Source organism: Aotus nancymaae, unplaced genomic scaffold (assembly GCF_030222135.1).
Source record: "Aotus nancymaae isolate 86718 unplaced genomic scaffold, 86718_ANA_hifiasm-v0.15.2.pri h1tg000022l_1, whole genome shotgun sequence".
Taxonomy (NCBI): domain Eukaryota; kingdom Metazoa; phylum Chordata; class Mammalia; order Primates; family Aotidae; genus Aotus; species Aotus nancymaae.
The window spans coordinates 8,864,659-8,936,747 of NW_026988435.1; the positions used below are offsets into that span (position 1 = coordinate 8,864,659).

The window sequence follows — 72,089 nt, forward strand, 5'->3', positions numbered from 1 at the left end:
CCTCCCAAAGTGCTGGCATTACAGGCTTGAGCCACCGCACCCGGCCCAGAGTATTTATAATGTATAAACTACCTTTAAATTTTTGTGGCTGGGTGCTGTGGCTTATGCCTATAATCCTGGCGCTTGGGAAGCTGTGAGTCTGAGACCAGGCTGGACAACACAGTAAGATCCTGTCTGTGCAAAAATTTTAAAAAATTAGGTGAGCGTGGTGAAGCATGTCTGTCGATGCTACTCAGGATGCTGAGGTGGGAGGACGGCTTGAGCCCAGAAATCTGAGACTCAGTGAGCTGTAATTTTACCACTGCACTCCAGTCTAGGAGACAGAGTGAGATCCCATTTCTAAAAATAAAAAATAAGTAAATGAACAAATAAACAATTTTATGGAAATAGGGATGACATATTTTATATATTTTTGTCATAATATTTTTGTCTAAAAGCATTTGTTTAACATAGCCAAAGGTGTTTAAATGCAGAGAAAACCTTTTAAAGAGAAGTTATTTAATTTACCTCAGTATAGACTGCCTGGACAAATGAACCAGGCAATTATTTTGATGTGGCTTACTGCAATGCTTATTAGACTTCAGTTCTGGTTTAAACTGCAAAGTTAACTCATTGGGCACTGGAGGAAAGTTACTTAATTTCTTTCTACTTAAATTTTCTACATTGTAAATTATGAGAAAAAATATATATCTTTCCTAGCTCATTTTTTGTGTGAAAATAAAGAAGATGACAAATGTGAAATTAACAAAACACAGTCTTGCATAAAAGATCTGTAGCAGTACATGATTATGATCAGCAAGAGAAATTGAAAATAATAATCAAATGTGATAACAAACTTTATGATATGCTTATGTAAAAAATGCACAATTTATATAAAATAAACATAATTTAACATAGGTTAAATGAGTTACTGAAAGTGGCTTAAAATATGTTAAATGTACAAAAATCTAACAGTAGCCTGGATTTTCTTTATATTCTTTCTTAGGGTATTTTATTATTAAATTTATTAACTGATGCCTGATATACATAAATAATGAAAGAAGTGAAGGTTTTACAAATATATGTGAGAATCAATTCTGGAAGCATAAGCACAGGTCTTTAGATAAATATTAAATAAATGCTAAAATAAATGTCATCAGTTTTCTTTTTACATCTATTAGTTCTTCTTTTAATTTAGAAAAAAATTAAAATTAACAAAAAGCAAACACTGAACCGACAGACAATAAACATTTTGAAGAAAAGCTATATAATAAAAGTTGGCAAAATTACTTTTAAAAATGTTCCCTGGTCTGACCAAGATGTCACACAATAAAGCAAAAAAATGGATAGTTAACTGACTTTTACAAAAGTGAACCTGGATAAGTTTGGTTTATAAAAGTAGCAGGAATTTTTTTAAATACAAAAATAGCTTCTTTCACATCTTTTTCCCAGCTTTAAAGCAGACAAATTTATTTTATTCTAATTTGTTTACTCTCTCATTTGTATGTTTACTTTGCTTTAGAAAAATAATATATGCTATTAGATGGGATGCACTTTATAATTACATACTTTTATATAAATAATATAAACCAATAATTTGCTGAGTTATACTCTACTTTGCTCATTACATATTGATATATTAATGTAACATTTATGTATTCTGGAAAAATACATTATTACTCATGTCTGAGTTGAGAATGTATGTGTGAAGAAATTATAGGTAGCATGAACTCTTGATGCATTTTTTCAGTAAGTTTCTAAGAATAATTATTGCATGTATTTCATAGTAATTTATTTTAAAATATTTATTTATACTTCTAAGAAAGTGATTAATCATTCAATATTTTTATGTAAAAATGTCTTTCTTATACAATCATCCTTAGATATATGTGGGATATTGGTTCCAGGACTCTGAAGGATACCAGAACTTTTACATGCTCAAGTCTCTGGTATAAAATGATGTAGTATTTCTTTATAAACTAGGCACATCCTCTACTTTAAATCATCTCCAGATTACTTATAATATCTAAATCAATGTAAATGCTATGTAAATCATTATTATACTGTATTGAGTTATTTGTATCATTTTTATTTTTCCGTTGTTATTTTTCGAGAAAACTTCTCAGCAGAGCACTTAGCCAAAGCATGTAGTGCCATGATTACAACAAACCTCACAGATTATTTGTTCAGTGAATTGAGAAAACAGAGTTCAAAACATAGATTCTGGTTAGAGTTCAACCTCAGATTCCCAGGAATAGGTGCCATTTAAGAGAAAAAAATGATAGAAAATGTACACTCTGAAAGAAGTCGCTTCTTTTTATTTTAGTTATTCGCAGTCCCCTGCTTCTTTCCTTTAACCCTGTCTTTGTTTTTTGCTGCTCTGGAGAAGGTAGAAGATAAATAATTTCAATTCTGCTAAGCTAATTTGACTCCCACTTCAGAAGACTGAATGTAAGGTAACCTTTTAAGTATTGAGACTGGCTAGAGCAGAATAAAGGGCCACATCAGACAAGAACCTTCCTTATATAGAAATAAAGAAGAATTACAAATGGTCTTTTTCATTTTTTTTTCTTTGTTTACTCACAGGTAGTTTAACCCCTTGTCTCTATAAATTTCCCGACCACACCTTGAGTCATGGATTTCCTCCTATACACCAGCCTCTCCTGGCAGAGGACCCCACAGCTGCTGATTTCAAGCAGGAACTCAGGCGGAAAAGTAAATTGGTGGAAGAGCCAATAGACATGGATTCTCCGGAGATCAGAGAACTTGAAAAGTTTGCCAATGAATTTAAAGTGAGAAGAATTAAGTTAGGTATGTGCTTGTTAAAGGCAACAGGAAAAATAACTCGGTTTGCAAATCTGTATTACTTAAATCCCTTATATGTTGCTCAGAAGTCTAAGATAATTCTCATTCTTCATCTCTACTGTGGGCATAGGTAGTTGTTATGGATATCTCCAAAAGTCTTTCTTATAATTTCTGAAGAGCCTAAATACATAATTTTTAAATTAATAATATCTTTCAAAACTTTCCCACCTCAAGATTAGTTTTAAAGTGTCCATTTTTATCTGTATTTTATCTGAACTTTTGAATAGACCATACACTCATATGATTCAAAAGTACAAAAGAATATAAGCGACATGTATCCCTTCTGCTTGTTTTTTCTGTTTATCACTGTTGTGAGTTCCTTCTGTATCTTTCCAACGATATCTCATGCCTACACAAGCAAATATATATATTGCGTCAAACATAAGTATTATTTGAAGTTTTCAATAGTACTTTTTCTAGAGCTCCTTTTCCTTTGCGGAGCTGCCGATTTCCACTTTATGAATATACTGCAATTTATTTGACCAGTCCTCTACTGACGAAATTCAGGTGGTTTCCAATCTTTGGCTATTAAAAACAATGCCACGATGATTAACCCTATAAATGTTATTTTGCACCCATATAAATATGTGTGTAGGAAAAAAGTTAGAAGCATAATTGCTTGATCAAAAGTATGTGTACCGGTAATTTTGATAGCGGTTGTCAAACTGGTCTGCAGAGACGTTGTACCAAATTTTACTACCACCATGAGAATATTTTTCACCATCCCCTGACTATATAAACTCCAAAAAGGCGTGAGTTTTAAAAATCTATCTTTGTGTTTTATCCTTAATGATATCTCCAGCACCTAGAAAAGTATAACTAGAACATAAAATAAATAAATGGTGGTTGAAGGAAAAGATATGCCGTTATTCTTTTAGATCTTTGCAAATCAGACAGGTCAAAGTGACATCTCATGCTTATTTCATTTAAAGTTTCTTTTATTATGAGTGTAAAGTGTATTATTTAATGTGTTTGACAATCATTTATATTTCCTTTTCTGTGAATTATCTGTTCAGAGCCTTTGCTCATTTTTCTATTGAAGTGTTTTTAACATAAAACAACTATAACAATTAACTTTGGTAAAATTGCATAAAGTTGTGTATATTTTTAATGGATTGAAATGATAGTTCAAACCTCTGCACTTGCAAAATGAACCATTGGTAATTTAATAATAATATTTATTGATGGGCATCATATGTAACCATTTTATACGTATTGGTATATAGCCTTAGGTCTTGAAATCATATTTAGCTATTACATGTAATAAACACAGTAGCAGGAATCTTTGTGAAATTCGTTTTCAGTTTTCTATTTATATTGCTGTGAATGTTTCAAACTATATGTTGATTATTTCAGCTGTACTCTAAAAATGTTTGGGACAAACAATAGGATCTTTTGTCTGAAGATAGAGGCATTACCAAAAACTATAAAACAGGCTCAGAGGTATATATGAAATTTATAATCATGACCTCTTAGTAAATATGTTTTTAGGGAAAGTAGCGTAATTCTTAGTTGTATTTAGTACCCTTCAACAATATCATTGAATCTTTTAGAGTTAAAATAAAAAAATTTGTGATATATAACCATATATCTGATGCATTATAGTTAATATGTTAAAGATGTTTGAGCATATATTATTTGATATTTAACAATAATGATAAAAAGAGCCATAATTTTCAAGTATTTTTTTATAAAGTGTTTAAGAGATACCTAAACACTGGCTAAATACTATGAATGGCAGAGGTTTCTATGTGAATTCTTTTGATTACTAGATAAAAGTAATTTATTAACTAGAAGAAATATATTTTGAAGCATTGGACAAGTACTTCAAAGTACAATGAACCTTCCTAAATAATTCTTCTTTGCCGAGAATATATAGTTAAAAAACAGTATGTAATAGTTGACAAAGATACACAGATCTGTGTGACAGCGAGCCAAAATTAACATTTCTTGGAAAGTTGGAGCTGACGGTCTTTATTGTCCCTTCACAGGATACACCCAAACAAATGTTGGAGAGGCCCTGGCAGCTGTGCATGGCTCTGAATTCAGTCAAACAACTATCTGCCGATTTGAAAATCTGCAGCTCAGCTTTAAAAATGCATGCAAACTGAAAGCAATATTATCCAAATGGCTGGAGGAAGCTGAGCAAGTGGGAGGTACTAAACTGTCTCTCTGAAGGCTGTGCTATGTTTTAACCTAACAATAATGGCTTCAATCAGTGGGATTAATGCTGAAGCAGGAGGTTTGAGGGATTTTTTTCTCCTTTTCACTTTGAGATTAAAAATAAACATCTTGCTACATCACACTAAAAACAGCAACCAAAAAGGAAGGGCAATGTAAGTATGGAAATAAATTTATTGAGGAAAGAATAAGCTGTATAAGGAAAGCTTGCAAGGTAAGGTGGCATCGGCATGAAGTGGTAAAATACTTTTTACACATCCATATTTTTTGTCTCTCTTTTATACTAAAGAAGCTGTATATGAATACAAATATTAGTGTACACAGAGCATTTGCACACACCAGTCTTCCAAGTAAATAATAGAAGCAATTGCTAGATATGCAACTTAATGAGATAAAATTATCTACTCATACAGATGTCAGGGCTGGATAAAGAATGAGGTTTGAGAGTATTTACAGCAAGCATTCCAACAAAAGTAAAGTGAGGATATTGTTTGTAGAAGGTGTCTTTGCAAGATTAATATTTATTTCTGTGTTAACATTTTTCTCTAAGCTCTGTAATAGAAAATGACTTAAACTGCAATAATTTAAGACACAAATGTCTGGCATTTTTATTTTATATTGTTTTATCAAGAAAATTTGAAATCCAAATCTGAGAGTTTTTTGTAGAAAGTCTACTTGGAGTTTGTAATTATCTCTTTTCCACATTATAGCTTTGTACAACGAAAAAGTGGGAGCAAATGAAAGGAAAAGAAAACGAAGAACAACTATAAGGTATTCTTTATATAAAGACTTTCTAGAGGACAAAACTGGTATTTTATAAGTGAAATGAGCATTTGATTGTAATGTAGGTGTAACATAACATATTAATGTAAGGTGATTTGGGAGACTGAGGCGGCTGAATCACCTGAGGTCAGGAGTTCAAGACCAGTCTGGCCAACATGGTGAAACTCTGTCTCTACTAAAAATACAAAAATTAGCCGGCCATGGTGGCAGATGACTCTAATCCCAGGTACTCAGACTGAGGCAGAAGAATTGCTTGAACCTGGCAGGCAAAGTTTGCAGTGAGCTGAGATCACGCCATTGCACTCCAGCCTGGGCAACAAGAGCGAGACTCCATCTAAAAATAAATAAAATGAAGTAAAATAAAATAAAAAGATAAAAAATACAAATAAATATAAGGTGAGTACAGTCCAATGAAGAACCAGGATAGGTTTTAAAAATCATAATTTAATACCTTAATTGTGAAAAATGGAGAGCTAATAATTTTTAACATTTGATGGAAAATTATGTATTGATTGATTCAAGAACACTTTTGCTCCAGAAATTTTGAATAAAAACAGAAAGCAAACAATCATTTCTAAGAGAGTGGCCATATCTGTCATCCTTTTAGATATAACTTATGGTTGTGGCAATGTAGTATCTATGGTATCTGTATTATTTTAAAATACAACACTAGTAAGTGTTTCAGTTTCTTAAAGTTCAACATGACTCTTGCATTTCAACCCAAAAAGATTGCTTGTTGATCTTTTTGTAGTTTCTGTGAGCCACGATTAGGAAATGCTAAAAGTCAGGTTTTGTTTTGTTTGGTTGGTTGTTCACTGGAGATTTTCTTTATTGCACACAGCCCTAAATGATTTGGAGAGATTTAGAAATGACTGGGAAAATGTTCACTTTCTTTTCAAGAACTCAGTGCCCTCTGGTGGCACAAAGTGGAATAAACATAGAAAGCCTAGGTCCCCCTACTTCTTTCTTTCTGTGACTCTCAACTGTACCTTGCATAAGACAACACATCTACATAGTTAGCAAATTGTACATTTGTCCTTGTTAAAGTGTTTTGCAAATGTGTTCAGAGTTTTAAAACTTCCTTTTCATCTTAATATTTAGGAAATTCAACCTAACAATTTTAATCTGCCAAAATCTTCACTTAAAAACAACATAATTTCACCTCCTATCTCTACCCCACCCAGTATTGCTGCTAAAGATGCTCTGGAGAGACACTTTGGAGAACAGAATAAACCTTCCTCTCAGGAGATCATGCGGATGGCTGAAGAACTGAATCTGGAGAAAGAAGTAGTAAGAGTTTGGTTTTGCAACCGGAGGCAGAGAGAAAAACGGGTGAAGACAAGTCTGAATCAGAGCTCATTTTCTATTTCTAAGGAGCATCTTGAGTGCAGATAAGCTTTTCTATTGTGTAATAGTCTTTTCTTTTCCTGTTTTATTCCTTTCTCATTCTCAACAAAAACAGAAATTAATTACTTGGTTGACTTAAAATCATTTTATACCAATAGCTTTTACAGAAGCTTTACTTTTCCACTTTTTTTTTTAAAAAAAGAAATCAGCTATTTAAATTATTTCAATGGTATTTACTTAAATAATTATTCTCGGAAGCTACATTATACATTTTAAGCAAAATATATTAATAGCAATAAAACGATCTCTCTCTCACACACACACACGGATATATGAGTGTATGTATCGGTTTATAGCTCCCTTTTCCAAACGTGTTTATTAGCTTTTTAATATTTAAGTCAGTAATGACACATATTTAAAGCACATTGCAAGAAATATCCAATGTTCTGCTTACTGCCGACTCTACTAGTTTGTCTGAACTAAAAGTTTTGAACTTAGAGCTGGCGGTGTCTTATACTATTATTACTACACTTAAGAATAAACGTCAGTCAGAATGGACACCTTTGAAGCTAAAATTTAGGGCATATAGCTGATAGAACTGTTTCAAAAGATATTTGTAGAAACGTTAATTTACGATCTTTTTATTCTTCCTAAATGTCAGCTTTTTGATCTGTAGCTGTAGAAAATAATGTTTTATGGATTCTTAAGCCCCAAACCATTAGTCTGTAAGCTACTACAGGATGGGAAGATATCTGGCTTGTTTGCTATCATTTCTCCAGGGCTTGGGAAATTCTTGCCCTTATTAGGCACACAATCTTTGTTAAATGAAGGGGTGTAATGTTAACAATGCTACAAATGTGAATGGTGTCACCTAATTTTAAATTATAATGTTTTTGCAATCTCACATTCTAGAAAATCATCCAGGTTTCTATGATAAGCCATGATCACTTTTGGTATAATGGATTAGAATCTGATTTACTATTTGTAAAAAGTTTGACATGTTGAGATTTTAATTCTGAGAACTGTATTGGAAAGGACATATTTATTTACAATATAAGCATGTATTTCATTGACACATGCTAGCACAAGCAAACTGTAATGGGATATCAACTTAATAGTGACTTTTCGCATTTTGAATGTAAATCTGCTGGCAATGTTTCTCTAACTTATTTTATATAACAAAAGTGGTAACAATTAGAACAATTTTTATTGTTGATTTAGAATGCTTAGTAAATAAATTATACTATCCAGTATCTTTTTATGATATTATTAAAGACCTAGCATATTTACAGGTCATAATCCACATAGATCATATATATATGTGTGTACATAATCACCATCAATTGGATGGGTAAAAATTTGATATACTACTAACAAAGATAGACATTTAACTAACAAAACCGGTTTCGGTGGTCTAATCATCCATGTTTAAGCACACATTTAGCATCAAAAAGTATAAATACAACATTCTAATTTAAGAGTAAATTCCAATTATTCAGCCACACAGGCATTCAAGTTCTTTCTCTGGATAACTCAATATTTCTTCGCCTACTTAAAACACATTAATTGGGGAAGGGATTCTTTAGTTTGCTAAAAGCCGGATCATGTATACATAAATGTATGTGTATATATGCACTTTGAAACTTGCAAATAGAAATAAAATGTAATGTAATATGAGTCTACATTAGTGATTGTTTCACATTTTAAATATAAATCATCTGGTAATGTTTATTCTTACTTTATGTAGCAAAAATAAGCATGTCTATATGCTTAGATCATATGTCTAGATCATAATTAGTATTTTCAAACATCTATCCATAAGGTCATTCTTTTCAAGTTTAGACACAACCAGTATTGGGTACCAATAGTTTTTTCCTAAAAGAAATTATTTTGAGTTAATACTTACTATTGAAATAGCGAATTATTATTACTATTGAGACAGAATCTCACTCTGTCACCCAGGCTGGAGTACAGTGGCGTGACTATGGCTCACTGCAGCCTCAGTCTCCTGGGCTCTCCACCTCAGCCTCCTGAGTAGCTGGGACTACAGGTGCCACACCATCATGCCTGGTTATATTCAAAATTTTCTGTAGAGACAGGGTCTCTTTATGTTGCCCAGCCTAATCTCGAACTCCTTGACTTGTGATCCTCCCTCCTCAGCCTCCCAAAGTGTTGGAATTATAGGCATGAACCACTGTGCCCAGTGAAATAGCAATTCTTTGCTCACTCATATGATTTGGCTGTGTCCCCATCCAATCCTCATCTTGAATTGTAGTTCCCATAATCCCCACATGTGGTGGGAGAGACCAGGTGGAGATAATTGAATCTTAGGGGCAGTTTCCCTTATAGTAACTTGGTTCTATTGTGAGAACTGATAGTGAGATCTTATAGTCTAACAAGGTCTTTCCCGTTTGCTAGACTCTCATTCTCTCTCCTGCCACCCTGAGAAAAGGCATCTTCCACCATGATTGTAAGGTTCCAGAGGCCTCCTCCCCAGCTATGTGGAGCAGTGAGTCAGTAAAACCTCTTCTTTATAAATTACCTAGTCTGAGATATTTCCTTATAACACTGTGAGAATGGACTAATACACTCACTTAGCTATTCATAAGTTAGTTGTAAATAGCAAATACTGGTATTTACTATTAACTCATTTTTATTAATTATAAACTACTTTATGACTACATTAAAATAATACTTTAATAGATTTTGATTAATCTTTAATAGAAAATGGTTAATGCCATTTAGAATCCTAAACCTCAATTAAGCAAATGACATATAATTCACTATGTAGACTGATACGTTCATACTTTGGGGAATAAATGGCAAAGTCTGACTTTAGCCATACAGTTTTTCCTTCTTATGCATTTGTGAGCTCTTTAAGTCTTCAGAAATTCAGTAGAGTTGTCCATTAAAGTGGAAGAAAGATGTTTGTCACTTCTACTAGTTCAGTACATTCAACTTTACCTAGTAAAGTTGGCTGATAAACTCATTCACACAGTTTACCTTGCCATCTCTAATGGTGGTAAGGATCTGTCTAGTCAAATAAATATTTTCAGTGTTTCGGGATGGTTGGGGTGTGTGTGTATTTTCAAGTTGTTGGGGGAATGTGGTTTTCCAACAGTAGGGCACCTGAAATCCAGCTTCATAATCTTCAGGCTTCCTTTAAGGCAACATCAATCCAGTTGACTCCTAAAAGAAGTAAGTTTAGAAGGGTTTTGAATCCTCAGCTTCTACAGAGAGGAAATTGGAAAGGTGGTCTGTGTTTCTGAACCTGCCAAAACCTTTTTATGCACAGTAATGGCACCAAAAGGACAAGTCATCATAGGTCTCAAACCAGGAAACCCTGGTCTGTTTAACATGTTGTTTTAACATACGAGTGTTTAAAATAAGAGTACATATTTAAATGAGGCCCACAGAGATCAGGTGAGAAGTATGGCAACCAGGATGGTAGGAAATGCACATTTTGGCCAGAGAGAGTACCAGGTTTTCTCTAAAGGTATTCAAATGCAAATAGTAAAATATACATCACCATATATTTTATATATATATAGCCCATAGGCTGACAAATTCCTCCCTGGTCCACAGGGTCACCGTCTTGAGCCCTTTTCCATTAGCTCTTGCAATAATCAGATACTCCCCTCAGAGTATATAGTACACTGTGTGTAACACAATCATCTGACAGGTGGTCATTTTATGTTTTCTAAGAACAGGCGTTATCATTAGTATTGACATTTTTGAATCACATTCTACTTCTCCGGTACTCTGAAATTTCCCCCATAAATAACTTCATTTGGTAGCACAATGTGGCTTTGGGCTATACCCTTTTCAGTAATAGAGATATTCTTCTATTCTTTCTATGGCTACCTCTTGTTTGATTACAAATGTTAAATTTTTTTTTGTGCCTAAGGATGTTAGAAAAAGCAGGTTAAAAAAACACAGTATTTTCATTAAGGCCAATCTATAAGAATCCTTATTTCCCATTCTTTAAAGGCTGAAAAGGAACTGTTTTCTTTTTAGCAAAGGATAGGGTAACATTACAAATTTACAGTGGCAGTGATTGTGAAAACTACCACCAGAACACTTCATAAATGTAGCCAATCAGAATGACCACTCTCTTTTATATTCCAGTTCTTCTGTGGTATCCATGTTTGACTGAAATGAAATAAATCACTAGGACTTACAAGTTTAAAAATAAAACTCAAAAATGTTTAATCCCTGAAAATATTGGGAAAAAATTATTAATGTGAAACCATCAATCCTTAGGCTTATCACATTCACAAACATTAGTCTTGTACCAATTATTTCCTAAAAAGATAGGTTTTTTTGTTTTTTTTTAAATGTAAGCAGCAGAGTTTACCTAATTGTTCTTCCAGGAAAATAATAAAATAATAAAGATCATTCTTTTCAAAAATTACCAAATATGCATCAAATTTTTAATTTTAGCAGCAGCCAAAAGGGGTAAAAAAGATAAGGAAGAAAAGGACAACAATAATAAATCTTTATTGAGATTTTTTAACAAAATAATTTTTAAAAACAAAAGCCCCCACATGTAAACAAGAAAGTAAATAAGTTAGATGGCATTATTATGTACATTCAAGAATCAAAACATATTCTGGTAAACATTCCACAATCCAGTAAAATGTTTTGACCCATCACTGTTAAGAGAAACTGTGTATTTAATATTATCAATAATGAAAGCTCGTCTTTGAACATTATAAAATGGTTTATGGAATATAAACTATACAGTTTAGCTTTTCGTCCCTCCTAGCAATCCACGTCACATGTATACTAGTCCTAAGACGTATTCTGTCAATATTAGTCCAAAGTGTCCATCATCCCAAATTAACCAGGTTACACCTATCTCCTCCAGTTTTCATGGTAGGATGTGTTAAAACCCATCTATCACAACATCATTTTTCAAACTAACCTAATCCTAAATTCTAACTAGTCTGGCACTCCTTCATTTTCTCTGTCTACACATTCATTAGATATCATGGCAATTTATCTTAAAAAATACTGCTAAATACACATTTAGACAGTAATTTCTGGTAAAATTATAGTTTATCAAAAAAAAAGTTTATTTTTATTTTAAAAATGTAGGTCAAGCATTGTCATAGTTGTAGTCCTTAATTGAGAATAATGGCTTCAATTTAGAAGATTCAATATACACATTAATACAGTTCAAAATTAAAGTTTAAATTATAGTTCATAAAATCAATTATAATACTCTCTTTTTAGATGGGCAGAATATATTGTTTTCTCACTATAAAGTGTTATTTATTCATTGTCTATTTTTACTAATTATATTCAATTCACTTTTACAAGCTTAGAAAAGAGCCAGGATAATCTTCGCATGAGGCCTTGATTTCAGTTTAAAATGTAATTCTTTTCTGCCAGCTGAAATAATTTAAAGATGTGTACAATAGGTCTGTGTTATGTAAGGTAGGTGCCAAGCACATTTTGAAAGGTAATAAACTTACCAACTAGAATGTTCTCCCAAAGGAAAAAGGAAAAAGTTATGACAGTTTTGGTTTAAGACAGATGTTTAAATGGCACTCTTGTTTCTGACCATTTAAAAATAATTTGGCAACTGTAACTGCCTATGGTCATAATACATAATCGCTTTACAAAAGACAAGCAACAGATACAGAATTAACGATATACTTTTAATATTTTTACAACCCTCTTTAAGTTGGTGCCTAATGGCATTTAACAAGAGTTTATATTCAGTGAAAAAGATTTAGAACATAAACTGACATGAAGGAATATAATTTCTCTGTGCCATGCAAAAGAGAAATCAACTTTTTACACACCATCACTCCTGAATAGTTCTAATTAAAATCCAAACTGTTCCCATTTTTGCATCATTGTCATTCTTTGGCAAAAGATTCAAAATAGCCATGGGTTAGGGGTTAGGAAACAACTGTTCACTCATGGTCTTCATATTTTTTCGTTTTTTTTGCAAAATACACGTGTTTTGTAAAAGAAATCTGCACTGTGCTTGGTTTATACTACGTAATTATAAGTAAGCAAAATATTGTGACTTTCTTTGACTAATCTACTCCTAAAGCCTTGAGTTGCCGTTCAATCTCTTCATCAGAAATTGTAGCCTTTGAAGTAGAGGCAGATGGTAAACTTCGAGCAGCTGATGGAGCTTTGGCCATCTATAGTAAACAAAGAAAAAGAAAAACGTGTGTTAGGAAACATCTGGACTAGGACATGGGATGTGCTGTAAAGAGGTCTGTTTAATTTACTTTTGAAACAGAAATAAAAACATGCAGCTCATAGTAAAAACAAACAATTAAGTGACAAAGGTGGGAGGCAGAAACTATTTCCAACTAAGGAAAGATAATGTTCATACCTTTCCAGAAATTTCAATTCCAATTTCATCAAGAACTTGATTCACAATATCCTGGCTTTCTTCTTCATCATCAGAACCGTCAAAGATGTCATCAAGTGTATCATTGACTGGGGGATAAGGGAGAAGAAGCAACAGTTACTTTCAAACAAACTTCAGGTTAGATTTACGTATTTACAGGTTAGCCCAACTATGTTGTATATTACAGAAGGCAAATTCAGTAAACAAACAAAAAACATCCTTCAAAATGTCAGTGAAGTACATTGATAAATACGTACTTGAGCCATTAAATCTGGAATAATGTTCATTTCAACACAAATTATCCTATAGTAAATAAGTCTCTGATTTTTTCAAAATTACATCAAATAGACAAAAACCATGTGATATTCACAGCTACATGTTTAAGATTTTAAAATACTATTTCACAAATTGTCATTAAGCTGGTAGAGGAAGAACATATGAGAATAAAAATCCTGTTAATATCTGGGAAACTATTTACTCTTTTTATATCTATAATCATATTTTTATACTTCTTAAATTTACATTCAAGATATAGGGAGAATAGTCTAAAGAAATCTAAAGTTCAATATTTTATTAAATTTGCCCAAAGCATGACGTCTGATTTAACAGGATTATTACTGCTACAACCTTTTCTTCTTCTCTTCCCTTCCCAAAATATTTACTGAAAGCACTTTGTATTGAAGGCATCATGTTCAGTTGTGGGAAAGCAATTTCTGATGGACTGAGATTATGTCTTTTTTTATTTTTAAAACTGAGCACCTAAGTACCTGAAATGCAATACAAATAAAATGGGTATATAGATGGATAAAAATAAAGACCTCGGGTAGTTCACACTTGAGTATAAAAGAAAAAAATTAAGAAACAGATTGGGGTAAGTGAAAAGACAAATGATTACAAAGTTTCAGAGGAAGAGATGACACCCAACTGGAGGAAGTAACATGCGAAGTAATCTGGCAAACATACATACGGTTTAAACACACCGAGATACACAAAGGGAACAGCATGGGCAAAGTCACCGTGATGCAACAGGGACACAGGCAACAAAGAGTAAGTTCTTCTGTTTGGTTGTTATTTAAGATACATGAATGAAAAATGTCTGGGAGAAAACGCCAATTAAAGCATCTAGCCTAAAACTGTTCCTCTCCTGGTATCTGGGGCATGTCCCCAGTAAAGCCAAGACAAGTAACCTAGTCCGATTTCCTTGTAATCATGTCGGTAACTGGGACTCCTGGCAAACAGACTTAATATTTACTAGTGAGAGAGTCCTTGTCTATGGAATGCTCTGACCAGGGTGTCCTGGTTTAGGACTGCTATAGTAACAAACCTGCAATCAGACTCCCTGGAAAATGTCACATCAGGTAGGCAACCATCTAGAATATAAACTGAAGATGTTTCATAACCTAAATACTCCTTTCTTGTTTTTGATTTAAAATTTGGGGATTTTACTTTATAGTTTTCTGCTTGCTACAAAATAAAATTTAATCAGTATGCTCAAAGGTAAGTCCTTGGAAAAAAATAATTTAGCAGTATGTTACTCAGATGTAACTCAGCAAAGAAATACAGGAGCTGCAAAGTCCAGGTCACACAAAGTTTATAAGGGCCTAAGTAAAGAAGTAGTTGCAGGAAAAAAGGAATGAAGTGGATAGAAGAAAAAGATTAAAGAGGTGTAATCAGACTAACAAGAATGCTTTCAGAAAAAGTGTAATAAAACTCATCAGAGGTATACTATAAAATTTCCCAATGATCTTGTGTCTTAAACTTGAATGTGAACAAGCTTTGGAGCAACATGGCAGAATAAAAATTTCATCCAGAAAAAGATACGTTGATTTACATCCTGAATTTCATTTTGGATGAAAATATTGCTACTGTACTTTACTAGGTTATTAAAAACACAAGTAACCATCAATAACCAGTATTATTTCAGACTAACTTGCAATGTATTAAAATACAAATGAAACTTCAGTAGGTATGATAGATACATGATTAAGTAAGGGTTATTGATTCTTTTCATTATAGCTTAACGGAAAAGTTAATTTCTCTGGTGAGAACTGTCATCACTGGCATTGGAAACCATACGTTAAATGCTATGATCATTATATAAATAACAATTCTCTCAGTCATTAAAAATTCATTGATAATGTTTCAACAACCTGAAAAAACTGGTATCAGAGTTTTCAAAACAAAGGCCTAAAGTAAAAACTACAGAACTTTTGGAGCTACCAAAGATAAATATGCAGCATTATCACCAATGAGAGGAAAGATGGCTATATGAAATAGAATACTAGAACAATAATGAGTTTATTAACCCTGGTTACTTAATTAGATACTATTTTATACACTAAATGTTAATTACTAAAAGCTGTTAAACTAAACTACTGGCAGATAAGCAAGGCTAAATTCATATATCCCTACATAGTTGTAAAACATTTATTTTTGTATTTTGTATTTATTATAGTTGTAAAACATTTAGAAAACATCTTTTCAAAACGATGCCACTTTTCGACATAATATAAGTAATGATTTAATACTGATCAGAGTGCAGTGAGGGGTCAGTCATTGTCATTTGTTATTGGTGAAATAAAAATTGGTGTAGTCTTTCTGGAAAGAACTGGTAGTACAAATCAAAAGCCTTATAAAAGTTAATATTCAAAAGAGATTTAAGAATTCAGTCAAAGATAATACTTAAACATAATTTTTAAAAGATTATCAAACACGTTAAAAATTTTACAGCAATCTTATTGACCAATACAAGAATAGTATGATAAACTAGGGTATACTGATGTTAAATAATATTAAAGCTATTTTTTTTTTTTTTTTGAGATACAGTGTCACACTGTCTCCCGGGCTGGAGTGCAGTGGTGTGATCTCAGCTCACTGCAACCTCCGCCTCCCAGGTTCAAGTGATTCTCCTGCCTCAGCCTCTCAAGTAGCTGGTATAAACAGGTGCCTGCCACCATGCCCAGCTAATTTTTTGTATTTTTAGTAGAGACAGCGTTTCACCACGTTGGCCAGGCTGGTCTTGAACTCCTGACCTGGTGATTCACCCAACTCAGCCTCCCAAAGTGCTGGGATTATAGGCATGAGCCACCGCACCTGGTCTTAAGGCTATTTTTTAAAAAGACTTCAGAGAAGATTTAATGTCAAGGTCACGAGTACATACTTGTGTTATACTATTATGTTTCTAAAAAGCAAGATACTCCTAATTGTACATGGAAGGTGACTTCCTTTTGTAGATCAAGATTATGAGAAAATACAGAAAATAAATATACAACAGTAACTACATCTGGGTGCTGTGATGATTTTTATATGCTCTGTTTCTTTGTATTCTCTGTATTTCCACCATAACATGTAATGAGTTTCTATTCAAAAAGACAAAAACCCAATATTAGAAGACTCTTGTGACAGGGGAAAAAAATGAGAATAAAAACAAAAGAGCTCCATTACCTCTACTTCTAATATAGACAAATTTATAGTATCAAAGAGTCGACATAACTCTGAAACTACTTATATCATGAAGAATTATTTACCTCACAAGTTGGTTTTGGTATACTAATCAATAAAGTAAAACTGCCGAAGCCAATGTGTAATAGAGAAATGGAGTAACATATTTTATACCTTTCCCTCAATTAAATGCTAATAGAATTTCGAGCCTTTCATTTTAGGTTTCATCATTTCTACCTTCGTGAATGAGAATAAGAGATTGATAGTAAATAAATGGCCAACTCAAAGATGAGAAAACTATACATTTCATTACAACTTATTAAACTTACTCATTTCTTCAGTCATTTCCATTTTCATGTTTTCCTTCTGGAAATTCTGCATTGTTTGTAATGTTTTTTGTGGATCCATCTTCTTGTTAACAGCCTGCATTGTCTATAAACATATTTACAAGATTCATGTTAGTTCCATAATTATGAAAATTTTACTATGGAATAAGTCAAAAGGGAACACATCAAATATAGATAGGCTTTTAAAAGATACCCATCCTGCCACAATCAAACAAAGAGTGTTAAATAGTCCATAAAAAAATGAAATAGTCATTTGGAAACCATCTGCTTAGTATCTATATAAGAAAGGCCAGTATGAAAAACCTCATCTGAACAACAGGCAAGAAATTATATAATAAAAAAATTATCAGCATAAAGTCCTTTACTATTCAAATAAGAAAATTAAATTTACCTATTCATGTGGCAAGTAGGTACTATCAATAAATTTTTAAATTTAATTTTTATAAAAACTTTCATTAAAATTTTTAATGTCTAAAAGAGATTAGAAGATATACTAGCATACATACTTAATCTATTAACACAGTTAAAACCATGGTTTAAAGAAACATAAAAATGTGAATTTTGAAAAGCTATGTGAAAACAATTCTCTTACATTATAAAATCACAACTCATTTCATTAAGAAATTAATGTTCCCTAGTACCACCAAAACTTATTTACAATCATGTGCCATGTACTTACAGTTAGTTAATGGCCAACAGCATACATGACAGTGGCCCCATAAGCTTACTGCATTTTTACTATATCTTTCTTATGTTTAGATATGTCTAGATACACATATAATTAAACCATTATGTTACAACTGTCTATAATATTCAGTACAGTGTAGCCTAGGACCAACAGGCTATACCATATAGCCTAGATGCATAGTAGGCTATATCACCTAGGTTTATGTAAGTATACTCCAAAATATTTGCACAATGATAAAATTTCCTAAGGTGAATTTTTCAAAATGTATCCCTAATGTTAAGCCAGACATGACTGCGTTTTTATATATATGATGCATAATATAAATAAACATATATGTATGTATTATATAGTTAATTCAGTATATTAAAAGAAACTATACAATAGAAAACTTGTTGATTTCAAAGATATGAAGCAAAGAGTCCTTTTTCAACTGTATGCAATGCTGTAGCCAAAGTAATCTTTCCAAGTATGACACAGCATTCCCCACATCCCTCATCACCCCCAACACACCTAACTCTCCAGTGGCTTTCCATTACTCTTAAGTGCTAAAAGCCAAATACCATAATTTCCCTACGAGACCTAACAGGGATTAACCTCTGCTTAACAAGGCAGTCTCATTTTGCACTATTGCCCTCTAGACACATATCTTTGGTTCCTTAAATGTGCTATGTTTTCTCCTGCCACAGGACCTTTACATGTACCAGTCCCTCACTTGGAATCCTCTTCACTACTTGCTTTCACCCTCAACACACTTCAGATTTCGGTTTACATACCATTTGCCTAGAAAAGTAGTCCCTGACACCCCAGATTAGAATAGACATGTCTATAAAATCCTAGTCAGGATATATGAAATTTTATATTTATTGGTATAACTTAAATTACTTTAATTGCAACTTACATTGTTGTTGTAAACAATACTAATGATAATGATGATGGTGATGATGGTGATGTTGATAGAGTAACTAATGCCTATATCATCTCACCAGGCACTGTTCTAAGCACTTTACATATAATACTATCAAAGTTACATGACATTTAAATCTGACAAAACTTTACGTGCTAGGTATTACCATTTTCCCTCTATTACAAATGGAGAAGGAGGGCACAGAAAGACAAAATAACTTACACGGAGTCACACTGTTACTATGTGGTGTGAGATTTGAACCCAAGCAGTCTGGCTCCAGAGCTCAAGTTTCTAACCACTACACAAACTACCTCCCCATGGGCTTCCTCTTAAATAGACTGTAGCTTCATGAAGGTTAAGCTCTTGTCTAATTTTCCTTTCCACTTCATCTCCATTTCTACCTAAAAGACCTAACCAAATATTTGCTGAGTTAACACGTCTAAGAAACTTAAATGAGAATTTCAATTCACACAGGTCCACATGGCAGGACCACATTAGGTAGCCCACCAACTGCAGAATACTGAAAATGAGTCATCTTTCCCTTCGATACGTAACTAACAAGTTCTCAGGCTACATATGTAATCTTCATATATGATCTTTTCCCCAAATTAGATAATTAGTTGTGTTCGTTTGTAAAACCAAAACAGAAAAACAAAAGTTTTTGCTTAACAGTGTTTTTCACTGCAAAATAACTAAGATTCATGAAGAAGAAGTTAACTGAGGCTGAGCACACAGTGGCTCACACCCATAATCCCAGCACTTTGGGAGGCCAAGGTGGGCAGATCACGCGAGGCCAGGAGTTTGAGACTAACCTGGACAATAATGGTGAAATGCCCTCTCTACTAAAAATACAAAAATTAGTCAGGCATGGTGGCTCTGGCCTGCAATACCAGCTACCTGGGAGGCTATGGCAGGAGAACCGCTTCAACCTGGGAGGCAGAGGTTGCAGTGAGCCAAGATTGCGCCATTGCATTCCAGCCTGGGAAACAGAGTGAGACTGTCTCAAAAAACAAACAAACAAAAAGAATAAGGAAACGGAGAAACAAAATGTGTACTGAAACGTTCTCTCCTATTTCTTTTTTTTGAGACAGAGTCTCGGTTGCCCAGGCTGGAGTGCAGTGGCCTGATCTTGGTTCACTGCAAACTCTGCCTCTCAGGTTCCTGCGATTCTCCTGCCTCAGCCTCCCAAGTAGATGGGATTACAGGTGCCCACCACCACACTCAGTTAATTTTGGTATTTTTAGTAGAGATGGGGTCTCGCCATGTTGGCCAGACTGGTCTCGAACTCCTGGTCTCAAGTGATCCACCGCCCTGACCTCCCAAAGTACTGGGACTACAGGCATGAAGGATGGTGCCCGGCTTGAAACTTTCTCTTTTTAAAGATTATAACATATCACTGTACTTTTTATACTTCATAGAATGAATTCTACTTTTTATTTGCACAAATGTATTGGTAATATATATAAAATTTTGTTACATGTATATAATGCATAGTGATCAAGTCAGAGTATTAGGCTGTTTACCATCCAAGTACAATAGATTTTTATTAACTATAATCACCCTACTCTGCTACCAAATATTGAATTTATTCCTTCTAACTGTATGTTTGCACAGCATTCAACTTTCAAGTGCTCTGCTGTCTAAAACGCAATTACAGTTACTATTCCTTATTTGTGGATTCCATACGTGAGAATTTACCTACTCATTAAAATTTCTTGTAGCCTCAAATGAATACCTGCAGTGTTTTAATGCTCATCTGTGGACATGTGCAAAGCAGCAAAACATCTGAGTTACCCGATATGCACATTTCCAGCTAAGGTCAAACCAGGTGATATTCTGCCTTCTTACTGAAAATTAAGTGTCTTTTCCATAGTCTATTTAGTGTCACATTTTTCTCACTTTTGTGGTTTTTGTTGGTGATCTCACTGATTAAAATGATCCCCAAGCATTGTGTTAACATGCTGTCCAATGTTCCTAAGTGAAGGAAGGACATGATATGCTTTATGTAGAAAATATATGTTAGATAAGCTTTGTTCTCACATAGTGCCATTAGTCAAGAGCTAAATATGAGCAAATCAATTATATATTAAATATGGCGTCTTTAAACAGAAACACAAGGTTAGGTGGAGATCAGGTGATGAAAAACAAAGGCTCACAGAGATATAACTCTGTATTTCCCTTGGGAGCAATGGTTCAATATGCACTATTTCAGTGCTCCTGAGTTCATGGGACATAACTACTGTGAATAACAAAAATCGCCTGTATACCATTTCCCTAACATAAACCTTGTACTTTCCTCTGAGGCTTTCTTTTTCTTTTGTACTTTGTATTCATACTTCCTCTTCTCTAAATCTAACATCTACTGATATTCTTAAAACCTCTGTCTTATGCATGGTCTTTTAGATTATCCTATTCAAGGCCTGTGCAGTTTATAAAGCTTAGCAAGACTGATATATAGTGGGTAGGTTCCTAGAGGCATATCTTAAGCTCCCCCAATTGAACTGTAAAATTTGTGAAAGCAGAGCTTCTGTCTTAACATCTTTTGATTGCTAACAGTATCAAGAAGTGCTTTATTTATTAGAGAACTGAAAGACTCAGAGTCCTTTAAACTCTACAGTAAAAACACTGATTATAGATATATAAAAATGTGTTTGTGTGTGTGTATGCAGTAAGTTAAACATAAGTTCTAGAAAAACGTAAGTTCTGATAAATCTTCTTACTATTCATATGACCTTCTGACACATTAATAAAAAATGAATCCAGAAAAACGTATCATTCAAAAGTAGTCAGAACATATAGCTTAATGGGATAAGAAGGTCAAAAATCTTCTAACAGTTTGAGGGGAAAAAAACCAAATATTTTTTACAGTCAATTTCATAAAATTAGAAGCTACATGTGATCCTCAGAAAATGGGATTGTTGGCCAGGCACAGTGGCTTATGCCTGTAATCTCAGCACTTTGGGAGGCTGAAGAGGGTGGCTCATCTGAGGTCAGGAGTTGGAGACCAGCCTAGCCAATATGGTGAAACCCCGTCTCTACTAAAAATACAAAAATTAGCCAGGTGTGGTGGCACATGCCTGTAATCCCAGTTATTTGGGAGGCTGAGGCAGGAGAATCACTTGAACCCAAGAGGCAGAGTTCGCAGTGAGTCAAAATGGCACCACTACACTCCAGCCTAGGCGACAGAGCAAGACTCTGTCTCAAAAAAAGAAAAAAAAAGAAAAGAAAATGGATTGTCCTCAAACAAGAACTTCTGTATTAAAACATATCATCAAAGAACGTAGAAGTAATTACCTTGTATTATAACTTGTTTTACTAAAAATTACATACATTTTGTACCACATATAAACCAGGAGGTGCTGCTTTTAAATCTGATTTCAATATTGATATTTAAATATCGTTGATAAAATTATAAATCTATGGATATAAAGGCTCTCACTTACTTTTGCTGTGGTAGACATTGCTCCAGCCATCTTCATTTGGGAATTCATCACTTTTGTTTGTGTGGACATAGAAGTAACTTTTGAACTTACAGCAAAAGTTCTTGTCTTCTGTTTCCGTAGATGGACAAGTTGTTTTGCTAAAACTCTGCAAGCATCCTTATTACCAATCTTGGCCATTTTCTTAATTTCTAATTCCTAAGAGAGGAAACAAACGGAAGAAAATAAAATCATTGAGGGGTAGTCCTAAATAATTTATTTCAGAAGAACAGATCTAATATGCATAACAAACCCTTTCTCCCTGATCATGAAGAGGGGAAGAGGCTACTATAAAGTCATAGAGCAAAAGAGTAATCTAAGAAAGCATTTTAGCCTACGTGTTTACATGGCAAGGACAGAACTAGTACCTTCATCCGTGAATACAAAGCAAGTCTACAAAAACAGTGCACACCTAAAGCCCAAAAGAAAATTTTAAAATAAGAAAAAAAGACAATCCAAAAGAAGGTAGGAGAAAAGGAACAAACACACAAGCAAAGAGTTGGTGGGACAGAGCAATAAAAAGCAAGGTGACAGATCTAAAACTAACAACATAGATAATTATATTAAATAAAATAGTCCATTTTATACCTCAATTATAAGACAGACTGTCAGATTAGAAAAGAAAGCAAACCCAATTACATGCTATCTCAAGATACCAACTTATACAAAAACAAAGTCAAGTGAAAGGACAGAAAAATACATGCTATATACATGCTTTTCAAAACCTGCCAATCTAGAGTGGCTATATTAATGGAGATGAAATAAACTTGAGAACAAATATTTCATAATGATAAGGGAATCAATACATAAAGATACCAGGACAATCTTAAATGTGTATGTACCTAATAAAAGTGCTTCAAAATATATAAAACACAACGGACAGAACTGAAAGGAGAAACAGACAAATGCAGAATTAGCATGAGAAATATCAACAACTCCACTCTTAGCACACAGTCTAATTGTTTCAAGTAGACAGACAATCTGCAATGATACAGAAGGCTTAAAAACATTATCACCAATTTGACCTAATTGACATTTGTAAGAAACTCTAACATTGAAAGCAGAATATACATTCTTTACAAGTGTACACTAAACAATCACCAAAATATTCCATATTCTACATCAGAAAACAGGGCTCAATAAATTTTAAAGGACTGGAATCACACAAAGTATGCTCTCTAACTACAATGAAACTCAAAATTAATAACAAAAATATGAAAAGAAAATCACAAGAGAAATGAAAAAATAATAGTTCCAAGTAAGTCATGGGTTAAAGAAAAAAGCACAGAGGAAATAATATTTTGAACTTAATATTAAGTGAAAATGCAACATCTAAAAATTTGTGAGTTGCAGCTAAAACAGTTCTTAGAAGAGTTTACAGCATTAAAATTTGTATTTGAAAAAAATAAATACTTCAGAAGCTTAAACATAACAGAAAAAAGTACAACTAAAGAAATAAAACTATAATAGTTCTAGAAGAAAACAAGAGAAAATATTGGTGACTTAAGGTTAGGCACTCGTAGCTAGTACACTAAAAATAAATAGTGCACTGAAAATACTAATCACAGAAAAAAGGATGAGAAATATTAACAACTCCACTGTTAAGCATACACTCTAATTGTTACAAGTAGACAGAAAATCTGCAACGTATAGAAGGCTTAGAAAACTCTATCACCAATTTGACCTAACTGACATTTGTAAGAAACTCCAATACTGAAAAAAAAGAATAAAAGAATATAAAATTGTATTTGATCAAAACAACCCCAAAAATATCCTTTTATTCCTCAAAAGATGCTTAGGAAAATGAAGGACAAGCTTAAGAACTTGGAAAGAATATTTGCACAACACATACTTAATAAAGCATTTGTTTCCACAATATATAAAGATCTATTGCAACTAAATAAGAAAACAATTTGATGAAAAAAATGGGTAAAATATTTGAATAGACACTCTAGCAAAGAACACAGGTAACTGGTAAACTGGTACCTAAAAAGATGTTCATTAGTGATTAAGAAAATGAAATTTAAAATGACCATCTACTATATACCCATTAAAATAGCTAAAATTAAAGACTGTCAATTCCAAGTAGGTGAAACAACTGTAACTTTCATACATTGCTAGTGGGAAGAGAACATTACAGGTACTCTGCAAATTTTTTGGCACTTTAATTTTAATTTTTTAGCAGTTAAACATATATTTACTCTATGATCCAGCAATCTCACTCTCAGGAATATACTCAAGAAAAATGAAAGTCATGTCATACAAACTTTGATTGAATGTTTAAAGCAACTTTATTCAAATAACCAGTACCTGGAAACAACATAAACGTTCACTGGCTGATAAATAAACAAATTGTGAAATATTCAAACAATTGAATAATATTCATCTATAAAAAGTAAGTAACAATAATGCATGAAACAGCACTGATTAACCTCAAAATAATTATGCTGAGTGAAAGATGCCATAAAAAAGGAGTTGATATTATATGATTCCATTTATATAAAATTCTAGAAATGAAAAGTCACCTACAGTGACAGATCAGTATTTTCTTCATCGGGAAGAAGGGCAACAGGAAGGGATGGGTAGGAGGGATTTCCAGGGGCATAAGGAAACTTTTGGGGAGGATTGGTATGTTCATTACCTTGACTGTAATATAATGATTTCATGAGTTTATATGTATGTCAAAACCTATCAAATTGTACAACTGAAATATGTACAGTTTATTGCATGTCAATTATCCCTCAATAAAGCTGTTTTTTAAAGATTTGAGGCAACATACACATAAAAGCATAAAGAATATTTCAAAATGAACCAGAGCAGTCTATTATAAAAGTATACTCATTGTCAAAGACACAATGATCTTTAAAATATCAAGCAAGACTCCTATGAGTTGATGCATTTTTTTAAAAAACCTTCCTTTGTTTTCCATGACTATTTTATCTTTGCCGTTAACTAAGAAGGTGGTCCTGTCTTGAGCAATATTTCTTTCTAGACACTCATGACTCTCACAAACTGAAGAATAATTTGATTCTATAATCAACAGAATACACAGAATCCCGATAAAAGTCAGCAGAATGATGCAATAAACAAAGATAAGCAGAAGATGTGAACATCATTAACTGCCATTTCTTAGTAAAGTAAATCACTTACCACCTGCCATGTGCCTTTTTCCTAGTTAGCTAATTATTCCTACAGTAATTTCCAAATTTGTTTGAAAAGTTAAAGTGAAATTTAATGTTCTACTTACCAGCTGTTTTTCTTGTTTCTCTAAAGCTGCTCGATCTCTGATTATAGCCCTCTGTGTACCTCGTAACTCTCGATTCTGTTCCTTTATTACATCTAGGAGAATCACAAAAGAAACCTAAATTTATGGGTTGTAAAATTTTTAATAACATTTAAAATACTGGATTCAGAGATCATAACTTTAAAAAAACTTAAATTGGCCAGGCACAGTGGCTCACACCTGTAATCCCAGCACTTTGTGAGGTCGACGCAGGCAGATCATCTGAAGTCAGGAGTTCGAGACAGCCTGACCAACATAGAGAAACCTCATCTCTACTAAAAACACAAAATTAGCTGGGTGTGGTGGTGCATGCCTATAATCCCAGCTACTTGGGAGGCCGAGGCAAGAGAATCACTTGAACAGGGGAGGCAGAGGTTGCAGTGAGCCAAGATTGCAACATGCACTCCAGCCTGGGCAACAAGAGCAAAATTCCATCTCAAAAAGTAAATAAATAAACTTAGATTTACTAGATGTCAAAATTTGTTTATTTTACTTTAATATGCTAAAAAATTAGTTAAATATTAAGACCTGAATTATAAATATTACTTATATAAAGAATTGATAGCAGGTGAATGGAAATATGCTACAGTCTGAGATTTAGCCAAAAGTATTAAACACAATAAAATATTCACCTAATTAATTAGTATACAATGTTTTATATAGCACATATATATGTCACACACACACATATAAACACACACACCCTTTTCATGTCTCCTGACTCTAATACTATATGAAATTTAAGAAGGAAGACAGGTTATATGTTTATTAAATCTTTTTGGTTTTCTGCAGTAAATATTAACAGAGTGAAATACCAGACCTTCCAATGATGCAGATCTGGATTTGAATCTCACCTCTGCCATGTGATCATCATGATTATACCTTGGAAAAGTTAGTTAATACTCTAAACCTCAGCTTTCTTTTTCATAAGGAAGGACTGTAAGGAGTAAATAACATACAAATGCTCTGATATTCTGCAAGTATCCTCTCAATCACAATATGTTTCTAATTTCTCTGAATTCATTTGGATTCTTTAGTTCTGATGGACTGTAATCTGGGTTAGTCGTTAACAAACAGTGGTTCCTTCGAAAGATCAGATATCATGACCTGGGAATGTTAATTCTTGGCAACCCTGATCTCTTATTGTCAGAAATTTTGTTAAGTTACTTACATTATACAATTTAATGTTCGTAATAATGCTATGGCATTTCTATTATCTTATTATAAGAAAACTGGATGCTAGGAAGGCTGAGTGACTTCCCCACGGTCACATAGGTAGCAAGTAGTAACACCAGGTTTGGTTGGATCCAACCATTCTGTCTCTTGAACCAGTTATCTTAACTACTTCACTAGACTAACTTTTTAACAAAGAGATTTAAAAACAACAACAACAACAAGAGAAGGAACAGTCTCTTCAACAAATAGTACTGGGAAATCTAGACATCCACATGAAAAAGAATAAAGTTGGACCTCTATGTCACACTGCATACAAAAATTAACTCAAAAAAAAAAAATCAATAACCCCAATGTAAGAGCTGAACCCTTCGAATACACAGAAGTAAATCTTCATAACCTGTGATTTGGTTACATTCTTAAATATGACACTAAAAGCATAAGGAACAAAAGAAAAAAAACAGATAAATTGGACTTCATGAAAATTAAAAATACTTATGCATTAAAGGACATTATGAGGCAAAAAGACAACCTGTAGAGAAAGAAAAAATATATGCAAATCATGTATCTGAGAAGAGAATGGTATCCAGAATCTATTTAAAAATTCTTATAAATTCAAGAAACAAAATAAAAACAACCCAACTTTTAAATGGGCAAAAGGCTTGAACAGATTTTCTCCTAAAAAGATACAGAAATGGCCAATGAACACATAAAAAGGGTGCTCCACATCACTAGTCCTAAAGAAAATAATACCACTTCACATGCATCAGAATGGATAATTTTTTTATAAAAGGAAGATAACAAGTGCTACTGAAGATATGAAAATCAGAACCCTTGCATATTGCTCGTAGGAATGTAAAACGGTTTGGTTGCTATGCTTAACAGTTTGGTGATGCCACAAAAGTAAAACATCAAATTACTGTATGACCTGGTAATTCTACTCTTAGCATCTACCCAAAAGAAGTGAAACAAGTATTCAAACAAATACTTCTATATGAATGTTCACAGCATTATTAACATTAGCTAAAAGGTGGAAACAACTCAAATAACTACAAAGAAATACACAGATAAACAAACTGTTGTACATAAATACAATACAGTATTATTTAGCTATCAAAAGAAATGAAGTACTGATACATACTACAACATGCACGAACCTCAAAAACAGTATGGTAAGTGAAGATGCCAGATAGAAAAGGTCACAATTTATGATTACATTTATATGAAATATCAAAAGTAAATCCATACAGAGCAAATTGGTATATTACAGGTGTTAGGAAGAAGGGAGAATAGTAAGTCCCTGCTTAATGGGTACAGGGTTTATTCTGATGTGATGAAATGTTTTAGAATTAGATGCAGGTGGTGGTAACACCCCATTGTGAATGAATGTACTAAATGCTACTGAACTGTTCACTTTAAAATGGTTAATGCTATATGAATTTAACTTCAATTAAAACAACAAAGCCAAAAATCATTATCTTTTTAGGACAATTATAGTTATTCTATTGTTATAGTAGTTACAGTTAATAGTTATTAGTCATATTATTGACAAAACTAATCAACCATAATGACTTTCTGAATAAAAAAATAAGATGTCAAAGCCCCTATATCCTACCTACGAGACATCTATCGTACCTCCTTCGCTTATTCTGTTTCTCAACTTTATATTGGTAGACATCTAATGCTTAGGATTTACTAGTGAGGTATTCTACATGATGTTTAAATACAAGTATATGAAACCATAGCATATCTCTAACAGAGATAAAGAAAGAGGGGGCTTTCTCTCCTGCCACCTACTTTCTTCTTCTAAAATGACTGGGACTTGATGGGAAACACACATTTCATTTAAAAGAGAGGGAGTGGATGATCCACAGATAAATATATTTGGGTAATGCTGAAAGTGAAAAGAACTTTAACACATTTCTTTGCTTCAAGGCTTCTGGGAATATTTAACACATGGGTATGCACTGTCAATCCTTAAATGGAGACCATATCATAGATTATTAACCAAATGTATTAAGAATTGTTTTTAAGAAGTATCTATTAATATTTCCTAGACACTAGTGTCTCCTAGAGCATTGGTTGGAACATGCTGTACTAGTTTGCCAGGGCTGCCACAGCAAAATATCACAAAGTGGATGGCTTAAACAACAGAAATGTATTTCCTCACAGTACTGATGGCTGAAAGGAGTCTAGGTGCCAGCAGGTTTAATTTTTCCTGAGGCCTCTCTCCTTGACTTGCAGATGGTCATCTTCTTGCCATGTTCTCAGATGACCTTTTCCTTGTGGATCTTTCTCTTCTTCTAAGGATAGCAGTCATTGAATCAGGGCTCCATCTGACTTTATTTAACCTCAACTACATCCTTAAGGGCCCTATTTCCAAATATAGTCACATGAGTGGTCAGAGCTTTGTCATATGAATTGTGGGGGATGGGGGGAGGCCCAATTCAGCCCATAATACACATCTTTCCTCAGACATCTATAGACTGACCCCAAACAACAAAATTGCTCTCATTTCCCTGATCGTTCAAAGGAATCATGAACCTCTTCATCCACAACACTCGAACACACCCAACCTTCTTCTGGACTTAGTTCCCCATTTTGTCAAAGCCAATGGACTGATAAAAAAACATTTACCACTCACCACACTGTGTCCATAGAAATGTGCTCTAAATTTTAAACTCAAATAATAAATGAACTTCTGGAGTACAACCCCTTTGTGTACTAAGGACTCCCTAAACTTAACTAGTATAAGATGAAGTGGCAGTATCAGATAGTGATGATATGTTTTTCGTTTTTTTGCTTTTTGAGACAGAGTTTCACCCATGTCGCCCAGGCTGCAGTGCAATGGCGCAATCGTGGTTTGCCTCCCAGGTTCAAGCGATTCTCCTGCCTCAGCTTCCCGAGTAGCTGGGATTACAGGCAAGCACCACCATGCCCTGCTAATTTTTGTAGAGAGGAGGTTTCAATACGTTGGCCAGGCTGGTCTCGAACTCCTGATCTCAAGTGATCCACCTGCCTCACGCTCCCAAAGTGCTGGGATTACAGGCTATAGGCATAAACCACCACATCTGGTTGTGAAAATGGTCTTATACAAGCTACAACAATACTGTTCAGAAAGACAAGCCACTATACTGAGAAGTTAAATTGTGGCCAGATAATTGACACAGGTGCACAGCAACTGCTGAAAGTTAATATCTAAAATTCTATCTACATACATATTTTTTCATTACAAGGGTGATATAATTAAAAATATAAATTTGGTCTTTGTCCTGGGTTCCTGGCACAGAGGGCATAAAACCCTTGGAATTTCCTGAATGTTAGGAATGTCTTTTGTTATTCATAACAAGCTTCTTTGCACCATACCTGAGTATATGGGGTAGGTATGGGAGGGCAGTCTCAGAATGAGATTGGTCACCAGAAAGACTAAACACTTGATTAGAGGATGGAAAATTTTAACCCCACCCCCATACGTCAGGAGAGGTGGGTGCTTGAGATTAGGTTATAAAAACACTTTAACAAAGAGATTTAGAGAACCTCTCAATTGGCGAACACACTGATGTACTAGGAAGATAGCACACCCAGAGAGGGCACGGAAGCTCTGTCCTCCACCCTCGACCCTTGACCTATGGATCACTTCCATTTGGCTGTTCCTAGATGTATACTTTAAAATAAACCAGTAACAGTAAATAAAGAACTCTGCTGAGTTCTGAGAGTTATCCTAGTGAATTACCAAACCTGAACATGAAGTTGTAGGGAAACCTAGTCAGTCAGAAGTACTGGTGGCAACCTGGGACTTTTAAGTGGCATGTGAACTAGGGCAGTCTTGTGGGACTGAGTCTTTCACCTATAGGGTCTGCCCTAACTCTAGATAATTAGTCTCAGAACTGAACTGAATTGTTGAACACCCAAGGTGCCTGAGAATCAGAATTGAGACTAGATATAGCCATCTTTATTGAAAAACAAGTATTATTACATGCAAATTCAACAAAACACGTAATTTAATTAAAATAGTTTGATTTCACTTTTCTCAATTTAATGTAACTCTATATCCCATAACAGTCACTGTATATCATAAAAGGAAAAATAAAGAAAATTAACTACTGCATATTCCACAGCCTTACAGTTGTTAATAGGCTTATTAATATTTAAACAGTTCTAAGCTATAAACTCAGAGCGGCTAATGTTACATACTAAAACATAATTGTAACACTTTAAAACATATTATGGTATGTAGGAAAAGACAGTAAAACATATTTTCATATGAGACAATAGAAATATACTATAAAACTAACAAATTACTCTTTTTTTAAAACAATCCCTATATTAAATCCACATTTAATAATTTGGTTTTCTAGATAATTCAGAAGGAATAATATGAGAACAGTCTGAGACAATTTTAATGTTTTTACAGCCAAGTTTATTATCTGCTGGATTTATTTCTTAGTAGGTATGATTTCATTCCAAGATTGCAATCTCTTTAAGAGAAGGGGGCCAGGCACAGTGGCTCGAGCCTGTAATCCCAGCACTTTGGGAGGCCGAGGCGGGCGGATCATGAGGTCAAGAGATTGAGACCATCCTGGCCAACATGGCGAAACCCTGTCTCTACTAAAAATACAAAAATTAGCTGGGCATGGTGACGCGTGCCTGTAGTCCCAGCTACTTGGGAGGCTGAGGCAGGAGAATTGCTTGAACCCGGGAGGTGGAGGTTGCAGTGAGCCAAGATTGTGCCACTGCACGCTAGCCCGGCACCTGGCAACAGAGTGAGACTCTGTCTCAAAAAAAAAAAAAAAAAAAAAAAAAGAGAAGGGAATACATGTGTTTATTTATTTGCTTGTTTGTAGTCCCACCTTTCTTCATGCAAATACCATCCCAATATATCATACTTAGTAGCAATCTAAGGGAGTACAAACATATGCACAGAAATGTGAAAAGATTCTGCTTACAGGCATATTTAACACCTGCCTTTAAAATGTAAAACAAAATCAGTTTTCAAAAAGGATAATTTAACAATGGTTTATGTGAACTATGATAGGTAGCTTTCTACAGAGGAAACGTGCAGCGTTGAAATAATCGGCTATTTCCCTCTTTTTCAGTGTAAGGCAAGATCATGGCAGAAACATGTACAGGGTGCTGTTGCCACCTAAGAAAGATGGAGTGCTTGACTCCTGTCTATCCTCTGCTTGTTTCTTCAGGCAGATAAGGGTGTACACCGAGTTTTTCATTCTCTAGGACTTCATCTACCTTGTGGTTATGAATCACATTGTAATGGGTGATAATAGAAAAGTTAACACTGTGAAAATGCCAAAGGTACATAAATATGACATAGTATATTCTCTCGGCTACCATTCAACGAGATAAAAAGGGTCTGGAGGTTTGATTGATCTAACACCCTCTCAAAGCCCATGGTAGCTACCAAAAGTTGAGAATTCCATGTGCTTGATAAGAGGAGCAAAATTAAGCTGTGTCATCTATCAATCTCACAACACTTAGAAAAGGCCACCCAGGCCAGCTCCACTTTGGGCATGAAAAGCCTATCTCAACTAATTCAGGTTCTTCTTACTGAAGGAAATACACTGGTCTACAGTAGAGTGTAAGATCACAGACTTAAGTCTTGGACTTAAGATTTGGACACTAGGTGTTTCTGCCTTTTTTGGTTCTGAGTCAATATGGTTTATTTGCTTACAAAAATAAAAAGTCAAAAAATAAAAGAACAAAAACAAAACAAAAATGGTCTCCCATATGGTCCAGTCTAGTTCACCAGAATTCTCTACTTGGGGTTTGAGGCCAAGCCCCAACTTGAATCACGCCTGTCCTCCCTACCATTGGTTTAGATATAATTTGTACATTTGAGGATAAAAGCAAGAAGTAATTATCAAGTATAAATATGGACATTCATTAATTTGTGAGTAATACTATTTAAAGTGCCTTTTTTTTAAGGAAACGTGGGTGCTATTTCAAGCTTGCAAAGCAGTTCAGGATGAATGCCTCAGAAATGCTGAAACAGTATGGGAATTACCACCATTCAGCAGGATTCAAGCTGATCTATCTACTAGACGGTGTCTACTATACTGGTATGTTGTGTTCTTCACTATAAGGTTATAACAGACTTTTTAATCTAATAAGCCAAATTTCCTACAATTAAATGTATTTCTTTTGATAAAATACATTTTTATCTATGTCATTTTTATTGCCTATCAGTTACTCTAAACCTAATCAAAATATGAAGTGAGAATAAACAAAATGTTCTCATATCCTACTTTACAATCTCCATTAACTGGTTTTAAGTTATCAAGATACCCAGAGAAGTAGTAGCTTCTACTTTAAACTTTACCAGCAAGCTCTGTAACAGCTGGTATCAGTGGGAACAGTGGGCATTGTGACACTGGTAATAGCACTGGATAAACTCTAATCGTGCGATGGATACAAAAAAAAGCCCAGAGTGAGTGCGAGTTGAGCTGACTAGGCAGTAAAGTAAAAAGAGGTTCTGGCTATGTGAAGATGTTTCATCTTCCTGGGTTGATGAAGAGAAAAAACTGCAAAAATACTACAAACTCAAAAACTAAGGCATTAAAAGGAAACATTAAAGGTCACTATCTAGAAAGTACTGGTTCTAGGAATAAGATTTACTCAGACACAGAAGGAAAATGACAGTCAGAGTGCGTGAGATGTAATTAGAATATGATATGCAAACCAAATTTGCTTCTCAGGTTTTGGGAATAGTATTTAGAAACTCAGGGACAAATATTATCAGCTTAACTAACCAGTTTTAATACATGGTAAAAACAAAACAAAAGGCAACTATAGAAAACAGAAAGAACAAAGGGGAATCATGACTACAGCTTTATTCTACCTATATATGGTCAAGGGAGTCAACCAACATAAGAATCAGGTTTAAGCTGAAAAACAGCAGGACTTGGAAGAGGCAAAATACTGAAGAGAAAAGGCGACAGTCAAGCCAACTCATATGGTAGCATAAGCGGTAGCAAAAATGAATTTTTTTTCTCCTACTAGTAACTCTCAAGTCACTCAAGCCCTGAGGAATTCATCTGAACAAATTTATTATTACCATTCAAGAGCTAAAAGAAGGTTTAGAGTTGGGCACATGTTAGCAGACCTTTGCGTCTCATTTGGTACTCAAAGACAAAGGCATTAGCAACATCGTCAATAAAACTTCAGTTCAGAAAACTGTCAAAGCGTATTTTTCAGCTTCAATGAGAGAATTAAGAGGGAGTGTGCCCTGGAAGAAAAGCCTCACAGGCCAACGGACCTGAAGATAGGAAATAGTAGCAGGAAAGGAAAAGTCTGTCTTTTGAGTCATGCTGGGATGCAGAAATACAGAGGGAACCAATTTTTCCTACAGAAATATCTGTTCTAAAAGTAGGGAGAATGTTTTTCTAAGAAAATGCTCAGAAGTGTATACTGAATGTGTTTCTGAAAGGTATTCTGTTTTATTTCCTTTTAACATTAGAAATGTGGCATCACAACTGATCTATTGACGGGGGATTTACTCCAACTTCGTCAAAACCTCACACTTTCTGAACTTTGGACAGCTAGCATATACAAATAGCATCCCAATGAGGCAAAAGCCAAGAAGCTTTGCTCCTCTTCTCTCTGTAGTGTTCTTCAAATTATCTCTAACTTGCACTAAAGTTCACAGTGGGTGGCAAACTGTGGATGTAGACTATTCTAAGCCCTGGATGTTGGAAACACTACTTTGGTGAGTAAACAGTATTATTTTAGAGATTTAATCTCTAAATTAGAAACTATTGCAGATATATTTTCATTTCTGCTGAAGACTCTGAAATCCCTTACAAATATGGAATGTGGTAGAGACTCAGAATAAGCATCATTCAACTTTGAAAGTGCAGGAGGGTTTACTACAGTTCTAGTGAATCCAAGTTAGAAAGAAATGCTACAAAAGGGGAACACAAGGAGTGAAGTATTTAATACAGACTCAAGAAGAAATAAACCTGGGATAGTTCAGGTTAGCTAGAGGAAGAGAAAAAGGGAATTCTAGGCATAAGGACATCATAAGCAAAAATATGACAGGGTGAGAAAGAGTATGGTAGATAAAAATGAACAGCAGAACAGTGCTATGGAACACTAAAATGTCCAGAGACATGCCTAGAAAGAAAGGGAAGGGCTGGTTCAAGGAGAGCCAAACATGCATTATTAAAACACTCACAGTGGATCCTGTTGGTGCCAGAGACTTCGTAAAGGGATTTACACTGAGGAGAAGTAGTCAGATTTGGGTTTAAGTTTCAATCACATACCAACTTTATAGATGAAGGATTTAGGGGCTGTGAAGCTACAGGAAAGAAAAGCAAAAAGGTGATATAGTAAAGTGCAAGGTAAGCAGGATCTGAATCAGAGAAAAGAGTTGTAGTCACACAGAGGAAGATCCTATGTGTCCAATATTTAAGAAGTAAAAGAAGCAGGACTTGGTAATTAGTTGATGGTAGAGGGCAACATCAAGGACTGCCAACACTGGAAGAGGAAAACTCAAAGGATATGATGATGAATTCCATTTGGGATCTCAAGTTTGAGGTATTGTGAGACACCTAGGTAGAGATATTCAGCGAAATGCCGGATATCCGGCCTGAAACTCAAAAATACATCTAGAGACACAAATTTGGGATCCATCAGTACTTAAGTTATAATAGGAGTAAATAAGATCATGCAGGAAGAGAATACAGTTAGAGCAGTGGCAGCGCAGGATGGAACCAAGAAGAACACCAAGATATAATGGGTAGGTTTAAGAAAAAGATAAAGGAAAAACCAGAAAGGAGAAAGAAAAAGAGGTCGGAGGAATTTGAGGAAAATTAAGAGAGTGCTATGTCTTAGAAGTTAAGAGACAGAATTTCAGAAAATAAATTAATCATCAGGATGAAATGCAAAACATAGGCTCAAGAGATGATCACTAGTAATAGCCATTAGATTTGACAACCTAGAAGTTACTGATCATCTAGGCAATATCCCATTACATGCCATGCAAGACAAACAGCTATAAGGTGGGGGAGACAGTCTGTTAAGTAAAGAAGGGGAATTAAGGCATCACTACTCTTTCAAACAGTTTAGATGAAAAGCAAAAAGAAACTGACCATACTTCTGAAGAAATGCTCTGTCCAGGGAGTGGGTTATTTCCAGTTCCACCACCATTAGAAAGCAAAGTTCTACCACCAATTCCAAAACAAAATTCTGGATCTAGAAAGAATGTAAATGTTGCATGGTAGCTACCAAAAGTTGAGAATTCCATGTGCTTGATAAGAGAAGCAAAATTAAGCTGTGTCATCTATCAATCTCTAATAAGAAAAAAGTAATAATAATACTCAAAGGGATGCGGTCCTAGCTCTGACACTTAATAGCTGTATGATCTTGAACACATGACTTAATCCTTTGCTTTTCTCATTGTATAAGGATGTGATATGAGTACTTACGAGTTTTATGAGAAATAAGATACTGCATGCACAAGGCTTAGCACTGTGTTGCTTTAGTCAAATTTGTCTTTACTGAGGTTAACAGACAAACATTATATAGTGCTTAAAGAACTTCACTTTTTGTTTTCAGATGGAATTTTGTTCTTGTTGCCCATGCTGGAGTACAATGGTGAGATCTCAACTCACCCCAACCTCTGCCTGCCGGGTTCAAGCGATTCTCCTGCCTCAGTCTCCCGAGTAGCTGGGATTTCAGGCATGTGCCACGACGTACAGCTAATTTTGTATTTTCAGTAGAGACGGGGTTTCTCCATGATGGTCAGGCTGGTCCTGGACTCAGGACCTCAGGTGATCCACCTGCCTAGGCCTCCCAAAGTGCTGGGATTACAGGCGTGAACCACCATGCCCGGCCAAGAACTTCACTTTGAAGGCATGTTTAGTTGTGCATTTATGACAAGTCCTAGTGGGATCCTGATTTACAGGTTCATAATTAGCTTCCCTAAATAGGTCACTATTAGTCTACAAAGGAGGAAAAAAACCACACTGCAGATAAACCTACTACACTATACATATGTACATCCTTACACAGGTAAAAGGAAAACCAAGTAGTACTCAACTGTAATTTCAAATTCCAAAGAATCTTTCTCTTCTCTTGAGGTATACCTCTCATTAATTTCTTTAGCAAAGCATACACTGTAGATTTGTTCATCTTTGTGTCAAAAATGAATTAAACATAACTCTGAATAGTAATAAGTGCTGTAATGTTGTCTTCCTTTTTAATTTACATGTGCAGTAGTCTTTAATGATACAGTATATAACTCTTCCAGCCAATCCAAACAGAAAAAAGATTCAATTATTCCCCAGACCTATAGGCAGTTACTTATATGTCAGAATTTCATTACTGCTGGAACGGATTTAAAAGTCAGCATACAATAAAAGAGCTCATGATCAATCCAAGGATCAGAGAGAAAGAAATAAAAATACATTAAATTTCATATTCATAATATACAGCCTCATTACCAAGAAGAATGCTGTCACCTTTTAGACAAAACAAAACAAAAAATCTTCCTTTCAATAAAACAGGAAGTGAAAAAAGTAAAGCTCTATATCAAAATAATGAAAATACAGATCTTTTATTAAGATGTCAGTAAATGATTGGAATTGACACAATAATGTAAGAAAACATCAAGTATGCATCTTGGTAGTTTATAATAAATGTACCTGCTGGCCAAATTTAAATTTGGAAATTGCACATACAGTTAATTTAGTGGCATAGTTCCTAGCAAAAGTCCTTAAGACTATTACAAATAAGACTATTCAGCAAAACGTTATTTATTGGAAGAATTAACTGCAAATGAGTATATAGTTAAACACTCATTGCACACCCCCACTGTCTTTTTTTTTCCTTTCCTCTACACTTCAAGTACAATAGTCACTAGATTTCCAAAAGCACCAGAAAGCACACAACTGAGATTTAGGTCTTTGAAAATATTTGACAGGTATTAAGTAATTAAAATTAGAATGCTTGGCTTTTATTGTTAAAAAAATTAACTCTAATTGTAACATCACAGTAAGGAAGATGAAACCATTTTTCTTCCATTTAGTAAATTCTCACCATATAAAACTCAACAACAACAAAAATTTAACTATATAAAACTCGAGCAACAAGAAAATAAATCGTTTCCCCCACCCCCACTCCCTAGAGTACTGTAAAATAAGTGAAGCTCACAACAGTGGTGGCTAAAACACTGAAAAAATAAAGTGCCATTTTAAAGATTAAACAGCATTCTCCTGAAAAGCACAAATAAAATCCATCTCACATAATTGTATCACATTGTATATCAAGTTAGTAGTTATTCCAGGTATTGCAAATGGTACTTCTTAATAAAAAGTCAATAAATCAGAAAAAAAGTTCAATCACCCAGATTAAGGAAAAATGTATTATGTCATGTGATAAATCAGAGGTAGAGTAGCATTATGTGTTGAAATGAAGAGTAGAGCAGCAGGGCAGAGATAGCTTCTTTGTTATCCTCCCAAAATAATTTTGCTGGCATTGGAATAGTCAACACAAAGGAATGAAGGAGTTACTTCCAGGTCTGGACTGAGCACACTATTTGTACCAATCACTGTCTAGCTACCACTGCTCCTTTTGTGGCAGAATTAGACCCTTACAAAGAAGTGATTATTTGTTTGAACCAGCAAAAACCTAGACTAAACGTATAATGGGGAACACAATTTTTAAATAACTTGAATTAATTTAATTCCTGGTAGCAATGAAAATATCAAGTATTATATAAACACATTAGAAGCACTGCAGATGAGTACCATAAAACTTGTACATTCCTTTACATCCACTTTTTTCTCCTCTTAAGATGATATTAAGCTCAATCGGGGAAACAACGCCAAGTATCTTTACATGTTAAACGTCTATGAAGTCAATATATACCCCATAGCTTACTTTAGTCGGCAAAAGATAATCCTAAGGGAGAAAAATCCATTATGAAAACTAAATCTGGGCACGTCCCTTGGGTTTATTTTTCTACTGGGGTCAATCAAGAAAGCATTTGTTTCGCATCTCTCCACTGATGGGGTGTTCTTGAAGCAACCGACCCAGACTCAACTTCATTTCCTAACCTGAGCCTGTTATCCCCTCCTCACTCCATTCTGAGACTGCAGGTTTCCTGCCTGGATCCCTACAAGTATTACATCGCCCAAATGAACAGCAACAATCCAAGCAGAGGCAACCAAGAAATCCATCAGATCTCCAAGTGTAATGACACTTAAGGGCCAGCAGTACCCCGCTGGCCTCCTCGAAACGCTCAGGACCCTGCTAAGGAAAACCCGAGGGTGCGGGAAGTGTGAGGAGAGGGAAGCAACCAGACTGCCTAGGTGAGCCTAAGGTGAGGTGAGTCAAGCAAGAGGGAGGCAGAGAAGTGGAGCAGAGAGGGCGGTCACCTGTGGGACCACTTAATCCAGCCCCGCCTCCAGGGACAACAGCCAGAATTGCTGCCGGCAGACCCCGAAAGACGCCGGGAAAAGCCAGAGCTGGGCCCCTTCGGCCCGGCCCGGAACTCACCATCCACGGTTTTCTTCTTGAAGAGGCACGCCATGGTTAAAGACCGCGCCCGGGCGGCCCGGCTAGACCCGATCCGGCTGACGCTGGGGAAGGACTGGAGGAAAAGGACAGGCCCTTAGCGGGTTCGGGGTGGCGGAGCTGAACGACGCCGCGGAAGGCGGGTATCCGCAGCTACCGCAGCCGCGTCACCCGGAGCTCAGGTGACCGGGAACTAAGACACTTTTCGGAGAAGTCACTTCTAGGCGGCGCCTGCGCGTTGTGTGCTTGCGCCTGCGCACTACGGAGTTTGAAGCCGCAGCCTGTTTTACCTCGGCGGCTGCCAGTTCCTCCTGCACGCGGACTGGCGGTGGGGCGAGTCCCGGGCTGGCGGGGGTAGGATAACGTGGGAGACCGCGGGCGGTGTCCGCGGCTTCTGTGCGCGGGTTCGGTGAAGACTGAGGACGGTGATGAGCCTTGCTTAGCGCTTCACCCCTTGCACCGGGGGAAGCTGGATGAGGGTTCTCTGGACTACTAAAGTGTGGGTTGTCCCGGAACCGTCTGCACCCACTGCTAGTTAATTTATTACCACCCCATTGCTGTTAGTAATTTTTGTTGTTGCTGTTATTTTGTTTTGTTGTTGTCGTTTGTTTTTACTCGAGTAAGTCCAGGAACTGGCGGAAACGCTGAGTTCTGTAGCCGGTGATTGCTGGTCCCTGGAGTTCACGGTCCTTTCGTCAATGACTGGCTTGCCAACCTCCCGGCGCCCACCTGTGCAGACTCCTGCGAGCCCGAGCCGCTCCCCGGCCGCCCCTGGCCCCGGACTCCGACGGCCCGGTGTGGGTCTCCAGGGATCCATTGTCTGGAGTTGGGGGAACTCGGGGACGAAGGGAAGTGTCGTCATGCTACACTTTTTGTTTAAGGTTCTTGGCTGGAAACAAACAAAAAAGAATCCACACTGATTTGTGTGCTGGTCTAAATGTCTCCAACTCTATTTCTTGATTTCCTGTAAATAATGAATCAGAAAGTGTCATGGCTATACTGTGATCCTGCTAGAATTCCTGTATTTGGGCTTAATGTGAAAAACTGCATATCATGTTAAAGCAAAAATGTAACGAATTATTTAAAGAATCCTTGCATGTGTAAAATATGGAAAATACAATCTATGCATGTGTACCTGTATACACTCTGTCTACTGTTTAAAGTAACACTGCCTTCCACAGGATAAAATAATAGTAGCTTTTTTTTTTCATAAATATCTCTGATATGGAAGAAATCCAGAAGTGACTAATAATATTGACACTCTAACAATAGTGTCAATATTATTAGTCACTTCTGGATTTATGAATCATGTCTCAGGGATTATTGAGTATTTATGATAATCGGGCCAGGCTTTCCCATTTTTTCCCCTCCTGAGATATCCAAGCCGTTATAGCCACTGATAATGCTGCTGCTGCCAAAAGTTAGCTGAGTCTGTTCAAGAAACTGTCTTAAGAATGACAGTAATATGCAAGAAATAATTGTTTTGTTCCCCCTGAAGTTATTGTCAATATGGGAAGATGAAGTAAGGAAACATTAGGAAGAAATTTAAATGAGGAGATTTAGTCTCTGCACTCAAGACCTGGCCTTTTCTGGAGTGAGCTCTATGGCAGTTTGCCCTGGCTGTCTGTTGTAATGAATGGCATAGAGCTGAGCTTGAACGCATGAAAGGCAATAAGCTGTTATGTGTGTAGTAATCGTACTCCTCCCTGCTGCAGTCACCCTTGTTTTATTACTCCTATACAATCCCCCCTACTGACCCAATTGTAACAGTTGGGAAAATGCCAAAATGCTTAGCAGCAACCATATGGAAGACCCTCCAAAAGTGCACAGCAGGAGGTAAAGACAGGACTTGTTCATTACAATAAAGACAAAATAGAAATATTTACTATTTAAACTCAGTACTCTAATAGCTTTTTCTCCCATAGTTTGAAGCAGGCTGATATTCACCTGATTGTACCAGTCTAGCTGAAGTCCATTCTGATTAGTTGGTGGGCACATTCACCTGTATATATTTTGTATTAATATATCACTTCTTATTGAATGGGCATGATACACTGAAATCTTGTTTTCTGCGGTATTTCATAACCTAGTTTCCCCCTCTGAAACTGAAATGTTTGCCATTTTGGTACCTTGGATTATAATTTGAATGGGTGCATTCTTCTGCTTGCTCAGCTTTTGAAGAAAGATAGCATCACATTGGAGAGTGCTGATTCTGAACAGACTGCCGAGGTCTGTAACCTATTCTGTGATTTTCGAGTTTTAAACCTGGGCCAATTCACTGAAGCTTTCCATGTTTCTTTCATCACATGTATGAGAGATAACATTAGTCCTACCTTTCATATATTAGGTTGGTGCAAAAGTAATTGGCAAAAACTACAATTACTTTTGCACCAACCTAATAGCTGTTACCAGGATTAAATGAGTTAATGTATTAAACACACAAAGTAGTGCTTTGACACATACCGTCTTAGTCCCTCTGTGTAGCTACAACAAAATACCACAGACTGGGCCATTTATAAACAGTCAAAATTTATTTCTCACAGTTGTGGAGACTGGGGAGTCCAAGATCAAGGAACCCAGAGGTTTTGTTTCTGGCGAGAGCTGCTTTCTGCTTCCATGATGGTGCCTTGCTGATGCATCCTCCAGAAGAAAGAGATTCTGTATCCTCACATGGCAGAAGGGACAGAAGCGTCAAAGGGCAGTAGGCAGCTCCCTCACACCTGTTTTATAAGGAAGCTAATCCCATTCATGAGGGCTCCACCCTCATGACTTAATCATATCCTAAAGGTCCCACCTCTAAAAACTATCACATTGGTGATTAAGTTTCAACAAATGAGTTTCGTGGGGGTACATTCACACTATAGCACATAATAACCATTCAAAAGGTATTAGCTGTCTGTATTATTGTTCCCAGCTCTCTTACCCTTTTGTGCTTTCTCGAGCAATCTATTCACTTTGAAATTCACTCCTCTGTAGTAGAGAAAACAAAAATGGAAGATTTAGGCTTTCTGATGCTGATCTTAGTTACCTTCAGTCTATCAGCTACCACCTCCCAAATTAGCCCATTTCTTTGTCTTCAATAAAAAAAAATTCATTTTATTCTCAGCAAACTAACACAGGAACAGAAAACCAAACACTGCAAAGTCTCACTAATAAATGGGAGTTGAACAGTGAGAACACATGGACACAAGGAAGGGAACATCACACACCCACACACAGTGGCCTGTCGGGGTGGGAGGGTGTGGGAAAAGGGGAGGGAGAGCATTAGGACAAACACCTAATGCATTCGGGGCTTAAAATCTAGATGATGGGTTGATGAGTGCAGCAAACCACCATGGCACATGAATACCCGTGTAACAAACCTGCATGTTCTGCACCTGTATTCCAGAACTTAAAGACAAATAAACAAATAATTAAAAAATGGTTTTGTTGTCCTTAAACCTATTATTTCTTTAGGAATTGACTTGTTATAGAACTATGTGTCTATTGGTATTGGAAGGATTCAGTGCAGATTTGTTTCTGTTGGTCTTTTCTCCTCACCTTCAATCTTAAACTCCTTGGATTCAGAGAGAATTGTCAGGCCCTTCAGTAATTTTCCTACTGGAATATAAATATATTTAATAGAAAATATGCAATAGCATTTTCATATCACCTATGTTTCAATGTTTTCATGCCCAGATGACAAATATATATATATATATGGTACATTTTTATTGATTCGACACATTTAAATATAATCTGAAAAGCAGCTAACATCTATCTCCATAAACAGCAGAGATCTAGATAACCCAGATCAGGGTCAATAAATAATTCTGTATTTATGTAAGGATTTAGTATAAACCTCAACTCATTTGTTTCGTGTTTCACATAGATTCAAATTTGAGCATACTGTAAGCTATTTTGCTATTTCACTACATTGTATTCTGCTTTATGTTCAATAATGCTATAGTGACTATCATAATGCTACATGACTCATATACAAAATCAAGAATAAAACATTAACTTATATAACATTGAAACTTTTTTAGTGATATATAGAAGCTTAGGACAGAAAGAATCATCATTTTTGAAATCTAAAAATCTCTCTTTTAAGTGACTTCATCTCTTCAGGCTTTTATAACAAAATACCTTAGACTGGGTAATTTATAAACAGAGATTTATTGTTCACAGTTCTAGAGGTTGGGAATTCCAAAATAAAGTCTCCAGCAGGTCCCATGTCTGGTGAGGGGCTTTTTTTTCATAGATATAATCATCTATGTATCCTCACATGGCTAGAGAAAAGAATAAGTGTTTTAGTTTGTTTTCATGCTGCTCATAAAGACATAACTAAGACTAGGTAGTTTATAAAGAAAAGAGGACTCACAGTTCCACATTGCTGGGGAGGCCTCACTTGTCATGACCAGAAAGCAAGGAGTAGCAAAGTCACGTCTTACATGGCAGCATGCAAGAGAGGATGTGCAGGGGAAATCCTCTTTATAAAACCATCAGATCTTGTGAGACATATTCACTATCATGAGAACAGCACGGAAAGACCCACCTGTATCATTCAATTATCTCCCACAGGCTCCCTCCCATGATGTGGGAATTATGGGAACTACAATTCAAGATGAGATTTGGGTGGGGACACAGCCAAACCGTATCAATAAGCTTCCTCGTACCTTTTTTGTAAGGGCAGTAATTCTATTAATAAGAGTGGAGCCCTCATCTAAACACCTCCCAAAGCTCCACCTCTTAATCTTAGCATAATACAAATTATGTTTCAACATTTAAATTTTTGGGGTACACAAAAATTCAGCCCATAATAAGAGGTAAGCAATCAACAGAGATATAAAATGGCTTCTCTAAGTTATACAGTGAGTAAGATATTAAGCCAGAATATGTGAGGACAGACTCCTTGAGTGTTTATACCTTATAACCAGCAATGTAAGCTGTTTGTCAGTTTTTATTGTGATGGTATCTAGGTAGATTGTTTGTGGTCGGGGGTAGGGCAGTAAAGAGTGTTGACCTGTCTAAGGTTGTTACTTTCAACACTTACTCACAGAGGAATACATGGTCTTGTTTCAGGAGAGGGTTAACTAGAAGGAAATCCTGGTATATCTTCCCTTCTTGTCTCCATTCCCTTCTTTCAACTTATCCAAATTCAGAGCAAGTAGGCAGCACTTAATCTAGCTGACTAAATGACAACAATCAAATAAAATTACCCTAAACATATGCATAATTTTTGTATATTTCATACCAAATAATGCATGGAATATTATTTTCATGTTTCAATATGTAAGCCTTAAAATTTGGATTTTTTTTCATAATCTTTGCATTTATACTTTAATAGCTCCAGGAATTCAGCACATTTCCCTCTTTGTCAAATCTTGCTTTTAAAACTATATGCCATAAAGAATAAGCGAGACTATTCAGACACTTAGTCAATGGAAAGCTAAATGAGTACCCTAAATGTGTATGGCTGCACATCATTGGTTTTATAGTCTGAAAGACTTCATGTGTTATTTGGAATATGTAACAACATGATCCTTCTTGAAAAATAAACTTTGCCCTGAATTCCTCACAGTGTTAATAGGAGTTGCACATGAGTAAATCAAAGCAGAATTTGTGCCCCCTGGCACAACAGAGCATATGTATATATTTGCTCTTCAATTCAATAAGGACTCTAAAGTGCAGAGCTACTCCCATAAAAAATAGAAATGAACTTAAGTATGGGAGTAATGGATTTGGTTCTTCAATATAATAAAATAAAACTGTAATAGTTATCCCACTTTATATTTTAAATGAATAGGAATTAAGAGAGGCGCTGGCTGGATGTTCATTACTATTTACGAATAATTTACTAAAACAATGGCATTGTGTTTTCTACACAAATAAGGTGGCCTTTTTATAATAACCATTTCAAGCTACATTTATGTGGTCTTCTGTACATTTTTTAATTTAGTCGTGTAACAAATCCTTATAGAGCACCTACTATATGAAATGCATAGTGCCAGTTAGTTACTCTGAGGAATCTAAGATTGAACTAGATATGGATCCCTTCCAAACAAGTTCAAAGTCCAATAAAGTTATTGGAGCTACAGCAAGAATTAAGTTACAAGACACCGTAGATAGCCATACAACTTGGGGTCACTAACAAAATTGCATAAATGATTGAATTTCTGAGTTCAAATTTTGTTTAGAAGTATTGTCAATAATTGGTCTATAATGTATTACATTTAAAATATATCTTTATTTAAAAAAACACCTTCACTTTACTTTGTTTCTTCTATATACAAGAAGTGGTTCAGAAGCTCAGACATGCCTAAGATCAGATAAAAACTTAATTTTGAAAATAATTTTAGGTATTTTTATATTTGGAAATATAAGAATGTCTAAACTGTTTAACTGTGAATGTATTGACAGACACAACAGTATTGATAAGTAATATCTGAATGTATATAATGTTCAGACTCTGGAAGGATACTGTATCATGTTTTCAAGAGTTTAATATGAAAATTGCTTATCCTCACTTGTAGTTTATAATTTATTTGTGAGAATTACAATTTTGGCTACTAACTACTATTTTAAAAGAATGCAATAAGAAGTTTGAATCTGAACATTACTTTTTTTTTTTTTTTTTGAGACAGAGTTTCGCTCTTGTTACCCAGGCTGGAGTGCAATGGCACGATCTCGGCTCACTGCAACCTCCGCCTCCTGGGTTCAGGCAATTCTCCTGCCTCAGCCTCCTGAGTAGCTGGGATTAGAGGCACGCGCCACCATGCCCAGCTAATTTTTTGTATTTTTTTTTTTAAGTAGAGACGGAGTTTCACCATGTTGACCAGGATGGTCTCGATCTCTTGACCTCGTGATCCACCCTCCTCGGCCTCCCAAAGTGCTGGGATTACAGGTGTGAGTCACCGTGCCCGGCCCTGAAAATTAATTTTATATTATAAAATGTTAAGGTAATTATTCATAAGCAAAGACCTAAGCATTCAGTTTGTTGGAATTTTGTCAATAATATGTATTTATACCTGTGGTAGGATGGCTCTTTACCTGAAACTAACTTTTAGGTGTCCTTGTGATAATGCAATCAATAATCATATTTAGTGGTGACCTATTCTATACATTGCATAAAGAGTTATAAAGAAGTATTAAGATAGGATCTTTACCAAAATAAGGAGAATCTATTTTGGATGGTGATTGATAGGGTTTGGCTGTTTCCTTACCCAAATCTCATCTTGAATTGTAGCTCCCATAATTCCCATGTGTTGTGAGAGGGCGCTGGTGTGATATAATTGAATCATGGGGATGGGTCTTTCCCATGCTGTGTTCATGATGGTGAATAAGTCTCATGAGTTCTGATGGTTTTAAAAAGGGGACTTACCCTGCGCAAGCTATCTCTCTTTGCCTACAGCCATCCATCTCTCTTTGCCTGCCGCCATCCAAGTAAGATGTGGCCTGCTCCTCCACGCCTTCTGCCATGATTATGAGGCCTCCCCAGCCATGTGGAACTGTAAGTCTATTAAACCTCTTTTACGGGGCCAGGCGTGGTGGCTCACGCCTGTAATTCCAGCACTTTGGGAGGCCAAGGCGGGTGGATCACGAGGTCAACAGATCGAGACCATCCTGGTCAACATGGTGAAACCCCGTCTCTACTAAAAATACAAAAAATCAGCTGGACACGGTGGCACGTGTCTGTAATCCCAGCTACTCAGGAGGCTGAGGCAGGAGAATTACCTGAACCCAGGAGGCGGAGGATGCAGTGAGCCGAGATCGCGCCATTGCACTCCAGCCTGGGTAACAAGAGCGAAACTCCGTCTCAAAAAAAAAAAAAACAAAAACCTCTTTTACTTCCCAGTCTCGAGTATGTCTTTATCAGCAGCATGAAAACCGAATAATGTGACAACTAACCACACAAAGAACCTTATATTAAGAGGATTAACTTTGTACTTCAGAATAGCAAGTTGAATTATCATGTCAAAACAGACTTTATGGATTACAACAGTTATTATGTCAACATCTGCTGCATTTGGAGGCGTGAAGAGCCTTAAGTACAATTTTGACTTTAGGTGGAACAGGATATTGATTTATATGAGAGATTATTCAGCCCTTGTTTTCTCCCAACTCTCTAGGATGTTGTCCCTCAGTTGGGGACAGAAGGATGATGTATTAGTTTCCCATTGCTGCTGTACTAGATTTTCACGAATTTAGTGGCTTAAAAATCCCAAATGTATAATTTTATAGTTATGAAGGCCAAAAGTATGAAATGGGTCACATTGAGCTAAAATCAATGTTTCTTCAGGGCTGCACTCCTTCTGGAAGTTCCGGGGAGAATCTGTTTCCTGCCTTTTCTAGCATCCAGGAGCGGCCGGCATTCTTTGGCTACTTGCCCCTTTCTCATCTTCCACGGCAGCAGCCTATCATCTTCAGATCTCTCTCTGTGTCTGACTCTCTTACCCTTCTTCCACATTTAAGGACTCTCGGATTACATTGAACTTGCTCAAATATTATCGGTTATTCTCCGTATTTTAAAGTTAGTTGATTAGCAACCTTGACTTCATCTGTAATCTTAATTCCCCCTTGCCATGTAGCATGAGGCATTTACAGGTTCTAGGGATTAGAATGTGGACATATTGGAAAGACAACATTCTGCCTACCATAGGTAAGACTAAGTTTTAAAATAAAGTAGAAATTCATTGGCCCTACGTGATGTTCTTTTGACCATTCCAGTTGTAGATAGCTTTCGCAATGGTATCTAACATCTCATGTTTATTAATAGCACTGTTGACATTACTGACACGAATATGCAGTCCTTTGCTACATTGTGCATTATGGTTAGACATGTTGAAAATACTGACCTAACTGGTCTTCATTTCGCAGAAGTACTCCTGATGTTTTCGCAGATCAACCCTAGAAGATTTCTAGGAAAGATGAATTGTACAAATCCTGACATGACATTTTTCTTTGGAATAGACTTGGTTTAATGCTTTATTCCAAGTTCTGCTTTATGGATATATAAGTCACTTTAGTATTTAATGGAAATTTTATTTTATTTTTTAATATTACTATTTTGGGGTTTTTAGAGATGGTGTTTTCTCCTATGCGCAGCAATCATAACTCACTGCAACCTCCAACTCCTGGGCCCAAACAATTGTCCCACCTCAGCCTCCCAAGTAGCTGGTACTGCAGGTGTACACCACTATGCTCGGCGAATTTTGTTTTTTGGATTTTTTTTTTTTTAAGACAGGGTCTCACTATGTTGCCCAGGCTGTTCTCAAACTCCTGGCCTCAAGCAGTCCTCTCACTGCAGCCTCCCAAAGTGTTGGGATTACAGGCATGAGCCACTGCATCCAGCCTACAAATTTTGCTTAATTGACATTTAATTTGGGGCTCAAGCTGCATTCATGGTATTAACCATCAACACATTTTAAATGTTTCAATGACTGACTGCCTTTTTCTTTTAGTCTCCACATGTCTGGCACCTAAGGATCCAATACATATTTGTTATATTAAGTAAAAAAAACTCAATCACATTTAGTTTATGATTAAAATACATTTGGGCTGAGTGCGGTGGCTCACTCCTCTAATCCCAGCACTTTGGGAGGTCGAGGCAGGCAGATCATGTGAGGTCAGGAGTTGGAGACCAGCCTGGCCAACATGGTGAAACCCCATCTCGACTAAAAGCACAAATGTTAGCCCCACATAGTGGCGCATGTCTGTAGTCCCTCAGCTACTCGGGAGGCTGAGGAAGGAGAATCGTTGGAATCCCAAGCTGGAGGTTACAGTTAGCCGAGACTATGTCATCGCACTCCAGTGTGGGTGACAGACTCTGTCTGAAAAAAACAAATTTTTTTAATAAAAAACATAGATGTAATTAATAAATTCAATAATTTAGTTGAACTACCCATAGAAATAAATTTTAAAATACATTGTAAAAATGCATATTTGAGTAACACCATTCAATTTGTATTGTAAAAGGACAAACTAGGCAGAAAAGTACAACATTTTCAATAATTGTATATTGTCATTCATTTATTCATTTGTTCATTTACATACGCCAAAATTTTAGAGGTTAGAGGGACCTTAGAGGTCATCTATTATAAGCACTTCGTTTTACTAATAGATGTTTCAGGACACATAACAAAGAACTGCCACACCTCACAGAATTGCTCACCTGTTTGTTGGCAGAAGGTCTACAACTAGGAACCCACCTGATCCAGCTTTCAAGCCAATGCTTGTCCTGTACTATAAATGTCTTAATAAAGCAGCAGAAAATAAAGAAGAGAGACGATCTAGAAGGCGAGCTCTCAGCAATATCTACAAACTGTTGATACATTCAGACATTTGGCATATGAAGAAATGCCAGGATGTGTCCTCCACCTTCAGTGCCCAGGGTATAATTTATGTAGTTTACTGAGGCTGATTGTATAAGTATCAGAGGCCAGCCTCTTGGGAAAACTTCTCATTCTGTTATATACATTTGGGCTAAGAACCTTTTTTTTCCCCTACTAAATATTCCTGTCATTCAATGTGGAGATTTAGAAATGCACTCATTACTATAAAGATAGTAGGACTTTAATGAAAACAGAAAATTATTTTAGGACTAAAGCATAATTGGGCTGAGATGAGATCAGTCCCTGAAAAAACATAAGCAGAAATGGAATTGGGATCATGATCACATTTTGTAACCCGAAACACAATCTGCTAAGAAAATTAGAAAGTGAGGAAGGCAATTCCCATGGACGAGTCATGATGGGCACATGCACCCAGGTCGTCATACAATCTCTAAGCTCTGAAAAATAGTTTTTAGTTCTCACAGTTCTCTCAAACCCAGTCTGAAGTTACCCTGGTTAGGGTGAAGGGGTAAGGATTGGGAGAAAAATACTAGTATTTCTGTGGGATACATTCTTCATTGCAGAATCAGAAAAGCATAAAAATAAAAAGACAGACATTTGAACTCAATTAAAATTTTAGAGACATCCAGTATCTTTGAGGATATAATTTTAAATTTAAAAATTAATCCGAACAGGTTTTATATAAAAGAATGACTAGGAAGACTTTTGCATAGAATCAGAAATATTGGTCAGATAAGAAGATATATGGAAACAAACATACACAGATAATCTTCGTCATATTAGTAATATCTGACATTACAAAGGAGGGCAGATTCTTTTTCTATATTTTGCATATAACCCATTATGTAGAAGAGCAGATCTAAGCCCAAGGTTGTGTTATCAAGGGAGGTTGGGGACTCTCTCCTTTGGGGTCATAAATACAGTTTTCCATCTGCCTGAAACTGTTTAGGTGAAACATGCCTGAAGACAGGGGCTGAATCAGATAATCTCTGGGGGTCTCTTCCAGCCTATGGGTCTTTGAGAGAAGTTCCTCATCAGCATGTTAATGAGTACTTTAAATTTGTATTCTGATTTTCTTGACGATAATTACCAGAAACACTAAATAGAGAACAGCATTTCTACATGCCTGTTTAAAAGAAGAAAAAGAAGGAAGAGAAAGAAAAGATTTCTGTTAACAAAGAAAAAGAGATGTGACTCACTTGATGTTACAAAAGTCAATTACCTGGAAGGTAGTATGGTTCAGTGGTCTTGGAAACGTCTGAGAAAGTCCAAGCCTACTGAATCTGTTCCCTGGTCTTATGATGTCTTGCTGTGTGACCCAGGGCAAGTCACTTGACCTTAGTTTCCTCATATGGAAACACAAGAGTCCAGGAGTTGTGCTTGATTACCTGACTAATATCAAGTTACAGGAATTGAATGAAGAATGGAATTTCATTTTGGATTTCATCACTGCTGCAGAGATGACAGATGGGAATCATATGAATTAGGTTAGCCCCTGCGCTTCATTAACTGACAGAAAAAAAAGTCAAAACAACACGAATGGCAAACTAAACTTTGAAAATCCCTTAAGAAATCTTAATTTTAAATAATAGATGTAGCAAAGATTTATTTTGATCTGCATTATGGTAAATTAATTGTGATATTATCCTATGTGTTCAGTTAACTGAGTTTCTCCAAAATTGGCCTTAGAAGAAAAGGAATTGGTAAAACACATATGCAAGCCAATACCTTTTCTTCCAGTACTTAGTTTTTTGGAAAAATATCTGTTTTTAAATATTGATGTATATCTGTTTTATAAATAGGAACAAAAGTATATCAGCCCAAATTATTTTTCTTCCTCTGTCCTTTCTTTATCAGTAGTAAAATACATTTAATTTGAATTTCCATGTTTCTTGGATAGGAGGTGATTTACTCTGAATGATTAATCTGGCAGGTTTCCAAACCTGGCATGTAGGGTTAAGCATGTAACCTGAAAAGAGAAACATTTTCTAACAATATTTAATTACCAAATTTTTCATATGATTTAACTTTATGCACATTTCAAAACCTATGAAGAAAAACAAAGGAGAAAAACACATCGTTCCCCTATGGAGTGTTTCATTATCTGTTACATGAGGGACCAGATAATGCTAGATTCTCTCTGTAAGTTTCTGCAGTATTTATTATTGAATTAGACCTTAATTAAAAGCTTGAGCACTGTACTTTATAGCTCATGCTGTTTTCAACATGTTATTTCTACCAGAAATCACTGCTTGCTTTCAATAAACCTCCCCCAAATAAGAAATCAATCAAGAAAGGAATTAAACTTATGCACAACACAGAAGATAATACTTTTTAAAATCAGCCAAGAATTATGTTTCTGACATACTCTTTAAGGAAAGCAAATAAAAAATTTTAAAATAAACTAAGATGATAAAAAATGAATTGGCATTATATTTATGATCAAGCCTGAAAAACGGAAATAACTTTACAAGATAGAATCTTTGGTAACCTGATCTGATAAGATAACTGATAACATTATCTTTATTTTAATACACTATAGTGCACTGAAGTGAAAGACCAAACCCATTTTGAAGATGTAGTTGGCGTTTTGATTTGAAATTGAAATTATATGCAGCCTTTTGTTCCTGAACATTAAAGAGAGGGCAGGGATATCACAGAAGTTACAACTCTATGTGAGGTTTGGGGAATCATAAATTCTGGTTTCAACTCTGCTATTAAGCTTTTAGATGGCATTATACCTTAGTCTCACCATCTGTACAGTATGAATAATCATATTTTGTTAACTCACAAGTGTGTTGTAAAGAATAGAAAATAAAAAGTAACTCTGAACATACAAGCATTCTCTGAGCCAAGACACTAAGGAAAACAAATGGTTAAGAGATACAAAAATGAGTTAACTTTATAATGAAACTCTATGAAGCATTTAACCTGAAAAGAGAAACATTTTCTAACAATATTTAATTACCAAAATCTTCATAGGATTTAACTTTATCTACATTCCAAAACCTATGAAGAACAACAAAGGAGAAAAACACATCATTCCCCTATGGAGTGTTTCAGTAGCTGTCACATGAGGGATCAGATAATGCTAGATCCTCTCTGTATGTCTATGCAGTATTTATTATTCAATTAGACCTTAATTAAAAGATTGAGCATTGCGCTTTATAGCTGAAGAGCAGCGACTAGGGCAACTGTAAGCACTTGGAGGAACTCCTCTTTTTCTCTAGATATTGACATTTATTAGCAGGACCCAGATAAAATGCCCAGCAAAACTTTGTGTCACTTCCTTGTAAATGTCTAATGCCAAGGTTAGCAAATCTGTATCCTTAATTTGGGTCAAATGCCTACCCCTGTGATTCAGGTACATTCAGAATACAAAGTAGTGAGTACAGATGTAGCCACTAAGTAATGGGCTATATCCAGTTATAAGAGAAACTATCGTGAATCAAGAAATCACCTCTGTGATTTCTAAAAGCATGTTTGTTACTAAATATCCTTTTGCATATGGGGAACGGTAACATGCTCACTTTGTTGTCTTAATGCCTGAGAGACTGTTTCTTACTCTGTATTACCTGATAAATACCTTTTTGTCTTAACTCCTTTACCATGCATTAAAGAAAATCAGTTTGGAAATGCAAAGTTGGAGAGTTGTATGTTTCCAAATTGATTTCTTTGTATGACTTTCAGGTAGGATATTTCTTTCAATAGACCAATTCCTTTTACCAACCTCTCTTATCTTCCTTTTGTAAACTTTGAGCTTATTACAAGAAAAATAAAAAACACAAATAAGTAAGTTAAACCATCATGGTTTAGTGTTAGGAAATTCAGAAGGAAACAGAATTTCAAGAATGACTAGTCAAAACTCTTAACATCTTACAGAGTGTATAAAAAGTATGAAATGGAGAAAAAGACATTTTATTTTGTGATTATAACTGATGACCTTCAGAGCTGCAGTTTTATTAATATAGGGGCAGAAAGTCAAAATGCATCGAGTTAAAGATCAAGTGATGGTGGACAAGAAAGTGTAAGCAGCAACGATATGATACACATCAAAATTTTGAGAGTAAAATGAAAGGAAATAGATAGTTACCAAGACACTTGAAATAAAGTATAACCTCACCATTACGCCTTACGACATCTGGTGGTGTGTATAACTCCAGTAGCTCTGTTTTTTTTTTTTTTTTTTTTTTTTTTTTGAGACGGAGTTTCGCTCTTGTTACCCAGGCTGGAGTGCAATGGCACGATCTCGGCTCACCGCAACCTCCGTCTCCTGGGTTCAGGCAATTCTCCTGCCTCAGCCTCCTGAGTAGCTGGGATTACAGGCACGCGCCACCATGCCCAGCGAATTTTTATATTTTTAGTAGTGACGGGGTTTCACCATGTTGACCAGGATGGTCTCGATCTCTTGACCTCGTGATCCACCCGCCTCGGCCTCCCAAAGTGCTGGGATTACAGGCATGAGAGCTCTCTTTTAATCAGTAGATTCAAACATACATAGCTTATGGAGAAAGGTAAAAGGCTGTATTAGGTTTTATTCAGGGATCCTTTAAGTCCACACTCCACTAGCCTTAGATGGGTGCCCAGAAGGACCTTTATCTTTTATCATTCACAGATTTTTCTCTTTTTCATCTTTTTTCCCATTCTTTTCACCCTCAAAGGATCAAAGTCAATAGAGTATTTTGCAGTCAAGGCAACTAATATTCTTGTTTTAAAGTTTCATCCTGTCCTCAGTTTAGAATAGTTTAGAACATCTGTATTCTTTTGAGTGCAACATGCAAAAGACAAACAATTCTCTACTAATATTGATTACCTTAAAGGAAGGGAACAAAAGGAACAGAAAACTTATGTTGCCTCCTGTATATACTTATAACAAGATGAAAGCTCTCAGTGGAAAGATAATAGCACCGTTATGTATTAAACTGATCTGGAAGCTACTTACAGCTACCTACATCAGTCACCTGGAGTGTTATCTATGTACATAAATTTGTCAGTCAAAGAGCAAAAGAGAGAGTTTATCCCTGGAAAGGAAAAAGAATATATTTGCCTTTGAGATATAAGCAATGAGCAAAGGCTGGATGAGACAGGTGAGCACATAAGTAACTTACTGATAACACCTCTGTTCTCTAATGTAGAAAAGGAAGTCATCGAGTGAGAAAGAAGTAAATGGGTGAAATTGTCAGTTGAGAAAAAAATAAAGAATTTTTAGAGTAGTCATTGTGCTGAATTTTCTAGGAATCAACAATATTTTGTTGTTTATAAGGCACAATATTTTCTTACATTTTAATAGCTGAGGGCAACTTACAATCACTGCTGGCTAAATCTTGATGGAATTGTTATTTCCAGCACATGTGGGGACTCCATTATAGCTATTCGTATTGTCACTTAAGTTGAGTTATGGGCATTGCTAAAAATGTCATCAAAAAGATTACTCTGTGATTCGGCATTGAAACAATATGTTATTGTGTATTTAGAAGGGCATGAAAACAGAGCAGTCGGGCATAGACTTGATATTAATGAAGCAAATATTCATTAGAGGAGGAATGAACACAATTCCATATTTTCTTGTAAAGAACAATCAAAACTTTAATGAGACCCAAACATATGAGATATTCACATATTTATTACTGAGATGTTTGTAAAAAGATTGACTATTACATAAAAGGCAATGCAACCCAAGGTAAAGAAAATTGCTGTGTATCTCAGAGGAGATGGATGAAATATCAAAACAAATGAAAAGCTTGTGTGACTAGTTCAATTGTAGCACAGGACTATCTTTAAGGTGTTTGATAGCAGCTTGCCAGAAATTTTCAGCTAATTGAATAGTAGCATTTTTACTTTAAGCAACATGTGATTCAACTGAGGAAAGCAATAAATATAAGTATAGTCAAGTAGAATAAGCCAGTGAACCTTGAAGTTCTTTAAAATGTCTCGTAATAATCCTGTCTTGTCAATACTAAGGACACCGAAAAGAGAATATGATGAACAAAGATGAAGAAAGGCAATGCTGTCATTGTGAAGCTGTGCATAGCTGCCAATGACCAAACATTTCTTCAATGTTGAAGTTTTGACTTTGAAATACTCCTGAAGAATACCTCCCCAAAATGTTATTCCGCATGTGCATGCACACACGAGTGCACACACACAAACGGAGGATACTGACTGAGCTGATGGACTGGCTGTTGTTATCTGAAACAGGCACAATCCCTTTTTAACATTTGCCATTCTTTCAGTTTTTGGTTGTAGTTAGATAGTGGACATACATTAGCTGTGTTTAAAAATAAACTTACCAAAAGCTATGTAGTTGTTATTGCCGTTAGTAAGAGTGGACAACTGCAATCTCAAAGTTTTCAATCAACCTACCATCAAAGGACCATTGAGAAAGGGCATAAGTCCTATTGTCAAAAGAAAAATACCTATTGATATCTTCTGGTAAAATTAATAAAGTGACAGGTATCACAACTTGCAGAATAGGGATCAGAGTTAAGATGAAAATCTTGAAGAAAATAATGAGGTCATAAATAACAGTGCCTCAAAAACCCATGGAAGTACAGAGAATGGCAATTGATGGGAAAACACAGTCAGTGATGGGTGAGTCAAAGAAAGAGTCCAAAGAGTGGACTCTGACTGTGAATATATTGTAAGAATTTCATAACCAATTTAAATCAAAACTTAGAAAAGTCATGAAATCTGCCCAAGATGATGTAGTCCACTTGCATTTTTCTTTATGTGTCTGCAAAATATTTAAAAGCTTTAGTATATCTCAGTAAGTCTAAAAGACCTCTTTCGCTGGGGATGGTGGCTCCTGTCTGTAATTCCACACCTCAGGAGGTCAAGGCAGGAGGATTACTTTAGCCCAGGAGTTCAAGACCTGCCTGGGCAAAAGTGAAACCTTGCCTCTACAAAAGTTACAACTATTTGAGAGCATAATAGGGTGACTGTAGTCAATAACTTCATTGTACAATTTAAAATAACTAAGTGCAACTGGATGGCTTGAAACACAGAGGATAAATGCTTGAGGGGATGGATAACCCATTCTCCATGATGTTATTATTAATACCTAGTATTTGATAGCATAATGGGATGACTGTAGTCAAAATAATTTGATTGTAGATTTAAAATTGCTGAAAGAGTATTTTTCACAAAGAGTATTTGTGTTGAATTACGTTCAACACAAAGAATAAATGCCTGAGGGAATGGATACCCCTTTTCTCATGATGTGATTATTATACCTTGCATCCCTATGTCAAACCATCTCATGTACCTCACAAATATATAAACTATGTACCCACAAAAATTAAAAATTAAATTTTAGAAAGTTACAAAACTATAATGGTGCATACCTGTTGTCCTAGCTACTCAGGAGGCTGAGGTGAGAGGATTACTTGAGCCTGGGAGGTCGAGACTGCAGTGACCTATGCTTGCACCACTGCACTTCAGCCGGCTTGGATGACACATTGAAACTCTGCCTCCAAAAAAGAGAAAAAAGGCCGAGCACAGTGGCTCACACCTGTAATTCCAGCACTTTGGGAGGCTGAGGCAGGTGGATCACCTGAGGTCAGGAGTTTGAGACCAGACTGGTCAACATGGAAAAACCCCATCTCTACTAAAAATACAACAGTTAGCCAGGCATGGTGGCACATTCCTGTAATCCTAGCTACCTGGGAGGCTGAGGCAGGAGAATCACTTAAACCTGGCAGGCAGAGGTTGCAGTGAGCTGAGATCACGCCATTGCACTCCAATCTGGGCAACAAGAGAGAAACTCCGACTCAAATAAATAAAAATAAAAAATAAAAATAAAATAAATAAATCAGCAAAAAACAACAGAGAGAGAGAGAGAGAGAGAGAGAAAGAAAAGGGAGAGCCCTTTCAGCAAATATAAATAAAATTCTTAAATCTGTTAGCTTCAGAAAACTGTATGTAATGGCTTAATTAAAGCTGAAAACCCATCTGAAATATCTTATTTGTAATGATGAAGAGCCTGTGGTAGTGGGAACTGCTAAAGACCACTAAAAGTTCTCAGCATTTGAACCACTTTATTTATTTAATTTTTTTAATGTGGTAAAATACATACAACATAACATTTACCATTTGTAAGAAGTACATTCATGTTGTGGTGCCAATATCTGATATTTTTTTTGAGACAGAACCTCACTCTGTTGCCCAGGCTGGAGTGCAGTGGCACAATCTCGGCTCACTGCCAATATTTGGCTTTTGAGAAGACAATTATGTGGAAGATAAACTGGGGTTGCAAGTCCACTAGATAAAAACAAATGAATTGAATATTTCAGTTGAGTTATGACAGGTCCAAAATTAGAACTGCAGACGAGTAGATAGAGAAAATTAGGATAAAGATTGCAGGAGACACATTATTTGAGGAGAATACAAATGAATTCCACTCTAGACATGCTATGTTTCATATGTATATGAGACATCTGTGTGAAGCCCTCCAGTACAGAACTGAAAATAGTTCAGAGCTCAAGGAAGATGTGAAGCTGAAGTCATCAGCTTTGTTGGAGTAAAGTCTCCTAAGGAACATTCAAGAAAGTGAAGAAAATGGAATCAAGGATGGAGCTTTGATGAGATCCAGCATTTAGGCGCTCACTAAGAGCAAGGATTCAACAACGAACACAAATAAGGAATAAGCAGAGAGAATAACTAAGAGAGAGACAGAGGCCTTTTAAACAACAAATAAGGGAAGTATTCCAAGTGGCAAGGGCACCTAAAAACATCAAATATCAGTATTAAAACAGGACAAAAAACTTTTAATATAGTTCATTGGATTTGATAAGGTTGTTGGTGACTCTCACAAGGGTGATTCCGTTGAATTATGCAGGATGGGATTATGGGCAGAAGTGGTTATAGTGGGTTGAAGAACAATAGTAAAAAAAAAAAAAGAAGAACAAAAACATTAAAGAATAATGATAGATAATATTGATAGAGCATTATACTATATCAAGTATTGTGTCAAGTGTTTTGTATCATGCTATTTAATTCCTTTACCAATTTCGCACAGTGGGTATCAACATTTTAGAGAATAGGAAATGGAAACTTAGAAAAGTTATATAATCTGCCCAAAGACATACAGCCCTCTATATATGCTCAAACAAGACTTTCACTTCTCTATTTACCCCTTTACAAGAAATAAATAAAAATTCAGTATATAAATAAAAGGCAGTATAAAGTATTCTTTCAAGAAGTTTCACCAAATAGAGAAAGGACATGAAGGGAAATAAGTCAGTAACTGAAGGAGGTAGTAACATGGGGATATGGTTTTTGTTGTTCTCTAGAAAAAAAAGAATTGTTTTTGGACACAGTAGATTTGCCTATTTTGATTAGGTAAGTAAAAGAGAATCTGTATAACAGAAAAGAGATAGGATAATTAGTGGAGTGAGATCACAGAAAATGCAAGATAATATAGTTTCTAGTTCTTGGGTCAAAGGTTTACTCCCTGAGAATTGGAGAAGTCTGATATCAGAGGCAAAGGAGGAAAGAAGTGGGCGTGCAGCACTGGATGTAGATAACTGAGCCTGGTAGAGAAGTTATGGGATTTTTGGCTGATGTGCATCTTTACTAACAGAGTGGGATAGGATAACAGAGTGGGATAGGGATATGCTTGGGGATTTGAAGAGCATAGGAAATACTTGGAACAAATGTTTCAAATAAGTAGAAAAAAACATAATTATAATAGGAAACACCTTATCGTTATAAAGTAGAAAACACATCTTTGCGTGGGTGCTAAGGGATGCTGTAATGAGATTCATCTTCACCAGTGGGTGAGACATCCATCATAAGCGAGGATGAAAGGTGGTGCTTGTGTTGATTCATGGGTAGCAAATAGTTTTGAGACAGTAGCAGAAAGATGAGAAAGAGAAAGAATCCAGGAAAGTGTGGCAAATGCGATTATGCTGAATTCAGCATTGAGCTGCAAAATAAAGTAGAATTAATTACTGAATTCCTAAGTTGAGGTTAAAGAAGATACGTAGTGTGGAGAAAGAGCCTGAGAAGTGGTGGTTGTGAGGAGTAAGCCACTTTAAGAGTTGAAGCTTACAGGAGCACTCCTGAGCATTGACTAGTTTGAGTGTTCCATCCAGAGAGAGTTTCGCTAAATAAAAATGAATGAGAAATCCCCAAATTAAAATTATAGTAAAGTAAATAGAGGTTTTAAATAATTTGAAATTTTACTTCTGGTTGAGAAATTTTTCCAGCATATCATTCAACTGTGACTTTGACAGAGAAAAATGATTCTCAAGAATACAATTCCACTGAAACAGAAATTCCTAAGCCAAACTTTTTATTTCATTAAAATTAATACGTTTTCTCACCACTCTCTGCAACAAACCCTCTTACTGGTATTCAAGGTTGAGAGCAATTCCTCTCTGAACTCCAGTTCTGGTTAACATGGATGCTGCTGCGACTCTTTATCTCAGAGCCTGCATCTTCTTCCAGGTTAAATCTTGGATTTAAGAGAACATCACCATTGCTCTTTTCTTCAAGGGTCAGATTTTTGTACTCATGATCAGCCACTGATGACTGGCAACCATTTTTGGAGAACTTTTTTCATATTTTCATATCTCTTTATCACTAAGACCACATTTAAGTATTTGCATAGTATCAATTTGCATAATGCACTCCATCAGCATTTACGTGACATTTTACTATTTCATCTCTTCTATTGCCTCCTTGTCTTCTGCCTTTCATTGTCACATTGTTTAAAAAAAAAATTAAGCTATTTCAGTGACAAAGACACCCACAGTTGGAGCATAAACACATGTCCAGGCTTACCATTACTATTTTAGATAAAGCTCTGAGTAATAAGGCAAGGATGTTTTCACTTGGTTGCATCTAGTTCACTTTTTTTTTCTTGGTCTTAATCAATAAATATAGAGCTACCTGAAAGTGATTGACAATCAGATAACGTACATTTATAATTTTTCTTCAAAACTAACTTACTTTTTTGTAACTAACTTTTAGCAACATGGGCCCTTACAAGTCTTCCTGACCCAGTTCAAATGCTACTTATCATAAAATCTTTTCTGATTTCCCCAGGCACAGTTAATTATTTCCTCATCTGTGTTAGTAAATAACTCCGCTCATATATGCCATTTATCACTTACCACATTGTGTTGTGCAATCTGTTTGGAGGTCTGAATCTTTCTTTAGACTTTGACTTGCTTGAGGGTTGAGGCTGCCTTCTTTATCTCTCCTGCAAAAGCAGTAAACGTGTGATTCATATATGTGTGATTCAAAACAGTTCTTAAATATTTTATTATGTTGGAAAATATATAAATAAAAACGTATGAATTCTAAGTGTACAACCTGATGAGTCACAAGGTGTATCCAACTTTGCCATGAAATGGGCTCTCAGAATCACCCTGTCACTCTGAGGGTCCCCTCATACCCACCCTCTCAACCCCTCAGAGTCACTGTTCCTTCCCTGTGTCTCAGAGTAATCACATTCAGACTTTTAGTACCGAGACTAGTTTTCAGTAAATAATAAAAATACTATTTTACATAGCTTCTGGATCCTGTATATTTTGGGATAATTTTTTGCTCTCTTTTTCTTTTTATTATATATAAATATCAATAAAACACAAACTCATGATAAGTTGAAGACCCAGCAATAATTTAAAATCAATCAACAACAATGTCCAGCAGTGTTAATAATGCTTATCTAATTTGAACACACAATGAAGATATGTGATAAGAAGTCACTGAGAATTAATCTTGTTCTTCTGGGACTAGAGGAACAGATATTTTACTTCTTGTCTCACCCAACATGCAATTTCTTTTTTCTTTTTTTTTTTTTGAGACGGAGTTTCACTCTTGTTACCCAGGCTGGAGTGCAATGGCGCGATCTCGGCTCACCGCAACCTCCGCCTCCTGGGTTCAGGCAATTCTCCTGCCTCAGCCTCCTGAGTAGCTGGGATTACAGGCACGCGCCACCGTGCCCAGCTAATTTTTTGTATTAGTAGAGACGGGCTTTCACCATGTTGACCAGGATGGTCTCGATCTCTTGACCTCGTGATCCACCCGCCTCGGCCTCCCAAAGTGCTGGGATTACAGGCTTGAGCCACCGCGCCCGGCCCCAACATGCAATTTCTAAGCTAGAAATTTAATGGTTGTTATTAACTGAATGTTTATGTCACCTCAAAATTCACATGTTGGTGCACAAACCCCCAATGTGATATTGTTTGGAGTTGGGGTTTTTGGGAGGTAACTAGGGTTAGATGAGCTGTCAGTGTGGCCCTCATAATGGGATTGCCTTTATAAGAATAGACACCAAGGCCGGGCGCGGTGGCTCATGCCTGTAATCCCAGCACTTTGGGAGGCTGAGGCGGGTGGATCACGAGGTCAAGAGATCGAGACCATCCTGGTCAACATAGTGAAACCCCGTCTCTACTAAAAACATAAAAAATTAGCTGGGCATGGTGACGCGCGCCTGTAATCCCAGCTACTCAGGAGGCTGAGGCAGGAGAATTGCCTGACCCCAGAGGAGGAGGTTGCGGTGAGCCGAGTTCGCGCCATTGCACTCCAGCCTGGGTAACGAGAGCGAAACTCCATCTCAAAAAAAAAAAGAGCCCTTACCAGACCCCAACCATGCCGCCATGTTGGTACCCTAATCTTGGACCTCCAGCCTTCACAACGGGGAATAATTTCTCTTGTTTAGGCCACTCACTTCATGGAATTTTGTTATGGCAGCCCAAACAGACTATGACAATGGTATTTCAAAAGTTTTGTGATATTTGAATCATAAGTTTTTCATGTATTTGTTACATTTCAATTTCCTAGAATGTGTATAGGAAATATGTGAGAAGCCCAGCTCTATCTTGCTTCTGTAATATGTATGTTGCAACTGAGCGTTTGGTGATGTTTCTTTTCCCAATGTTAATGATATAATTAAAATATTGTCCAATTTACATTTGCTTTTTCACTTAGAGCAATAGTGCTCAATGAGGGTGTTTTGTCCCCCAGGGACATTTTTGGTTGTCACAATTCATGTTGTGTATGTGGGGTGAGATGGGAGTGCTAATGAAATCTAACAGGTAGAAGTCCTTGAGGATGCTGCTAAATAAACATCAACAATGCACAGGACAGCCTCCAATAACAATGAATTATGCAACCCTAAATATCAGTAGTGTAAAGATTGAAAAAAAGCATTAAATAATTTTATCTTTTAATTCTATACCCTATTATTTGTTGGATTTTATGATTCTTGACCTTTTAAAATTGTTGAATGTCATCTGTATGCTGGTTTTTTGTTTGTTTGTTTGTTTTGCTTTACATTTTTAATGTCAAGAGGATTAATATTAACTTAAGAGAGATTAAACTCAAAACACCTGGAGAAATTCAGTAACTAAAAATATTCAAACATCACCTTTGGTGCATTTTATATTGTAAGTTTCAAGGAGGAAGCTGCCTTTCTTAAATGTACTTTGGACTATACTCAGTACCAGGTAGATATTATTATTTGCAACAATAATTATAGGTATTCTTAATCACAAAATGATAAGAGGTGAGGATTCTTCAGTTATTAACACTGCTGCCTTTTATTTCATAAATGATGATACCATAGTCTAAATAATATTTGCATTCCCTGGCTGTGAAATTAACAATATGTGAAAACATCTTTCCTAGTGGAAAAGATACCAGATATAATTTACTTTCTAAAGCATCAGTCATAGAATATTCTTATATTTGAATGCTGTGTTTGGCTTTTAAAAAATGGTTACATATAAACGGTGATTCTTTACATGACTTTGCCAAAGGTAAAACTCCAACTGAGTGATGTCACTTTAGTAGAAAAATATAGCTGTTCACTTCTTATCATGATTTACAATAAGGCATGTATATTAGTAAAGAAGGAGAGGAGGAGAGGCAAAGAAAGAGCAGCAGAGGAGACAGATTACACCCAGGCTGTATATATTATCACCCTGAAGTCAGTAGGGAAGGCTGCTAAATGCTCTTACAACTGTAATAGCCTATCTCATGTTAATTCTAGCCCGAAGCTTCCTTGCACTTCTTGTTCAGAGATAATAGGGACAAACCCACACTTTTTTTTTTTCTGGTTGAACAGCAGATTTCTTTTTTCCCAAGGATGTCAAATAAATTAAGCAGTCTCTGCAAACAGCAACACAAAAGCCCTTTGCTTTGTAGAAATTCCCAGTAATAACATGCAAGAGTTATTACCCCTGATACTTAGTGGATTTTTTAATGGCTAGCAATAATCGTTTTGATTGAATATTGGCTTATAATAGGCTTGTAAAGGAATTTAAGCACCCTTAACTGCTTTCAACCTTAGCTTCATGTGCCTAGGGAAAATCCCTGAAACAATAGATCTTGGAGTCATTAACATGGAAATATTTTATAAAAATGAAAGTCATTATCTATTGACCTCAAAAGTAAAGCAATTAAAATGGAGAGTTTATACTATTTTTAAAATAATTCAATAGATTATTGATCCTCTCCTTTGGAAGAGAAAATTATTTTATAACAAGTAATAATTTAGTTTCTTTGGACATTCGACTTTCTTTGATGCAGACTTTTCATAATTTTCATAATTCTTGGCATACAAATCAACTGGGATTTTATGTACTGAATCCCTAATCTAAATATTCCAGAATTCTTCAACCAGTTGGGAAAAAAAATGTTGGGATGCTTATTAAAGGAAACCATCATTATTTGAAATATTGGAAAGCAAGACTACTTTAAAATTATTTTGTTTGATATTTATGTCTCCTTAGTGAGGATGCTCATAGGCTATACTCCGCTTTGCCAGACTTTGTGAGTAAAAAAGCAATACTCCAGAGGCTAATCTACTGAAAAATATGTGAAGTGATTCTACTCTGAGGCAATAGAATCCACTAAAACTCAGCTTTCATAGCATGAATGGACTGCAAGAGAAGCAGGTTGGAGGCTAGATTGGACTCTGAAGAATTATGAAAAATGATTTCTTACTTGTTGTTTTATCACTTCCTATCTCTCAGGGCAGGATAGTATCAGTAATTGAAAAATTCACTGGTTGGGACCCTGGAGTCTTACTGCCCAAAGGAGACCATAGCATAAAGCTATGGGAAAGATGGTTATAAATCGAAGGTCTGCATCTGCTACTCTTCTGTTTTGATGCAATTGCTGGAAAAAATGACAGACTCTCCTAGATTGGCAACGAATTTCCATTATTATCATTTTTTAAGCCACTGGAAGAAGTAACTCTGGACGGCTCTTGCTATTTTACCATGTATATTTTAATGCTTCTTTATTTTCAGTGGTTGATTTCGATTTTATTGTATATGTGAAGTGCTTACTACATCTTTATAATATAGAAAGAGTTTATTGCCTTCTTGCATATACACGACTTCATCAGTATATAAGATTTATTAGGGCAGGAAACAATATAAAAGGCCTTTATTTAATAGTTACTGAATTAATAAGGAGATGCTCACGTCTTCTTTGCATTTAAACAGACCATTTGATTGAAACCGTACTGAAAATAAGTACTAAACCCCCATTGGTTATAATTTTCAAGTGTATTTCTTGATTTTTACGTAGAAAATTAACAGGAACAATTCAAAATCTATAGAATATGTATGTTGAATGACATGCACTTTCAATATATTGGACTGAATATGGTGATTGTTTCAATATATCAGACCCGATATGGGTTGTGCCACTTTCTTTACTTATCACAAGGGCACATTTGTGAGATTGACTTCTGAGACTGATGGCAAGGTCTGTCACCTTAAAATATAACCAACGGGGTAGGGAAACTGCTCACGATAGAAATCAAACTTATGGCTTTAAGCTAATTGGTATATTCCAAATAGGCATTTAAACTTAACAGTAAAGTCTAGATTATTCACAACATTCATATTAATGAGTGATCATCTGTCTTAACGTTTTCTTCCTCACCAGGCTTGCTTCCCCCATCCCTCCTCAGTGGCTTTTCCCTGCCACTCTATAACTATCTTGGGATTACAAGCCTCTCTTCTCCTCACCACACACCCCCTACAATGATGTCTCTGGCCAGACTCTTTGCTGACACCTGCACTAATAGCAGGGTAGATTATGTACTGTTCTTAATTATCTCTCCCACAGCTTGCCTCCATTAGCTTGGATAATTGACTATATGTATAACATTCATAAGCAGAACAATGTGCTATAGAAAAAAAAATAAAGGAGAGAAAAAATGAATCTTTAGTTTATATAAGATTAGCTGTGTGTGGTGTCAGACATTGTTCAGCATCTGGAGTTTTGGGGGGAGCATCTGTTTTCTTTTGTTGGGGAAGTCATTAAGAATTTGAAATGAGATTTTTCAATGGATAAGAGGAAGTGTTGTATACATTTTTTTTTCATTAGAAAGGTATTCAAGAAAGAGAGTGTCTGTAATCCCAGCACTTTAGGGGGCCAAGCTGGGCAGATCAACTGAGGTCAGAACTGAGTTTGAGACTAGCCTGGCTAACATCATGCAACCCTGTCTCTACTAAAACTAAAAAAATTATCCTGGCGTAGTGGCAGGCACCTGTAATCCCAGCTACTCGGGAGGCTGAGGCAGAAGAATTGCTTGAATCTGGGAGGTGAAGGTTGCAGTGAGCCAAGACTGCACCGTTGCACTCCAGCTTGGGCGACAAGAGCGAAACTCCATTTCAAAAAGAAAAAGAAAGAAAGAAAGAAAGAAAGAAAGAGAATGTCAATGAGGGAAAGTTATCCTCTCATGAGTGAGAGGATTCAAGAAGCAAATAATAATAAAAACTGATGAAAAACAAAAAGATTAGCCACAAGTTCTATAGCTGTTTGGAGGTCTACCGAAGGTGAGGGCATGAATTAAGAACAAATATATTTTTTATATTCTTTGACTCAGTCCTATAGATTGCTCCTGTAATTGCTATCCCTATAAGATAGTAATAACAGATTTTTCTACTATATAGCTAGCAAAACTAAGTGTTGAATAGATTTAGCAATGTCCCTTAGTTGACAAATGACAAGACTAGATTTTAAACTTAGGGAGCATGATGGTTGAGGATGAAGCATGATCCAGAATTATATTTGGACTATTTGAAAAATCACAGATCAAAGTTGTATTGCTTTAAAAGTAAACAAATAACAACAACAAATACATATATGTGAAATTATTACTACAAGTCTTAAATGTGTAAATGATGAATACTATATAACAACATATCAGGAGAATTAGAATGAAAATAAATTTCTGATTTAGTTGTCAGACCAGTTCTTTAAAAGCCAAGGTATCTCAGGAATAATTAAATATAAACAGGATTAGGGAATTACTCAGCTGTAAAGTTACAATACATTTTCCCTTTCTTTGCATTACATAACTGTGCAAACTTCTTTAATTTCACATATTTTCAAATTAATTTTCACAATCAAGTAAAGGCTATTTCTCTACTTATCTATCTGAGCATTTTGGATGACCTACTAAGACTGCCTGGAATATTGTTATTGAGGTTCTAGAAATAAAAGGCAGAATTTTGCTCTCTCATACCTATCATTTCTCTGATGAGTTGACCTCACAAAAATGAATGTGCAAAAAAGAAAATATACTTTGAAGTGATTTATTAATTGAGCTTGTGTGAGACATAGTTGTTTAAAGCTGTTTTAAAAATTCAGATTTCATCTTCCTTTGTTTAGAAATGTTTAAAGCTGAAAGGTTTTCATTTGTGTTTCTGCTGACTTGCACATTTCACACAATAGGCCTTGTTATCAAGGGTCTGATCATGGTCAGTGCAATTTGCAGTGTTAGCTAATTTTCGAAACTAGTAGTGAATTTAAAATTAATTACAGACCATTTTTGGTTCATTAGTGCCCATGTTTTATGCCTGTTTGTTTGTTTTTAATTGAGTAGAGGGGACAAAGACAAAAGTGCTGCTGTCTCTCATATGCAGAATTAAGTGGTACGATCTTCAACTGAAACAATGATCACGTAGCAGCAAAGACAATAGAGTCATATGATTTGGCAATGAGAGAACATATGCATCTATCCTATTTGCTACTCGTACATCTTAAAGCATGGAGTAAAGTGGGGGATATTAAAATAATCAAGTGACAAAAATACAGAAAATAAGTTTTGCAATTTCATGCATATTTACTAAAAGGGGTCAAAGTTCTAAGCGTTCCATATAATCAAATAATTTATTAGGTTTGTGAGGTTAACTGCTTACAGCTAAGCAACTTGTAGCTTAATTGCTTCTCATACTACAGGAGAGTTAGAAATCTCTTTCTGGCCCCTATCCCCAAAGCGAGAAACCCAGCCTGAGGCACTGAAAGTGCTATACAGGAAACAGTAGGTAGCATAATTCAGCCATGTCAAATTAATGTTGCTATCCTGGGAAAATAGATAGCATAATGAAGGAAGAATAAGGACATTTAGGAGAGAGAGTCCTTCAGTAGGACATCCCTACTGGTTTCTATTTATGTGCAGAAAATAATGATTTGTGTCCCATTAAAAATAATATTCTGGAAATTAATTTTGAGACAATAGATATACATTTTAGATTCACCCATTCTTACTTCGTCTTCATTATCAGGTTACTTTTCTCTATTGTAGCTAAGTTTTCAAAAGGGGACAGGGAAGAAACATTATATATACCTTGAGCAAGGAAATGTTGAATTGAACATATTTCTGTGTGGAGTTCAACTTATAAATCTCCTTGTAAGCCAAATCTGTGACTGCTCTTTGCTCCTGTGGTTTGAAGCCATCCTCACTCCTGTAAGATGATAGATTATTAGCAGAGCGAAACAGCAGGTTTGTGTTCACAATGATAGATAATGGGTGGAATTAAAGTGTGTTCCTGAACTTGGCTGAACAACCAGCCTCATCACCTGAGACATTTAAAAATACCCTGCATAAAGAAAAAGAAAATGCCCTTCAGGAAAAACCATTTCCTCTGTGCATAGATAATCTGTCTTTTCAAGATTGTTCTTTGAATGAAAAGTGGAACTAATGGTATTTCAACAGGAGTATAAGAAATCTCTTTAAACTCACAAAAGAATAGCTAACAACTATGAAGTGAGCGACAGTGGAGAAATGACAGTCTTTCCTCTAACACTGGGCATGGAGCGACAGACCTAGGAAAGGCCCAGTTTTACCCATTGCTTGTCACGACCCGAGCATCTAGTGGCGTGCTCTATACTATCTTTTAGCACCATTTTTACAGTTCATAGAAAAATAATGGAAACTATAGGTTATGCCAATAATGACAAAATGATCTATTAATAAAATGGCAAATAGAGGAAATTTTATTTTTCTATAACTGATCATATTCTCGCATAGTGTGATGACGTGTCAAAATTACCTCCTTGATGTATTCAACAAAATATACAGTCCTGATAAGTGAGAGTTCCTGAGTCACCATTACGAAAATACTCAAAGAAACAGTGTTCAAACTATTTCATATGATTAATGCAATTAGAAAATTACATTTATTCAAGTATTAAAGTATGAGTTCTGTTTCAGAAACAGTCTTAGACACAAGTGCAGTGATTGAAAAAAGGCAGAAAGCCATCTTACCCTATTATTTGTTTTAATCAGCAATAGCAAATGAGATATGACCTGTTCCAGATATTTGGATTTCTTAATGTGTTGTAGTAAATAGATTGTTGTTCATATTATAATAGATTGGACTCATTGAGCAGGGAGGGGAGGCTGCATTATAATTAAAATGTTGCCAGAGGGGTTATCACAGAATATTTCCCCAGGTTCTTAAATTCCTTGAGCCAGAGAGTTTATTGTGTTTTATAAACATTTATTTATTATTAGTGAGAAAACTTCTCAAGGGGTTCGATGTTTTATTTTTCTTTCTGAGAAAAGCCCTGGGGCATTTTATATTACCTGTTCAAATGCATGGAGTATCTATGGCTAAGAGGATCTTAGTTCTATAATCCAAGGAAAAAACAAATGCTGCACATGTATGTCATCAAATTTGTATAAATTTTAGAATATTGGATACAAACTCATTCTCAGAAAACTCTGTAGTCAGTTTCTGAGAAGGAAAGTTTGCATTAGAAAAACTTGTTGTAGCATCTTTTCCTGATTCCAAAACCTGCTTTTACTTCCTTTTCACTTTCCACAGTTCTAATCCCAGTTACTCTGCCAGAGATAAGAAAAAATTATTCAGGGTAAGGATCACCTTGCTCTTCCACACCCCTTTCTACCATTCATCTGTGGGATGGCCCTGGCCCCTTCTGGGTTAATGACTGAAAGAGGAGGGCTGTAAGAGACAAAGAGGAGCTTATTGGCGGGCACAGGTGTAACCCAGTAGATGGTACTCTCTAGAGGCGGTTGTTTGTTAATACTAATACTCCCTTCTGGATGTTTTCCTGAGTTCCTCAGGTACATGCATGGCTGGGAACTCCTGACTGAGGTGCCTTCGAGGTGGGCAATACTGTTCGTGTGTAGTCCATTTCACTCTACGTATGACCCCTTCTTCAGGCCCCTGCCCTGAGCATCCAAAGACTCACCACTCTATTGGGGTCGTATAAACCTAACAGGCAGTCACCTGTAGTAGCATTTAAAAGGGCTTCAGGCTGCACATGGTGCATGTGTTACTCATCAGTCAGACAGCACCACATACCTTTCTTCTGCCTTTAATGGGATTTGTTCCCATTGCAGCCTCTTATCTCTGCCTTTCAATCTATTTCCTAGGGACTTTTTAAGGTACACTCTGGCACCAGCTTCTGTACCTAACAAACTTCAAGGGCCACGTCCTGTCACTTGGCTTAGATCAAGAGGGAAGAACCACCTCTTTTTCTTTCCCAGTGCATAGAGGTGTGTTTGTGTGTGGTGTGTCTGTGTATGTCCAGCTGTGGAGGGATGGTGGATGGTAAAGCACTCCAATGTCAGCTTTGAAGTGGGTGATAGGTTGAGAGTTGCAAATCCAGTTTTGCCACTCTCTTAGTAACTCTACATACATTGTGCCTCACCTCATTTTGGAATGTGACCACATGTAGCATGGCAAGAGGCACCTCTTCACAGAGTAGCAGGAGAGAGAATGAGTGCCAGCAGGGGAAATGCCAGATGATTATAAAACCATCAGATCTTGTGCGAACTCACTCACTATCACTAGAACAGCATGAGGGAAACTACCCCCATGATTCAATTACCCTTACCTGGTTCCATCCCTGACACGTGGGTGAGATGTGGGTGAGGACACAGCCAAATGACATAATTCTGCCCCGGTCCCTCCCAAATCTCATGTCCTCACTTTTCAGAACACAATCATGCCCTTTCAACAGTCCCACAAAGTCTTAACTCATTCCAGTATCAACCCAAAAGTTCAAGTCCAAAGTCTTATCTGAGACAAGATATGTCCTTTCCACCTATAAGCCTTTTAAATCACAACCACGTTAGTTACTTCCTAGATACAATGGGGGTACAGGCATTGGGTAAATACACCTGATGTAAATGGGAGAAATTGGCCAAAACCAGTTGTTAAACCTTAAAGTTCCAAAATGATCTCCTTTGACTCTATGTCTTACACCCAGGGCATGTTGTTACAAGAGTTGGACTTCCATAGCCTTGCATAGTTTCACCCCTGTGACTTTGCAGGGTACAGCCCACCTCCTAGCTACTTTCCCAGGATGCCATTGAGTGTCTGTGGGTTTTCCAGATGCACAGTGCAAGCTGTCAGTGAATCTACCATTCTGGAGTCTGGAGGGATGTGGCCCTCTTGCACAGCTCCACTAGGCTGTGCCCCAGTGGGGACTCTGTGCGCTCCAATCCCACATTTCCCTTATGCACTCCTCTAGCAGAGGTTTCCCACAAGGGCTCTGTCCCTTCTGCAAACTTCTGTCTGGATATCCAGGTGTTTCCATACATCCTCTGAAATCAAGGCAGAGGTCTGCAAACCTTAATTTTTGACTTAACTGTATCTGCGGGCCCAATACTATGTGTAAGCTGCCAAGGCTTGGGGCTTGCACCCTCTGAAGCAATGGCCTGAGCTGTACCTTGGCCCCTTTCAGTCAATGCTGAGATGCAGGGCACCAAGTCCTGAGGCTGCACAGAGCAGCAAGGAGACCCTGGACCCAGCCCATAAAATTATTTTTCTCTCTTTGGCCTCTAGGCCTGTGATGGGAAGTGCTGCTGTGAAGATTTCTGACATGCCGTGGAGATATTTTCCCCATTGTCTTGGTGATTAACGTTGGGATCCTTGTTACTTATGCTAATTTCTGCAAGGCTTGAATTTCTCCCAAGAGAATCTGTTTTTCTGTTTCTATTGCATCATCAGATTAGAATTTTCCAAACTTTTATGCTCTGCTTCCTCTTGAACACTTTGCTGTTTAGAAATTTATTCCACCCTCAAAAGAAAAAAAGAAAGAAAGAAAAAGAAGTTTCTTCTGCCAGATACCCTAAATCATCTTT

At 36.0% G+C, this 72,089-nt stretch overlaps 2 protein-coding genes across 3 annotated transcripts in view; one reads left to right on the forward strand and one right to left on the reverse strand.

The window, feature by feature from the left end:
• The window catches only part of POU1F1 (POU class 1 homeobox 1), a 16,879-nt gene extending 9,208 nt beyond the window's left edge, over window positions 1-7,671 (forward strand). For both annotated transcript variants that reach the window (XM_012454655.2, XM_012454656.2), the window contains exons 3-6: window positions 2,566-2,790; window positions 4,836-5,000; window positions 5,736-5,796; window positions 6,993-7,671. In XM_012454655.2, the coding sequence (XP_012310078.1) occupies window positions 2,566-2,790; window positions 4,836-5,000; window positions 5,736-5,796; window positions 6,993-7,203 (662 nt within the window). In that variant the 3' untranslated portion in view covers window positions 7,204-7,671. The remainder of the gene's footprint in view (window positions 1-2,565; window positions 2,791-4,835; window positions 5,001-5,735; window positions 5,797-6,992) is intronic.
• Window positions 7,672-11,631: 3,960 nt separating this feature from the next.
• CHMP2B (charged multivesicular body protein 2B) lies at window positions 11,632-39,561 on the reverse strand. Its single transcript, XM_012454657.2, has 6 exons — window positions 39,363-39,561; window positions 25,641-25,732; window positions 22,358-22,552; window positions 17,305-17,407; window positions 13,517-13,623; window positions 11,632-13,319 (listed from the first exon to the last, which is right to left on the reverse strand). The coding sequence occupies exons 1-6, from the start codon at window positions 39,394-39,396 to the stop codon at window positions 13,209-13,211; spliced, it is 642 nt and encodes a 213-aa protein (XP_012310080.1). The 5' UTR covers window positions 39,397-39,561; the 3' UTR covers window positions 11,632-13,208.
• Window positions 39,562-72,089: the final 32,528 nt, after the last annotated feature.

Excerpts from the sequence above, each read along its gene's own strand:
- CHMP2B (XM_012454657.2), bottom strand. The coding sequence starts at position 39,396 with ATGGCGTGCCTCTTCAAGAAGAAAACCGTGGATG. Across the intron at positions 22,553-25,640 it reads AGAAACAAGAAAAACAGCTG|GAATTAGAAATTAAGAAAAT; the intron begins GTAAGTAGAACA and ends TTCCTCTCTTAG. Across the intron at positions 13,320-13,516 it reads GAATTGAAATTTCTGGAAAG|ATGGCCAAAGCTCCATCAGC; the intron begins GTATGAACATTA and ends TGTTTACTATAG.